The sequence below is a fragment of the Bidens hawaiensis genome, unplaced genomic scaffold (assembly GCF_021521415.1).
Source record: "Bidens hawaiensis isolate Kalapana, Puna unplaced genomic scaffold, B.hawaiensis_p1.1 tig00035977_1, whole genome shotgun sequence".
Classification (NCBI taxonomy): domain Eukaryota; kingdom Viridiplantae; phylum Streptophyta; class Magnoliopsida; order Asterales; family Asteraceae; genus Bidens; species Bidens hawaiensis.
The window spans coordinates 81,727-142,609 of NW_027496276.1; the positions used below are offsets into that span (position 1 = coordinate 81,727).

A 60,883-nucleotide genomic window follows, 5' to 3' on the forward strand; every position below is an offset into this window, starting at 1 on the left:
AGCTAATTTTATTATTAGAATTAAAAGTATTATATCAGCTTAGTTTATACCGTATTACCACATCCATAGTTAAAAATAATTTCTTTTTACCAAGTAAAATATGGATAAATTTCTATAAATCATTATAGTTTTGTCACACAACAAGACTTGTTGAATAGTCCTGTAATAACAACCGTCTAGCAAAAAAAAAACGTTCATAAATGTTTATTGATATTTATTAAACGAACAAATTAATGTCAACAAAAGTTTTTCTACATTAATTAATTAACGAACCAACGTAAACAAATGTTAAGTTCATAAACATTTGATTATATACGTTAATGTACATATTTATTCAAATGTACTTATTTTCCTATCTTTTTTTAGAACGAGAACTTGTGATTTTTGATAGCCTACTTATTGCTCTAAAATGCCACATGACAATCAATATTTTTCTCTTTTTCACATGCCGTTACACTAAACCAGTTTTTTTTTTATTTCAATCATCATCGAATTCTAATTTATGTAATGAACAAATCAAGATTTATAGTACTCGTATGTTCAAAGTAATTAATGATATGAATTTATAGTTACATTTAATTAAAGATTTGAACTTTCTTGCATATGTATAAATATTTTTCATTGTCATTATTCTTTGGTTTTCAATAATAATATATATGGATTATGTTCGAGTTTAATTTTTTCTTTTTGCAGGTGTAATATTTTATTTGTTTAATATGCAATCTATATTTTTTTAGTGAGTATATACTATGTTGTTGTAGCCCTCTATACTTAAATAATTATTTTTTTCATTTAAAAATATTCGATAAAAATGTTTATATTCTAGAGAACTATATTTGAGTTGTATAGTTTCTTGTTCAATTCGTTTAGTAATATAGATTTAAATGTAATGCAGATATTATATCATTAAAGGTCTAGCAAAAGTTTGGTTTATCAACGAATACGACTTTAATTGTTTGATATTTAAATTTCGATCCGTAAAAACATGAACATGGATGGGGTCACATCCATTGATATATGGTAATTATAATAATGAAGAAAAGAAAACAATAATAATATGTATTCCCAAATTGGTGGGAATTTCTAGTGAAGAATCGGGTGACCCACTATTTTGGTGAGACCTTTACATGTGCTTGGCTGTATAAACAATATGGGTCCATTCAATTAACAATTTATTTTAATTAAATTAATTATTATATTTTAACAATCATTTTTAGATTAGTAAGATTAGGGGAAAAAAGGTCTACTACGTAATTTCAGGGCATAAGTTGATTGTGGCTCAATGGTAGAGCATTCACTTTATAAGTGAGAGGTAGGGGGATCAAACCTCACTACCACCAACTTATATGGGAGATATGAGGGATGACCCTGGTTTGCCAGGGTTCGAGTCCTGATCTCACCCTGTTTTACCGGCTCCTCGCTGTCGTGCCGTTTGGCGGGCGTGGGGGTCGGGTTTTATCCGGTGAATCCCTCAACAGGTGGACTGCTAGGGGCTCCGTCCGTCCGGACTAGTGGCCTGCTCGGGCTACCTTTAGCCAATGGGGGCCGCGTACAGAGTACCCGACGTTACTTAGTTGGCCGTTAAAAAAAACGTAATTAGACAAGTCAGCTATTGTTTGAATTGCATATTTTATGATACACAATAGCATTAAAATATGAAAAAGATAAAATATAGAATAAATTCAAATACTAATAGAAAATAGAGTTGTCTTTGTTAGATATCACTTTTGACAATCTCTTATATTGAGCATCCCTTCTTCCATTTGCTCAAGTCTTCTTCTTGCCCACCTCCCATCTCTCTCTCCTCACTCTATCTCCTTCTCTCTATATGTTTGTGCGCGTGTGTGACGGTAGCTGAAGGAGGCATCCAAAGGGATCGCATTGATCCTAAATCTCATATACGTTGTATACATGTGTGTGTGCATAGAGTTGGGATCATGCTATCCTTTTGGATACCTTCTTCAGTTGCTTCTAACTTGATAAAATTAGAACGATATGAGCCAAGAAAAACTAAAGATAGGAGAGGCCTTTGATGTTTGATTTTCAATTGTCGTCGGGGAATTGAATCACTTGATAAGAAATTTCCGTACAATTTGAAAAGGGATATATAAAACGCATATGTGGGAATTTCTCCAAGTGCAAGTAAGTATAAATTCACAAACTCGATAGTTTTAGTCTTGCTTTTACCTCCTTGATTAGCCTCTAATGTTTTCTAGTCTATAAACTATAGACAAACTTTTGTAATCTTAGGCTTTTTGTGTGATTGTTTCTAAACTTTTGATGAGGTTCAAGAATTTCAAGTACATGCATCTTTTATATCAAATTTAACATCTAATGCAGTTATTTGTAGCTTGAACATATATATCTTGAATGCTAATTAATACATAACATAGTTTTTTTTTTTGAATGGCAATATAATTCATAGTTCTTAGATGATGCAATATTTTGTCAAATATAAATTATTTAAGAAAATCCAATTTATTTACAAAAATATAAAGTATTTAATAAAATATGAACTATTTATCACATATAAATTATTTAAGAAAGTATAAACTTAGCTAATTAATGTTTTAATTTAAGATACCTTAGAACCAAAACTAAATTGCTCTAAAAATACCTAGGCATAGCTTGAAATCGATGAATGAAAACTAAATCCATAATCGAAAACAGCAGAGCGGTGCTGTAGTCTTCAATTTACTGAGAGATGGTACAATCGAACACCATAGATAGTGGTGGTGAGCAACAATCGATTGATTTTGCTAGTGGGAGATCAGAGAGTGAAACATAAGGTGAGTTGATCAAGTAGGGAAGAAGAAGCAATGACATAGCTTTCTGACAGTAACACGTGTTCTGTAAATTATTTTTATAATATAATATATTGTAACTTATAGTTTTGGAATTCGGATACGTGTAGCAAAATGACTGGTTGATTTCATGAACATTCTTTAATGTGAGATAACCGCAAGTTACCTATTAATATATGTATGATATGACTCATGAATGTTGTATTAGTTTTATTTTCTAATCATAAAAAAAAAATAAAGAGTAGAACAAGCTTGAAAGTAAGAAAATCACAAATTTGTAATGATTTATAAATTTGATGATTGTACATAGTCAATAAAAATAAGAATGATTAGATGTTATTAAAACACTATAGTTTAAATAGCAAACCAACTATAGATGTCAGATAGTGGGTGAGCATGATGGTTGTCGTTTTTACTATAAGAAGAATGAATTTGCTTGCTTATATGAATGGACATTTCCATGTGATTGAGGCCTATGAGAAGTCTATGAAGGACAATACGTAGATACCGCCATAATCATTTGCGTTGTGTGGTTATAATATGAGTCTGAAAAGTCAGCCTTCTTAAATATGACAAAACATATATCGTCTTATTACAAGTAGTTTAGTTTTTTTTTCCTTTTTTTTTGTTTATAAATTACACTTGCCTATATATGCCCTTTAGATTATATGATTTATGTGAAGTGTGCAGTTTTAATAGGTAGAGTGTATTTTATAAAGAAAGATCTTTAATTAAGTTCAAAAATAGCCAAACATCCATAAGAGGGTAGCATATGGGACACACACAAATGGGCAGTGGAGGGAGGCCCTATAGGAAAGGGAGTCCAAACCCACATGGGTTTGTGGTACTTTATTTGGAATCCAAGGGAGTGTTATGTGCTAATTTTGGGAGCTCATTTTGAGTGTCCTGAAAACAAAGGGAATCATGCACATGTGTAGTGAGGCCTTGATAGGGAAAAAAGAACTGTTGAATCAACTTGTATAATGACTAATTTAAGATAAAAGGACGAAGTCATAGTATGGTACAAAGGGTTAATTTTTTTATATATTTTATTTTTATTGAGGATTAATACCAAACATTTTATAACTTTGAAGTTATACAAAAGTTATGTTATTTCTGTAATTGCAATTTACAATTATTTGGTCATTATAGATTATAAATATATTTTTATTGCTTTTGAAACTTCATTTTTTGACCTTCATCTTGTTATATCGATTGAGTCGCGATACTATGTCCAATTATAGCTTATAGGTGTTTGGAAAGTAAATATGAGTCAAGCTAATACCAACTTAGGCTCAAGGCAATAATAACACGACCTAGTAGTTAATTGGCTCGAGTACACACGTTCAGTCTAAAGTGGAAGATAGCATTAACAAATATTTTAATCACAAATAAGAAGTGTTAAAGAAATTAACAATGTTAAGTGATGTTTTTATGGAAAAATGAATTATAAAATAATTGAGAATCACGAAAATATTTGAACATTTTTGTACTTGATATCTTATTTTTAGTTGTCTAATTAGTTCATGTTATCCTGTCTCGTTACCTTTTACATACATTATAGTCAAATTATATATCCTTATTCAACATGTATATAGGTTAGGACTTAAGAGTACTTAATTACATATAAATATATAATACATACAAATAAATTTGTATGTGCATGATATATATATATATATATATTCATCTATTTCAAAGACAAATCATATATTCATTATAGTTTACAAACCGAGCTACATCTGGATAATGAGTAAGCGGGCAACAAGCTGCTCCACTATATTCATTAATTTGCACGCTTAATCGAGAAAGCATGTATATATACATACTGTTCTTCACTTATTCATTTATAAACAAAAACGAACTATACAAGCACATATATGTACTATATTTGTGAAAAATAAAATAATTCTTCCAATAAAGGAATGCATTTTTTCTTTATGATATTCGTTTTGTCACATGAACTCGACCTTCAACTCTAGGCACATGGCTACAGCTTCCCACCTTTAGAAATACCTTATCTTCTTATATCGAATGAACATGGTGCGAATTATAAACACATTTAAACTCGTAGTTTTTATTCAGTTGTGTGCAATTCATTTATAGAAGAATTTAATCTGTTTGTTTATGCGAATTATATTCATCATTTGGTGTTATCGACTAGGTCTAGCAGTGAACGACATGAAGAGAGAATATAAAACAAAGAGCTCTAGCTCTATGGTGTTACTAGAATTGATGTTACTTTACATCTTTCCTGGTTTATGGGATAAAGTATTACGCGGGTATATGATGTTTATCAAATAGTTTATAGTACTTTAACGAGGAATTCAAATCGAAATATTTCGCTAACCAGATTACCCGATTAATGATAAATTGTTTAAGTTGACTACCAAATTATTGAGGTTTATTGGTAAAAAATATATGTACATATATCTAGTAGAATATTCCAAGGTGATCATGTCTATTATATTCTCAAGGTTGCACTAGCTATCAGTTATACCATGTTACACATTACACAATATTAATTTATTACCAACAATCTGTCGGTAAAGTCTAAGTAGAAAATTTTATTCCATAACACAACTTTTCAAGAAATATTTACGTAAAGCATTTCATGCGTGTGTGTGTATTCAAACGAATCTTGCAAACCAAAATGAAATTCTTTTCTGTAATGGTAATTTTTTTCTGGTTTACATAGTGCATATATTTTTAGTGGAAGAATGTATGAAAAAAGTTGTTAGAATGTGTTATGGAACAACATGTTGATCTGTAAATGCAATATTAGTATACTAGTTTGAGGCCCGTGTATTACACGAGTAGTTCTTGAAAATACATTATTTAACAAATAATCAGTATACAAGAAATAATAAACCCGTTTAACATTATTAATACAGTCGTTGTACAATAGTTTTTTAAAACAGTTTTAAAGTAAAAGATAATTATAAATATCAATTGTTTGAAAAAAAAAAATAGGAAGTAAATATTAAATTAACAAATTTTGAGTCATAAATTTTAAAAATGATAAGTATTATTTTTGTATTATAAATTTGTTAAAAAGAGTGATGTTTAATGTAGAAGTGACAAATTGCAAAACTTGTAACATTTTATTAGAGAGTATAGATATAGATTAATGAAATAGTGATTTTTGGATGTCTATAATGACATTTGTCACTATAGTAAAATGATATCAATGGTGTAATTCCAAACATGTCACTAGAGACGATTTTCATGAAAAAAAAACCTGTAAGTTTTCATGTTATGTTCGGAAAATACATTAAATAGTTGGTTAAAAGAAATTTTAATTGTTAGTTCATTTAATTAAAAGTTGCTGTGACTTTTCACCAAATCTTACAACTAAGCTCTATTTTCTCATTAGTTTCTATTGAAGTTTTACATGCATATATAAATTGCATTATAGATTGTTTAAACCTATATAAATGCATGCAGGTTCCAAATTACGATCTCTTACATGAAAGTGGAAATAAAAAAGTCACCAATGCAATACACAAGTAACACAACACATATTTAAAAGAGTTTCAGCTTGAGTATACTACTTCAAGATAGGTAGCTTTTGAAACCTTCTCGGGTGAAAACGATCACATGTACTTGCCAACCTGTGAACTAAATGTTTAGGAACATGCATTTCGTCTTTCGTGTATTAATATGACAATACTTTACTCCGATCTTTGTTTCAAGACCTTATTGTTTTCATTGAAGTCTTTAAAAATCTTTATTTTTCGAGTGCTCGATCTCCTAGAATTCAGTATCGAAAACTCTCTTACATATAGTAATAGTAATTGAAAACAAAGAGTTGTTCAAATCTTTTAGCTATAGGAATACGTAGGAGGATATAATCCCCATTGTGTTTAAACTGTGAGTTGTAATTACATATTTACATGACTTAAATGACTTGGTCTCCCCTTATTGATATGATTATTGTAATGGCTCCAATTTAGATCATTTCCCTAATTCCCTTTGGTTCAAGATAAACTCTCAAGTTGTGTGTTAACAAAAATGTAAATGTGTGTTGATGTATTGATGATTGTGATTAGGGTTTACACAAGATAACATGGTTATACACTCAACCATGTATAGATAATACTACCTCTAATTAACAGAATTACATTGTGTATACTCGTCCTCATCTCTCAAATTTAAAGAAAATACAAAATTTGTTCTTTTACTCCACATCACCATATCTCATCGCCAAAATATGATGAAAAACTATAGTAATTCCCTATTTTTAGAGACTCATCGGGTATCTATATATATGGGGGGAATAAGAGCATTCGATCACATCTACTCCACTATCTCTAAGGTTAAGTTAATTTTCCTGCAAAGTCTTCTAAATCTAACACAATGGATCGCAAAATATAACCCAATGACGAACACAATATAATATAATGTTGAGTAATATAACACAATGCTGAAGAAAAAAGACACAATGAGAAAATTAACAAAAAAAACACAATGATTTGAACAAAAATTCTAAAGTCTACAAGCTAGAAATTGAAAAGCGAAAACATAAAATCTAATATTGTAGAGTTCGACGAGATGATTCCAATACCACGAGTTTGAATTCAATCAGAGCCCATTTGATACCTTTCCCTGACAGAGAGGCAACGAGTTTTGAGCTAACATGGCGGGGAGACAACGAGTGTTGAGGTAACATGGTGGTGAGACGACGAGTTTTGAGCTAATATGACGGGGAGGCGACGAGTTAAGAAACATGTCGTCTCGAACTCCTAACATAAAGGCGAAGACGTGCTAGTAAAGAGATATAGATGGAATTTGAATTTGATGGAGATATATTTAGAACTATCTCTCAAAAAACAAAAAAAAAGGACATTTTAAAATTTTTTCCTAATTTTAAGCAACTATGCCTTTTTGTTAAACTGATAGGACTTAACTCATTCCTCTTTAGTAAATCATATATTCTCTCTCTAGACAAACCTTTTGTAATTTAAAAACGTGGTAGCATGATTTGACAATTGACATTATGTAATCGCTAAAAAGAAACCATTTAAAGGTTAATTGTCTATCACAAGGTATACATACATATTGGTTACACATGTTTTGGCAATTTAAAATATTTTTCTAAAAATGTGGTTAAACTCATAATATTCTTCTCAAATGCGCTAAACTCATATCTATCATGTCACACATGGTACCTTTAATGATTTTTTGATATTATTTCCCATAATTACCGTACTGTCACATCCTAAAATGTGAATCCTTAAGTTTTGAAATAAACATATTTATCACATTCATCTCTCTCAAGCTCATTTTCTCACATCACGTGACATCTCAAAATCCACATATTACTTGGCTTGCAACATATTACATTCTTAATATTGTAAATTGTAAAAGTTAACAAACTAAATAACAAAATAAATGAATTTTACTCTTTGGGAATGAAAACTAGGGTGAAAGTGGATGAGCTCGATACCGAAACTGAAAGTCGCTAAATATGTGTACACGTACCTAAAATTCTCGGCACGGTACCGTAATAAAGACAAAAGATTGATAAAATACCGGTACTGTACCAATCCAAAACCTCATAAAGTTGGGTTATAGGGCTGTTAACAAACCTTGCGGTTCTTGGATCGATTAATAAAAACTCGAATAATACTAGCTAAAAAAAGTGTTTTGAAACGTCACGTGTCGAACTGTCTGATTTTTGTCGAGCTTGGCTAGGGTCATGGCTTGATCTTAGGTTCGTTTAACTTCACACTCGAGCTTAAGCCTAGTTGAGCTGCCTTGTCTAATTTTGAGCTTGAACCCATCTTAACTCGACTCATAAACAACCCTAGTTGAATAATCTATTTAGTATCGGTACCCGGTACCATTTGTGTATCTCTAGAGTCTAGACGAAAGATTACAATATAGTCTTCTTAGGGGGTGTTTGGGATTCCTTATTTTCATCAACTTATAACTTATAAACTTTTTGAAAAGTTAATAAGGTGTATAAGGTGTTTGGCAAACCATAAGTACTTATGGATTTTAACTTAATGAGAAGGCAAAATAAAGGGGTTTTGAAAAGTTAGAAATTTGTAACTTATTAACTTAATGGGTTTGATTTACCTATTACACCCTTCCAACCTTCAAAACCTATTACACTTTTTTTTAAAAAAGAGTGTCCTTATTAGTCATTTTGATTTTCCCCAACTGAAGAGGTTGGTCCCAGCAGAGACCAGTTGGTCCCGCAAGACTCACCTGGAACAGGGACGTCTGCGCAAAGGCCATCTGCTCCCGCAGGACCCACCATGCTCATAGGATCTTACGCGCAGTACACAAGCTGAACACGCAGGGAAAGCCTCCCAATGGTGAAGTACCCCGCCTGTTCCCGCAGTTGCGGATACAAGCCATCAGGGAAGGCTACCCGCAGACAGCAGGGCTACACGCACAAGACACTAGCTACTTCAGTAGTCACATGAAGGAATGAGCAAGGCGGGAACAATCCCGCCTAAATGAGCCAGTCTGATTCTGAAAGATCTTTTGTACCATACCTTGATAGGACAGACGATCTGACCAGAACAGCCCATGAGCCAATCACAGGGTGACAGCTCATCGACAACAGGGCGAGGAGGAGCACCCTCTAGTACTGTTTGTCACTATTAGCCGCTGCCTACTCACCAACCCTTACTGAGGAGCATGCGTGGCCTACAGTTGGTGGAATAGTGTTACTGTTGGCCATAACCTATTCACCAACCAGCATGGCCTGCGTACAATCCACAGTAGGTGGGACGTGCATAATCTACAGTTGGTGGAATAGTGCAGCCGACTTTGTTACTGTTGGCCGTAACCTACCCACCAACCAGTATGGCCTGTGCATAGTCCACTGTTGGTTGAACAGGAATACTATTCAGCCGGCTGTACCTTCTTGGAAACCTACCTTCGGCTATAAATACTCCAATATCTTGGAATGGTAAGATCATCTGCTATCCAGTTATCTAGCAATCTCTTAATATACACTTATATTCAGAGCAACCTAGTCTGATTCTCACGCCGGAGGGTGGTCACAAGGAGGAACTCCCCCCTTCTCAGTGACGAGCTTACGGTGTTTGTTTTGCAGGTCTCCTGAAGAACAGCCTTCTCAGCTAGACCTCATCCGTGGGAAACATTACTTAACCCCCAGATTATCTATAATCTGTACCAGATTATCTATAATCTGTACCGGGTCACTTAGTGTTTCTTCATTGGCGCCATCCGTGTATAAAAGCTAGAACTACTTTAGTTTTTTCACAATTTCTGAAGAAATGGTTAACGTTACTCCGGTTCAAAGGCCAGTAACCGACCAAGAAACCCCGGTAACAACCCCAGCAACTGGGGGGAACACCGGCGGTTATACAATCCTTACGAACACTACCCCGACTACCCAAGCCGGGGCAAGTGGAGTAAATATTCCATTGGGGTTCTCCGATACCCAACTGGAAAAACGAACGAAGGTTCCTCGCCAAACACTAGATCAAGTGAAGGCGTGGGCCGAAGCGCGGCAAAGAGAATTCCAAGCCGAATTGGACGAACGCTTGCGTTCAGTTCAACAGGCTGACGAATTCGCCAGTACTCGCCAACACCTCAATATGAGCAGTGACTGCGAGTACTCAGACGAGGAGTTGGAATCCGACACCGACGCGAACCCTCGCCATAAGGCGAAAGGGAAGCGTAAGGAAACGGACGTCCAACCAAAAAGGAATTTTGGGGAAGCCTTTAAACCAATCGTGGAAAGAAACCCGCGTGACTTTTCCAAAACCTTTAGACCAACTGCTACAAATGCAGGGAAGTCAAAGTTCGCAAGGGACATTGCGGAAGCAATCGCCCCGAGAAGTGCCAAACAAATGTCCAACATTGGCACTTACGATGGTCTATCCGACCCAGACGACCATTTGAACAGGTTCATTGCGGGGGCTACCGTCAGCAACTGGACGGAACCCACGTGGTGCTACATGTTCCAGATGACTCTGGTCGGAGCGGCCAGGGCATGGTTCGATCGTTTACCGATCCACCACATATATGACTGGGCGGACTTTCAGAACAAGTTCAGCCAGCATTTCAGCCAACAGAGGAAGTACACTGAAGAGCAGTGGACGATCCTTAACTGCGTGAGAGAGGAGGATGAATCTCTACTAGACTTCATCACTCGCTTCAACTCCAAAAAGCTTAGTCTCGGCAACATAAGTGAAGATCTGGTTCGCGCCGCCTTCATCCAAGGCGCCGAATACCCAGAACTTATCCGCACATTGACGGGTAAGGATGGCATGCCATCAACTTGGGATGCCATCATGACGGCGGCAAAGCGCTTTGCCGAGACGGAAAAGCAACTGGGAAGAGATCTTCCCCAGAGTACACACCTCTACACGCAGAGGACCAGAGAGAACAATGTCCGGATCGCCCGGCAGAACAAAAAGAGGAGGCTAGGTATTTGGCAGTCAAGGGTAAACTTTGACACCTCATCCAGCTCTCGCCCTCTTGTTGGCGGAAGGGACAACACACACCCTTCAAACCGAAAACACCGGTGGACGCCACTCACGAAGAGCGTCACGGAGATATTTGCCACGGAAAAATTGCCATGGCCTAAAGCCCCAATGATCCGGCAGAAACCTAATGCGGATCAAAGCAAATCCTATGATTTCCACGGGACAAAGGGTCATGGTACTGAAGAGTGCACATCCTTGAAGGATATTATTGAGACATTTGTCAAGGACGGAAGGCTTGCACATCTTGTGGCATCGATCAGGAAGGGAGGAAGGAATGACAACCGGTACAGAGGTAACGGACGAAAGCCCGTCGATATCAGCATCAACATGGTTCATGGCAAGGTCAGAGGAAGAAAAAGACGGGTGGCAGAACCATGCGCGTGGAAAGAAGCTGAGGTGCGCTTCCCGCGAGTGCCAGGAGGCCCCAGCAAAGAAGGCCCCATCGTCATCAGAAGCCAGCTGGGGCATGTGACATCTGACCCGATCCGACCCGACCCAGGTACCCGTTTCTCTGACCCGATCTCTTTCTTTTATGATTTAATATTTATTTATACTTATATTTTATTTTTAATAATAATATATATTTCCTTCCCGCCTCTTTCTCTCTCTTTCTTTCCGCCGTCCCCTCCCTCTTCTCTCTTTCCGCCTTCTTTTCCCTCTTGTCGCCGTCCCGCCCTTACGCCTTGTTTCCCTCTAACTCTTTGCTTGTCCTTTGGTTCTTCCCGCCTAAGGATGTCTGCAGCTCCACGCGCCAGACTCCTTACATGGAAGCCTGCGTGAAGACATCTTGTTCCTGCGATGCGTGAAGAGAACTCTTCTCGCAGCGCGCTAAGAATGCATGTTCTTCCCGCAATGCGCTAAGAATGTATGTTCTTCCCGCAATGCGCTTAGAATTCTAGTTCTTCACGCAGCACGCTAAGGATTTGTGATTCTTCCCGCAGTGCGCTAAGGATTGTTGTGCCAGCCTTCGCGCTCGCGCACTCAGCCTTCCCGCGCTTTACCCTTGTATCTTCTGTTTATTCTAGCCGTTTGCTTTTGTAAATGTCTTTTCTTCTGAGCTGTTGACCTAACCTATCTAATGTCTGAATAGTTACTTTCGGCGCAGCATGCGTACCAACCCCATTGGTTGGTAGAAAAAGTGACTGACATAATCTTTTGAGATCTGCTTTTGCCATGCTTGACCAGTAACTTTATCTGTCCTCTCCCATGCCTTTTTCTGAATCCTGTCAGCCTTTTTCTCTTTTTCCCTGCTACCATATCTTTTGATATCTTTACTTTTCAGAACTTTTTACTGTTGATATCTTTTCTTTTACTTTTGGAGATCTTTTCTAGGGTTTGTGTCCCCTAGGGTTTGCCTATATATAGTACTATTTTCTTAACACTTCACACACTACACTTATTCTCTTCCTCCCTTTTTGCTCTCTGCCGTTGTTCTTCAGTCGCCTCCCTCCTCTCTTGCCTCCGTTTTCTCCTCTCCTCTGCCCTGTTTTCCGGTAATATATTATATATAATAACTTATTAATTATGCTAACTTATAATCAAGACTTAAAACAAATCATTAAAACAATAATCTTATTTATAGGTTAACTTGTGCTTGTTTAAAGTTGGTTCTTGCTTTATCTATCATCGCATCTTTATCAAGTGAGTAATCTCGTACCTAATCCCTTTTTGCTTTTAATGTTTTGGGATGTTCATGTGTTCATACAAACTTAGAGTCTTAAACTTGTTTATGAGCTTTAGTCGCGCAGTATCCCATGTGTTGAGGACGTTTACTTGGCTGTTTATTTGTATGTGTGTATCATTAACCGCTTTGTTCGGCCTATTCCGCAGTTTTCATGGATCCATTAGATGAACACGGGAGACCTATCGTTTACGGTTTTCTTTGTTTACACTTGCACAGATGTTTTCTCGTTTTTGTGCTCAATTGGGAGCACGGATTGAACTATGAGCTATGATCTATTTAGGCTTGATCACAATCTGATTGCACCCTTGTTAAACACCAGACATACACATGTTGCGCGCAGATTTATTGCTATCTATGTATTGTATTAAACTTGATTTCTCACCAACACGCAAGTGTTTGACGTTTATTTTAACACATGTTCAGGTTTGCAGTAGCTGTTTTGGAGCTTGTGGACACATAGGAAGTTTTCTTTATTTTGGACCTAGATTAAAATGTATCAAGACAAGTTATTGCTGTTCGAATATTATGATTTATGATGATTTATGTTCTCTTGTTTACCCTGCGCGTGCGCGAATGAATGTATTTATTAAATATTGACACCCAATAGTGTCACGAGTAATGAAACAATATGTGGCGCCCCGATGTATAATCCGCCTTTGGTCGGGGTGTTACAGATTGGTATCAGAGCTCGTTGACTTTAGGATAGGTGGTTAGACGTAACGGCCTAGAATACCTTAGAGTCCCTTCTCGCGCATGAGAGAAATCTCATGTTTGCGCGCTTATTGTTAATTACTCGTTATTTATGAGTATGCTCGCGCTTGCGCAGTATATGATTTTATGTTTTATTTCGCGATATTTCGATTTTTGTTGAATTTCGATTTTTATTGATTTTTCTTACATATTCGGTTGTTGGGTTTGAAAATCCGAAAAGTCATGGTGATACATGAATAGTTGATTTTCAATTTCCATTTACGATTATGTTCTGAGGTTGGAGGCTTGAAAAGTCATGGTGATGCATGAATTGTCAACCTCCAATACTCATTTTCTTGTGTATTTTATATTGAAGATTGAAAAGTCATGGTGATACATGAATCGTCAATCTCCAATACTCGTTTGCTCGTATATTTTAAATTGGGAATTCGGAAAGTCATGGTGATACATGAATTGTCGATTCTTGATTCGAATTTGTTACCTTTATTAAGTCTGCATTTAGGGTCATTTAATCTACTTTAACTTTTGATAGTATCTAACTCTGCGAAACCAAGCTTTATAAAGTTATACTTTGCGATAAAACCAAGATATTAACTAAAATTAAAACTTTTATAGAATGCCTCCGCTATCTCGCCGATTTCAGAGAAGAGAAGCCTCGCGCATGCGTAGACAGCAACGTTCCCAGGAAATGGCCGCCGTGATAGCCCAAGCCTTGAGCCAAAACAATACCTCCAGTTACAACATTAAGTCCTTTAACGCGGGTAACCCTCCAAAGTTCACAGGTCTTGAAGGAGCCACCGTGATGCTCCAGTGGCTTGAGAAAATCGAAAACACTTTCCTCCACACCCAATGCCCCTTTGACAGACGAACCCTATATGCTTCCAGTGTCCTGGAATCCAGAGCGCTTACATGGTGGAATGGAGTAGCTCATGCGCGTGGCGCAGAGGCTGCTTCTAGCATGACATGGGAGGAATTCAAGGAAATTCTTACGCGAGAATTCTGCCCTCCCAACGAAGTTAAGCGCCTGGAGGAGGAATTTTGGAATCTTAAGCAGTACAGCGGTGAAGCGCGCGAGTACGCGACGCGCTTCCATGAACTAAGTTTGCTTGTCCCTCACCTTGTTACCCCTTCCCGCCGAGCCATAGAGAAATTCCTTGGGGGTCTCCCCATGGAAATTCAAGATTCTGTATGGGCCAGAAACCCAGTTACCCTCTCTGACGCCATTGAGTTGGCCGCTGTGCTCAGCGACAACCATGTCAGAGCAGGAACCCTGTTCCTGCGGGGAACTGAGAAGACCAAACTCACCAAGACTGCCCCTGAACCAACAGAAACCAAACCTGAACCCTCAAACCGTAACAACCTCAAGCGCAGGCGCAAGGCCTATGCGCTTACCAACCCGCCCATTGTCCAGCAACCCGCATACCAACCTCCAGTTTACACGCCTAACCCTCTGTCAGCCTACCCAACTCCCCCTGTAGTTCACAACTATGCCCTAACCAATCCAGCACTCCCTGCCCTGCCACCTAAGAAACCTTACACAGGAAATCAACCCTTTTGCCCAACCTGTAGACTTCACCACCCAACCCAAACCCCGTGTCGTCAATGTAACCGATGTGGCCGCGTTGGTCACTCTGCTGAGTTCTGTAAAATCCTTCCCGCCAATCCAATTGCGCCAACACCACCAGTTTACCCGCAGAACCCACAACCAACATACCAAAACCCACGACCCAGGTCGTGCTATAACTGCGGTGATCCCAGTCATTTCCGGAACGCGTGCCCGAGACTACAAGTTCAGATTACGCAAGCGAATCCGGTGAACCAGATTTCGAACCAAGTGACACGCGGACGAGCTTTTAACATAACCGCGCACCAAGCGCAAGCGAATAATGACGTAGTTAATGGTACATTTTTGCTTAACGGATTTTATGCTTCTGTACCTTTTGATACTGGCGCCGATCGAAGTTTTATTTCTCGCGCCTTCGAACAGAAGCTTGCGCGACCGCGCGATAACTTAAAAGAAGATTTTTCAGTTGAATTGGCTAATGGTGAAACTGTTTTAATAAACTCAGTGATTAAAGATTGTACGCTTAACCTTAACGAAAACGATTTTCTGATCGACCTCATCCCCATGCCTCTTGGAAGCTTTGATGTTATCATTGGTATGGACTGGCTCTCGAAGAATCGCGCCGAAGTTATTTGCGCCAAGAAATTTATTCGCATACCTCGAGAAAATGGTGATCTTCATATTTACGGCGAGAAACCCTCCCGCGGTCTTAAACTTATGTCTTGCGCCGAAGCCCGAGGACTCATGCGGAAGAAGTGTATTGCATTTTTAGCACATGTGGTTAAACCTGCTGAAGAGAAGAAGCTTCGCGATATCCCTGTTGTGCGTGATTTCCCTGAAGTTTTTCCTGATGATCTTCCTGGTATCCCTCCCGCTCGTGAAGTCGAGTTCCGTATTGATCTTGTCCCTGGTGCTTCCCCCGTAGCTAAATCTCCTTACCGTCTTGCACCCGCTGAGATGCAAGAATTGGCCAGCCAACTTCAAGAGTTGACTGCTAAAGGATTCATTCGCCCTAGCTCTTCGCCCTGGGGTGCTCCGGTGTTGTTCGTTAAAAAGAAAGATGGATCGTTTCGCATGTGTATTGATTACCGCGAGTTGAACAAACTCACCATTAAAAACCGGTACCCCTTACCGCGTATTGACGACCTCTTTGATCAACTCCAAGGTGCCTCTTGTTTCTCGAAGATTGATCTCCGCTCTGGTTATCACCAGTTGCGCATCCGCGATGAAGATGTCCCGAAGACTGCTTTTCGAACTCGTTATGGCCATTTTGAATTCTTGGTCATGTCCTTCGGTTTAACCAATGCACCCGCCGTTTTCATGGATCTAATGAATCGGGTGTGTAGGCCTTTCTTGGATAAATTCGTGATCGTGTTTATCGATGATGTTCTGGTGTATTCTAAGACCAAGGCCGAGCACGAGCAACATCTTCGGTTGGTGTTGCAAAAGCTTAGAGCTGAGCAACTCTATGCTAAGCTTTCCAAGTGTGAATTCTGGTCTGATGAAGTACAGTTTCTTGGTCACGTTGTAAACAAGATGGGTATTCATGTCGACCCATCCAAGATTGAAGCAATCAAGAACTGGATTACGCCATCCTCTCCTTCCGAGATCCGTTCCTTTCTGGGCTTAGCTGGTTATTACCGGCGCTTCATTTCGAACTTCTCAAAGATCGCTTTGCCTTTAACAGCTCTAACGCACAAAGGTAAACCATATATTTGGGGCTCGAAGCAAGAAGAAGCCTTTCTAACGCTCAAGCGTTTGTTGTGTGAAGCTCCTGTTCTTGCGCTACCTGAGGGTAATGATGATTTTGTCGTGTACTGCGATGCCTCCAACCAAGGTCTCGGTTGTGTTCTTATGCAACGAGGCAAGGTTATCGCTTACGCATCAAGGCAACTTAAGGTTCACGAAAAGAATTATACTACTCACGATCTCGAGCTTGGTGCAGTTGTTTTTGCCTTGAAGATCTGGAGACACTACCTTTATGGTACTAAGTGTATCCTCTACACTGACCATAAAAGCCTTCAGCATATCTTTGATCAAAAGGAACTTAACATGAGGCAACGCCGATGGAACGAACTCATCAGCGATTACGATTGTGAGATCCGGTATCATCCTGGTAAGGCTAATGTGGTAGCCGATGCGCTCAGCCGAAAACCCTGCCAGCTTAACTGTATCTTGCCGCGCACCCAGCTTCACTTCGCGCCGATTCAAAACAACCTTGAATCGCGTATTCGTGACGCGCAGCGCGCATCCATCAGTAATGGTAACCTTCGCGCCGAGTTAGCGTGTGGCGCGGAAACGCATTTTGTGCCCAATCTGAGTGGAATTCTCTGTTATCTCAATCGCATCTGGATTCCCTTTGATGAGAATCTTCGCGCTGATATCCTGAGTGAAGCGCACAAATCTCGGTATTCTATTCATCCTGGCGCTGATAAGATGTACAAGGATTTGCGCATAACTTATTGGTGGCCCGGTATGAAAAAGGATATTGCTGTGTTCGTAGCTAAATGCCTGACTTGTTCTAAAGTAAAAGCTGAACACCAACGCCCATCTGGTTTGCTCGAACAACCAGAAATTCCTACGTGGAAATGGGAATGCGTAGCGATGGACTTTATTACCAAGTTACCTTTGACAGCAAGCAAACATGATAGCATTTGGGTAATAGTGGATCGATTGACTAAGTCTGCTCACTTTCTGCCCATTCGTGAAAACTACCGTGTTGAGCAACTCGCGCAGCTTTATGTCAAGGAAATTGTCTGCCGCCATGGTACTCCTTTGAGCATCATATCCGATCGCGATGGCCGTTTTATATCTCGCTTTTGGAAATCTCTCCAATTTGCGCTAGGAACTCGCTTGGACATGAGTACGGCATATCATCCTCAGACTGACGGTCAGTCTGAGCGAACTATTCAAACTCTTGAGGATATGCTCCGATCTTGTGTTCTTGATTTTGGAGGTAATTGGGATTCGCACCTGCCTTTGATCGAGTTCTCTTATAATAACAGCTATCATTCCAGTATTGGTATGGCGCCATTTGAAGCACTTTACGGTCGTAAGTGCCGCTCCCCGATTTGTTGGAGCGAAGTGGGTGAAACTCAAATCACAGGACCCGAACTTGTTCAAGAGACAACCGATAAAATCGCCAAGATCCGTGATCATCTGCTGACTGCCAGGAGCCGACAGAAGAGTTACGCAGATCGTAGGCGAAAGCCTCTCGAATTTCAAGTTGGTGATCTTGTTCTCCTCAAAGTGTCGCCTTGGAAAGGTGTTGTCCGCTTTGGGAAGAAAGGTAAGCTTGCTCCTCGTTATGTTGGTCCATTCAAGATTCTCGCGCGTGTGGGAAAAGTTGCCTACAGACTTGACCTGCCGCCCGCGCTCAGTAATGTGCATCCAACGTTCCATGTATCCAATCTCAAGAAGTGTTTAGCTGACGAGAACCTTCACATTCCACTTGATGAAGTTCAAATTGATGAATCTATGCATTTCGTTGAGAAGCCTGTTGAGATTATGGATCGCGAGGTTAAGCAAACCAAGCGCAGTCGTATCCCTATCGTGAAAGTTCGCTGGGAGTCCAAGCGCGGAGCCGAGTTTACATGGGAAAGGGAAGATCAAATGAAGATCAAGTACCCGCACCTGTTCTCTGCGCAACCTACTTCGAGATAAATTTCGGGACGAAATTTCTTAAAGTAGGGGAGACTGTGACATCTGACCCGATCCGACCCGACCCAGGTACCCGTTTCTCTGACCCGATCTCTTTCTTTTATGATTTAATATTTATTTATACTTATATTTTATTTTTAATAATAATATATATTTCCTTCCCGCCTCTTTCTCTCTCTTTCTTTCCGCCGTCCCCTCCCTCTTCCTTCTCTCTTTCCGCCTTCTTTTCCCTCTTGTCGCCGTCCCGCCCTTACGCCTTGTTTCCCTCTAACTCTTTGCTTGTCCTTTGGTTCTTCCCGCCTAAGGATGTCTGCAGCTCCACGCGCCAGACTCCTTACATGGAAGCCTGCGTGAAGACATCTTGTTCCTGCGATGCGTGAAGAGAACTCTTCTCGCAGCGCGCTAAGAATGCATGTTCTTCCCGCAATGCGCTAAGAATGTATGTTCTTCCCGCAATGCGCTTAGAATTCTAGTTCTTCACGCAGCACGCTAAGGATTTGTGATTCTTCCCGCAGTGCGCTAAGGATTGTTGTGCCAGCCTTCGCGCTCGCGCACTCAGCCTTCCCGCGCTTTACCCTTGTATCTTCTGTTTATTCTAGCCGTTTGCTTTTGTAAATGTCTTTTCTTCTGAGCTGTTGACCTAACCTATCTAATGTCTGAATAGTTACTTTCGGCGCAGCATGCGTACCAACCCCATTGGTTGGTAGAAAAAGTGACTGACATAATCTTTTGAGATCTGCTTTTGCCATGCTTGACCAGTAACTTTATCTGTCCTCTCCCATGCCTTTTTCTGAATCCTGTCAGCCTTTTTCTCTTTTTCCCTGCTACCATATCTTTTGATATCTTTACTTTTCAGAACTTTTTACTGTTGATATCTTTTCTTTTACTTTTGGAGATCTTTTCTAGGGTTTGTGTCCCCTAGGGTTTGCCTATATATAGTACTATTTTCTTAACACTTCACACACTACACTTATTCTCTTCCTCCCTTTTTGCTCTCTGCCGTTGTTCTTCAGTCGCCTCCCTCCTCTCTTGCCTCCGTTTTCTCCTCTCCTCTGCCCTGTTTTCCGGTAATATATTATATATAATAACTTATTAATTATGCTAACTTATAATCAAGACTTAAAACAAATCATTAAAACAATAATCTTATTTATAGGTTAACTTGTGCTTGTTTAAAGTTGGTTCTTGCTTTATCTATCATCGCATCTTTATCAAGTGAGTAATCTCGTACCTAATCCCTTTTTGCTTTTAATGTTTTGGGATGTTCATGTGTTCATACAAACTTAGAGTCTTAAACTTGTTTATGAGCTTTAGTCGCGCAGTATCCCATGTGTTGAGGACGTTTACTTGGCTGTTTATTTGTATGTGTGTATCATTAACCGCTTTGTTCGGCCTATTCCGCAGTTTTCATGGATCCATTAGATGAACACGGGAGACCTATCGTTTACGGTTTTCTTTGTTTACACTTGCACAGATGTTTTCTCGTTTTTGTGCTTAATTGGGAGCACGGATTGAACTATGAGCTATGATCTATTTAGGCTTGATCACAATCTGATTGCACCCTTGTTAAACACCAGACATACACATGTTGCGCGCAGATTTATTGCTATCTATGTATTGTATTAAACTTGATTTCTCACCAACACGCAAGTGTTTGACGTTTATTTTAACACATGTTCAGGTTTGCAGTAGCTGTTTTGGAGCTTGTGGACACATAGGAAGTTTTCTTTATTTTGGACCTAGATTAAAATGTATCAAGACAAGTTATTGCTGTTCGAATATTATGATTTATGATGATTTATGTTCTCTTGTTTACCCTGCGCGTGCGCGAATGAATGTATTTATTAAATATTGACACCCAATAGTGTCACGAGTAATGAAACAATATGTGGCGCCCCGATGTATAATCCGCCTTTGGTCGGGGTGTTACAGGGCACTACATCACTTCACGCACTCTTGCTGACAACGGCGCTTCGTCGACAGTGATGTACAGACAGTTCTTTGATAAGCTGGATGATGAAGACAAAGAACGCTTGGAAACGGTCTACGCTTCAATGGAAGGGTTTGACGGAAGTACAGAAACACCCCTGGGTATCCTATCTTTCCCCGTTACTCTTACTGATGGGAATCATTCACGCACTGAAGACGTGGATTTTGTCGTAATGAAAAAGCCACATCATACGTACGACATCCTATTCGGAAGAGACGGGATGGCAAGATTCAACGCCGTGGTATCTTCAGTCCACGGCATGATGGGATGGCCAACAGCTGAGGGTGTAGCAATGATCTCTGGCATTCCCCAGGTATGCATTGCATCTGTTTCATCTAAACCCAAACCGAAAAAGGCTAAACCAACCATCACTGAACCAGAAAAATGGGCCTTCAATGGCAAATACCCCGACCAGGCCGTTACCATTGGACCAACAATCGTTGATCCCACCCGCACCTTACTCAAACGCTTACTGCAGAAAAACGCTGACATCTTTGCGTGGGCACCAGCTGACATGACTGGTGTACCCCGAAGTAAGGCGGAGCATAAGCTCAAATGCGATCCGGCTGTTACGCCAATCGTACAAAAGCGCAGAGTAATGGGGCCTGAACAAACTAACGCGTGTAGAACCCAAGTCAAGGAACTCCTTGACGCAGGCATCGTACGCGTTAGTAGATATCAAACATGGGTTGCAAATCCCGTAATGGTACCGAAGAATGACAAACAATGGCGCATGTGCATAGATTTCAAAGATTTGAACAAAGCATGCCCCAAAGATTGTTATCCGTTACCAGAAATTGATCTCAAAGTGGATTCGTTGGCACCATTCCGCCTTAAATGCTTCTTGGATGCGTATAAGGGGTACCACCAAATCCACATGGCCATTGATGACCAGGACAAAACCGCATTTCGGACGCCCGATGGTACATTTTGTTATAAAATGATGCCATTCGGACTTAAGAATGCAGGGTCCACGTACCAACGACTAATGGACAAAGAGTTTCATTCCCAAATCGGGAGAAACTTGGAAGTCTATATGGATGATTTGGTCATCAAAAGCCTCGAGCCTGAGGCAATGTTGAAAGACATTGAAGAAACTTTCAACACGCTCCGAAAGATAAACATGAAGCTCAACCCGAGCAAGTGTTCATTTGGGATGGAAGAAGGGAAGTTCTTGGGAGTCATTGTTACTAAAGATGGCTTTAGAGCGAACCCTGAAAAGGTCGAAGCCATTGTTAAAATGGAATCACCCACCACCATCAAACAGGCTCAGACACTGAATGGACGACTAGTCGCACTTAATCGCTTCTTGGCAAACCATGCAGATAAGTCGTTTCCTTTCGTGTCAACATTGAGAAACTGCTTGAAGAAAACGCACTTCCGCTGGACACCAGAAGCGGAAGCAGCTTTTCAGGAGATTCGGTCACGCCTGATCGAACTCCCAACACTTACAGCACCACAAGCGGGAGAGGAGTTAATCCTATACCTTTCCGCAACAGATAGAGCAACCGGGGCAGTCCTGCTAGTAGAACGAAAGGGCATCCAGATGCCAATCTATTATGTTAGCCGTGTACTAACAGACGTAGAAACCCGGTACTCTACCCTCGAAAAATTAGTCTTAGCACTTATACATGCTTCACGCAGGTTAAGACGATATTTCCAGGGCCACCCAATCACCATTCTCACCAACTTCAAACTCTCAAACGTTCTAGGCAAACCCGAATTATCGGGACGTCTAGCCAAATGGGCAATTGAATTGGGAGAATATGCAATTAAGTACAAGCCAAGACCAGCCATAAAAGGCCAGGTCCTGGCCGATTTTATTGCAGAAGTCCCCGCTTCGCGGGAGAAAGAGTGCCAGGAGGAGGCTCAACCCTCCCCAGCACAGGACGTCAATGATGTCTGGCGACTCTATACTGATGGAGCAGCCAGTAACGAGGGTTCAGGCGCAGGGTTAAAATTAACCAACCCAGCGGGCCAAGAATATACTTACGCTATTCGGCTGGACTTTCCAAGTACGAATAACGAAGCCGAATATGAAGCATTCTTGGCCGGTTTGAGAATTGCGCGTAAGATGGGAGTGAAAAACTTGGAAGCCCATGTGGATTCCATGCTGGTGGCCAACCAAATAAATGGAACATACACGGCTGTGAACGACACCATGGCCCTGTACCTCGCCCAGGCAAAAACCCTTATGCGTGATTTTAGTGATTGTAAAGTCATACATGTCAAGCGCAGCGAAAACAAATCAGCGGATGCGTTAAGCAAGCTTGCATCACTAGCCTTCACCCACCTGGGAAAGGACATCCGCATTGAACTCCTCGAAGCGCCATCAGTCCCGCACAAGGAAATTTGTGTCATCCAAACCAGTACAGAAACGTGGATGACACCAATAATAAATTACCTTGCAGCAGGAATACTACCAGAGTCAAAAACACAGGCAAGAAAACTACGCTGTAAAGCACTGAATTATCAACTCGTCAATAACATCCTTTACAGACGTAACTTTCTTGGCCCACTCTTGAGATGCGTGGACAACCAAGATGCCAACTACCTCCTAAGGGAAGTACACGAAGGCATCTGTGGGGTACACGCAGGTCCCCGCGCTGTTGTAGCCAAGCTAAACAACGCGGGATACTTTTGGCCAGGGATGCATACAGATGCACTGGCATACATCAAAAAATGCAGATCTTGCCAGCTTTACGCACCTAACACGCATCGCCCAAAAAACGAACTGGTTCCAGTCACTTCTTCGTGGCCATTTCAGAAGTGGGCCATCGATGTGACAGGCCCATTTCCTACAGCAGCAGGAAATGTTCAGTTCCTAGTGGTAGCCATCGACTACTTCACCAAGTGGATAGAAGCAAAACCTTTAGCCCAAACAACCGCAAAGCATATCAAAAAATTTATTTGGGAATTTATAATTTGTCGTTTTGGACTTCCACAGAATTTGGTGAGCGATAACGGCACCAACTTTGCTGACAAAAAGCTGCAACAGTGGCTAAAAGAACTTCAAATCACCCACACCTTTACCTCAGTGGCACACCCGCAAGGAAATGGTGAGGTGGAAAGAGCAAATAAAAGCATCGTCGAAGGCATAAAGAAAAGACTCTTGAAACACAGATCCGGCTGGGTGGACGAGCTTCCGCACGTCCTTTGGGCAAACAGAACGTTGAAGAAGGCCAGTACGGGAGAAACCCCGTTCAGCCTCACTTATGGCACTGAAGCCATGGTCCCGGTCGAAATTGGTCTACCCTCACCAAGGGTCTTGAGTCAGCCAAAAGACAATGATGCGGAAAGACGGTTGGATCTAATGCTAACCGAGGAACGCAGAGACTTAGCCGCAGTGCGTGAAGAGAACTACAAACGACAAATGCAAAAGTACTACAACACGCGGGTAAAACTCTGCAACTTCAAGGAAGGAGACTACATACTGCGTAACAACGAGGCTTCGAACCAAGAACGCCCAGGAAAGTTGGCCCCGATCTGGGAAGGGCCATACGTTATCAAACAGGTTCTGGGAAAGGGCGCATACCGGCTCGAAAGGCTCGATGGCACTCCCATCCCAAGAACATGGAATGGAGCTCAATTACGCAAATGTTATATGTAGATCAATTCCAAAACTTGTAAAGAAAAGGCCAAGAGCCACTTCTAATGGAAATGATTCTCCTTTCATAATGTGTTTACCTTTATCCTTATGAACTCCCCACTGGTGCCGGTATTTACCGCATAAATGAGGAGAAGTAAGTCATTGCGTGTGGAAGGCGGCAAAACCCGCATAAACACAACGTTAAAAATAAGGGAAACCTACACGCAGGTATGATGTAAGTAAAGTTTAGCCATCTTTGTAAGTGCAAGTGACGGTCTTATCCGCACAATCACAAATAAGGAAGCAAAACTTCAAACTATCATCTACCACGTTCAAAGGTTATCCTAAAAAAAAAAAAAAAAAAAAAAAAAAAGTACTTAGAAATAAGGATAAGGAAAACCTACACGCAGGTCAGGTATGGGTAAAGTTTAGCCATCCTACCAAGTGCAAGTGACGGTTCAACCCGCACAATCACGAAAGAGGAAGCAAAACTTTAACCCACTATCAACCACGTTCAAAGGTTAACTTATCCTAAATACTTAGAAATTTCGAGGAAAAATGAGGAAAACCTACACGAAGGTCAGATGACGGTTAAAATTTAGCCATCCTACCAAGTGCAAGTGACGGTTTACCCGCACAATCACGAAGGAGGAAGCAAAACTTTAACCCATCATCAACCACGTCCAACAGGTTAACTTATTCTAAGAAACTTGGAAAATTGCTAACTTAAACTAAGTCATGAGCTTATAAAGCAAGGAATCCAAAGAAGGAAATAACAATCTTATCCGCAAAAAGATTTATATTCCAATGATATATTACAAAAATGGCCGGGTTACTACCCGCCTGAAAGAATAAATCTATACAAGTCTCTTAGCAATGGAAAGGGATCTTCAGGATCAAGCTTCAGGGCCGCTTCCACTTGGACCCGCTCCGTCAGAAGAACGGGGTGGTTCGAGGAACGCTTTAAGGACAGCTAACCCATCATCAGCAGCAGCTACTTCGTCCACCTTTTCCACCACTGGATGCGGGAAGGCGGCGTATTGGTTCAATGCTTGGTCATAAATGGCTTCGGTATCCACATTGAACAAAGGGAAGTTGGAAGGCGGGACGCCTTTCTCAACAAACCCTAGACCAAGCAGGAAGCCGGCCTTTTCCCCATCCTCATGAGAAGCGTTGAGGGCTGCGGTCATAGCATCATCGTAAGAGGTCTCTGAAAAGACCCGACGCACAACCTACAAAGAAAAAATACAAGTATTAAAACCTTTTCTTACAAAAGAAAAGCGAGAAGATAAAGCTAAACATACCTGAGGCAACGCTTCTCGAAGAAGCCATTGGAGGGCAGCTTGAGCTTCGTTATGGGCGCGTTCGGCTTCGCTCTTGTTAAGGTTGGCAAGTAAAACTTCCTTTGCGGCAGCCTCTTCGACGCCCTTAAGCTTCCGCTCGGTGTGGTCAAGCACCCCTCTTTGGTCCAAGATTTCCTGGAGTTTCTTGGCATCTTCCATTGCCAAGGCATCATGAGCGCGTTGGAGAGCCTCTAATTTGGCCTTGAGCTCCTCATTCTCCACACGCAAAGGCTCAGCAATGGCTTCAGCCTTGGCAGCCCTCTCGGTTGCGTTTCGCGCAGTCTCCCTGGCCAGCCGAAGCTGTTCATTCACAGCTTGGGCAGCCTTGGAGCGGGCCTCGAGTCGCGCCTGAACTTCAACCTCGAGGGCCTTGAAAGCCTTCTCCTTGTCGGCGGCAGCTGCCGCCAGCTGTTGGTTCTCCTCCCGGAGAGCACGCGCCTCAGATACGTCCTTGGCGCGAGCTGCTTTCAACTTGTCGTTTTCACGACAAAGCAGCTCGACGCGCGGCTGCATCCGGGCTTGGAGAACCCGAAGCTCATTGGTTAGCCTACCCTCCTGGTAGCTAGCCATGGCTTCCCCCAACGCACCATGAGGAGCAGCGTGGCGAGCCCAGTCCACGCACTCCACAGGGGTACGAAGGGTTGTTCCTCGGCGTATGTTCCATCGCGGAACATACACTTCATTGGAATCCGACACTGCAAAAGAAACAAAGGCAGTAAGGAAAAGATGATAAAAAACATAAGGGAAAAAGAAAGGAACCCTACGCACCTGTAGGGTCAATGACAGGCCGATAGCCGCCAAACCCATCACCTGAACCTAAAGGAAATCCATCCAACAGGTCAGGCAGACGGGAAGGGGGCAAAGATCGGCGGGAAGCCCTGCGCGTACCTGATGGTCCGGCCGTAGGTGCCGGTGGCGCGGGCATGGTGGCAGCCGCCGTGGTCACCGTTGTGGTCGCCGCCGCGGTCGCCGCCTCCTCAGCAGCAGCAGTAACCGCCGGCTCCGTGAAGGATGCTGTAAAAATCGCACTCACGGTCGGCGGTGACGTCATCTCGACCGGAACAGTTGGCTCAAAGGAACGAGCAACTGGACCAGCGGATGCAGGCGCAGGCGCCTGGGTCGACGCCTCAGGAAGGCTGACCGAGCCTACCGTCATTGGCGGGGAGGTACTCCCCTGCGCTTCACCCCGGAATGCGTCAACATCCACGCCTGCACAAAGAAGAAAGTGAGAAATTTAAGAAGTAATAAATCTGCAAAGACATTATGATTGTACTTACGGGTTCTCTTGACCCTGAACGTACGGACGGGCGGGGAGGAACCCGATGGAGCCGGCCTCTTGGTACCGGTCACCGTCGTCTTCGTTGGTTCCCCGGAGGTAACGGTCGTAGCCTCCGGAACAGTGGTCTTCTCACAACCGGGCTTCCCCGCCACCTCTTCACTATCTGACTCCGAGTCAGATAGAACCACTGGACCAGCCGTGGAGGCCTTCTCCTTCCCTTTCCCGCCGGCAGCAGCTTTCTTCTTCCGCACCAATGGAGGAGCATCTGAGGATTCCTCAGAAGAAGACAGGTCAAGAATTCCAACAGCGGGTACAGCGTTAAGGGGTTGAGGAAAGAATATCGCCTTACCTGGCCGCCGGTGGCTCAGGATCTCGTGGCCCAGCGGATAGACCTCCACAAACCGATCCGCTGTTTGCTCCAGGATGGGCAACTCGCCCTCGTCCAAAGCACGAGTACCCATCCGCGCGGGACCGTCGGCTTCCCGCGGAAACAGAAGCGACTCCAAATCATTTCCCTCTGAAAGAAAAGAAACAGTTAGAAGACAAACTTGTATCAAAAAAGAAAAACAAGGCATACCATAGGGAATAGAGTTCAAACCGTATTCGAGGAGGATGGGAACCAGAGATGCATCTTTCCACACCCGGCTCATCCCTAACATGACCATCCCGGACTCCGCAAACCGGTAAACCGGAGATTGGATCCGGGATATCTTCGAAAACCATTCCGCCTCCTGGTAGTTGGGGGCGTGAAGGCTCGGTATCGCTTGGCCATTTTTAAACTTCATGGCAAGGGGGATGGCGCGGGCAGAAATGTAGAAGAATTCCTGCTTCCACGCGCGAAGACTGCGCTCGGTGTCGCAAATCTTCAGACCCTTAATACGGGTCGTCAGGGTGTACCACCCTTGGATGCACCTCCAAGTATAGAAGGTCATCAGGCGGTCCACATGGGGCTCGATGCCCAAAATCCGGCACACCCACTCAAAATGGCGAGTCTTGGCGATCGCCATGGGGTGCAGCTCGGTCAAATGGACACCGTGCCTCTCAAGGACACGATAAACAAATTTTGTCAATGGGAATCTAAGATTCCCATAGACAAAAAATGCAGCATAAACCCCGATCTTGCCACTGGGGGCATCGTACACGGTCTGGTGGGATTCAGGAAACTCAGGCTCGAGATGATCGAGCATGAACTTCCTGACAACATACCGGTACTGATCGCCGGGCAGAGCACACTGGCACTCACCAGCAGTACCCCTGTCGTCAGCTATAGCTTCAGCATCACGAGAGGACATTTTTGCAGAAAGAAGAGTGATTTCGGGAAAATGCTTGCCTGAAAAAGGGGAGTATTTGCCGGAAATCACTAAGAAGAAGAAGAGTGAAAAGTGTGAATTGCAAATAACCCTCTCCCCCTTTATATAGTAATCGCAATTAATGCGGTGAATTTAATGCGGAGGAGAGAGAAATCAAAGGTGCAATGAAACTATGACACGTGGCAAAAGCAAAGCTGGCAACAGCTGTTGATAGGACGTGTGCCAGTAATTTCGCGGCCACGCGCCCGAAAAATCATGCCCACGCGCCTGAAAAAGCGACTGGAATGACCATGTTCTGTCACGTCACCATAACTTCCTGCACGACCTGACACAGTCAGAAGAAACCGTCACACGACGTTTCAGATGTTTGGACTGTTCTTATCCTCACCAACCTTTCGAATTTCAAAATTCAAAATTCAAAAAGATTCAAAGGTAAGCGGGAAAATACCCCTTACCTTGGCAACCAAGTAACCATAAGACGGATGCGGGTACAGTGTTAAGGCAAAACCTTCCACATACCTAGCACCCGCAGGGAATTGAAGCCAAGAATACCCCGGCAACAAAGTAACTATAAGACGGGTGCGGATACAGTGTTAAGGCAGAACCCTTCACGTACCTAGCACCCGCAGGGAATTGACGCCAGGAGTACCTTGAAAGTAAAGTAACCGTAAGACGAGCGCGGGTAGAGTGTTAAGGCAAAACCCTTCACATACCTAGCGCCCGGCAGGGAATTGAAACCAGGAAGGATCTTCTGGGCAATGCTTGTGGAAACGGAAATAACATCCCCGCATAGCGGGAACGTCGAGAAATACATTGTTTGAGGCTCCAGGATGGAATTGGTGGTTTAAACATAATTGATCACTATGTTCAAAACCACTAAAACCTCAAGGAGAATCCACACAAGTGAGACTCAACGCTCCTGACTTGCGAGAAGGTTACATACCTACCCGCATCATACCCAAATATCAAGCAAAAAAATCGGGAATTTTTGCAAGTGACATTAGGAAACCCGCGGGAAGAATCCCCACGGAGAACCTTAAAACTAGAAACCCTTTTCAAAACCCCTTGCTTAAAGTCCAAAAGTTCACCTCACTTTATTAAACATTCAGGAGAAGAACATTGGACTGGGGGGACTTGAAGAGGTAGGTCCCAGCAGAGACCAGTTGGTCCCGCAAGACTCACCTGGAACAGGGACGTCTGCGCAAAGGCCATCTGCTCCCGCAGGACCCACCATGCTCATAGGATCTTACGCGCAGTACACAAGCTGAACACGCAGGGAAAGCCTCCCAATGGTGAAGTACCCCGCCTGTTCCCGCAGTTGCGGATACAAGCCATCAGGGAAGGCTACCCGCAGACAGCAGGGCTACAAGCACAAGACACTAGCTACTTCAGTAGTCACATGAAGGAATGAGCAAGGCGGGAACAATCCCGCCTAAATGAGCCAGTCTGATTCTGAAAGATCTTTTGTACCATACCTTGATAGGACAGACGATATGACCAGAACAGCCCATGAGCCAATCACAGGGTGACAGCTCATCGACAACAGGGCGAGGAGGAGCACCCTCTAGTACTGTTTGTCACTATTAGCCGCTGCCTACTCACCAACCCTTACTGAGGAGCATGCGTGGCCTACAGTTGGTGGAATAGTGTTACTGTTGGCCATAACCTATTCACCAACCAGCATGGCCTGCGTACAATCCACAGTAGGTGGGACGTGCATAATCTACAGTTGGTGGAATAGTGCAGCCGACTTTGTTACTGTTGGCCGTAACCTACCCACCAACCAGTATGGCCTGTGCATAGTCCACTGTTGGTTGAACAAGAATACTATTCAGCCGGCTGTACCTTCTTGGAAACCTACCTTCGGCTATAAATACTCCAATATCTTGGAATGGTAAGATCATCTGCTATCCAGTTATCTAGCAATCTCTTAATATACACTTATATTCAGAGCAACCTAGTCTGATTCTCACGCCGGAGGGTGGTCACAAGGAGGAACTCCCCCCTTCTCAGTGACGAGCTTACGGTGTTTGTTTTGCAGGTCTCCTGAAGAACAGCCTTCTCAGCTAGACCTCATCCGTGGGAAACATTACTTAACCCCCAGATTATCTATAATCTGTACCAGATTATCTATAATCTGTACCGGGTCACTTAGTGTTTCTTCACCAACACATAAGCTAATCCAAACATGTTTTTAAAAACTACTTTTAAAAAAATCATAAGTTAATAAGGTCTTTTAACAAAAAGTCATTTTTTCATTTAAATAAGCAATCCAAATACACCCTTATTATTCCCATTTGAGACTCACAAATTTCTCAAAAATCAAAATCACCATTGTTGTGATGATGGCTTGGTTTCCACTCTCACTCCTCATACTACTCATCCTATCTCTATCAACACCATCCACGTCATCAACCTCATTCCAATTCCCAGCCGGATATTCACTCTCCGGCGACGCTCATTTATCCGGCGACAAAGATTCCGATACCGTTCAACTCACCCGCCCAAACCCATCAAGCTCCGGCATCATATTCCACACCACACCGTTCAAACTCACCCCAACGACGTCGTTTTCCACCAACTTCACGTTCAAGATCGGCAATCGTCTCTCACTGGTAATAATCCCATCTGGGTTTGCTTCCAAATTAGCTAAAAACGTATCTTTTGAACAATTGGATGAAACCCAGTTCGTTAATGTCGAGTTTGGTTCCAATTTATGCACAATTTCGTCTTCTAGGGTTAGCAATGTTTCGATTATGACTCATGAGTTGAAAACTGGAGTGAAATTAACGGCGTGGGTCGATTACATTGCGATTTTGAAGCGGGTAGATGTTAGGGTAACTGAGTTTGGTCACCCAAAGCCGGTCGAGCCGTTGGTTTCGTATCGGGTAGATTTGGGGGAAATGTTGAAAGGTGAAGAGGTTTTGTTGGGTTTGGTGTCTGATAATGAAGAGCGTGAAGAGATTGCGTCGGTGTATTCGTGGAGCTTCGGAATTAAGGAGATTCCGAAATGGATGCATTCGATGCCTGCAGTTATTCCGAAGGAGCATTCGAAGGTGGAAGGTAACGAAGGTTTAAAGAATGATTCAGAGAGTGAAGGTTGTGCTGATTTGGGATTTATATTGACTATTGGTTGTGGAGCATTTGCGGGTTGGATTGTGTCGCATGTGTGGTCGTATTTTGTTGATAGGCGGAAGGTGCAAGGTGAAGGTGAAGGTTATGTGTGTCCTTTTGGTTTCAGATATGTGAAGATTGGTGCGGTCAAAGCGAATGATTTGGAAACTGGTATGAAGTAGTGAGATCGTTTGGTACTTTGGTAAGTTAGCGTGTCTAGATATGTAATCGTGAACGTTTTATTTGGCGTTTTTGTATTGACGTGGTTTGTGTTGGTGGTTTGTTTATCTGGAAATCAATAGACATGTTTCTTGATGTTTTGAACTTGTAGGTAGTGGATCAGTATTCAGTAAGGTTGCTATTATAGACATCACCCTCACTTGTTATACATGTCGAGTAAGGTTACCATTGTCAGTTGTCACAACAGTCAGTTTTGGTAAAATTATACGAACTGTATAACTCTTGCAAACTACCTTAAACGATTCGTATAACAACTTGTATAAACCTTTTTAATTTGTATACGGGCTTGTATAACATTACCTATGTATCATATGGGCCGTATGCCGCATATTATGATATGTGGAAAATGTTAAATGGTCTGTCTAATATGTCATCAGTGTATGGATAGTTTGTTTGACCCATCGGTATTCTTGTAAGGTTCTTATGATGTCTAATTGTCTGTATTTTGATTTCCATCATATTTGATTATAATGGCAAGGGTAGCTGTTAAAGAACCACTTGGTTTGCTTTTTGTTATGAAGAACTACTGTTGCTACCATGGTTACTGCCCCTTCGTGCTTCTGATAGAGTAACCTTGTTAATCGTTTGAGGTTTAGCATACTATAATCTTGCATAATTTGAGTTTGTTTCCTAACACTATATATTTTTTGTATTCTAGATGCAAAAGATGTGTTTGAAATAGTTTTTAAAACATGATTAACAAAGATGATGAAACATCTGGTTAAACCAAGTCTAGATGGCATGGTGTCACTAACCTCATGTAGAAGTAGATGTGCACACATAAACCGGTTAACCGGTTTCTAACCGATTTTGTAACCGGTTAGTAACCGGTCCAACCCTAACCGGTTACTAACCGATCCAAACCTGTAACATCCCGAAAATTCCAGGATAATACTTAATATATATTATTTGTGTCGGGTGAACTAAATGAGTTAGCGGAGCGGTAATAATAATATAATAATAATGATAAAGGGGTAACGGGCTTGGTTTAATGAAAGCAAAGATGGACCAAAAAGGAAAGATGTGCCTTAGGTCCATGGGCTTAAGGGAGTATAAATACCCCTTAAACCCTAATCCTTTTCCATTTTCCATCCATCTTATTTATTTCATTCTCTACACTCAAACACACATACTTCTTACACCCTATGCGGCCGCGAGCTAAGGAGCAATCCGAGACCAAACCGAGCCTATAACTTGATAGATCTTGAGCGTGCAAGCAAGATACAGGATTGTAGTTCATCACCAAGCTAACCGTAACCTTAAAAACACGTAAAGGTATGACCGTTATCTTTAAAGTTTATGTTTTTATAAACGGTTAGTCTTGAAACTTAAAGATAAAGTAAATCGGATCTAAACGAAATATAAAGTAGCAAACTTGACGTTGGAAACGAACTTAACGAATGGCTATGTACGACGAATTGTATTGAAAGTTTTTAAGCGTAAAGGTCCAAGCTTTATGGTTTATACGGGTTAAAAATGAACGAAAACGGGTAGGAAACGTTAGTGGGTGATATCGAACCTTAACAAGAGTATTAAAATCACAAGATGCTTGTTAAGGTTGATAAAAATCAACCCGTCACAGCTACTGGATAACTTCGCTATGGAAGTTCGCGTTGTTACAAGTTCGCTTGTGGACAAGTTCGCTTGTGGACAAGTTCGCTTGTAGACAAGTTCGCCCGTGCATAAGTTCGCCTGATCCTAAGCCGCTAATGTTAAGTTCGCTACTGATAAGTTCGCCAGAATCCAAGTTCGCTGAATGTTAAGTTCGCTGAACTTAGTTAAGTTCGCCTAACATGTATGTTCGCTTACGTTTAAGGTAACGGATCAGATAGCGAATCAGACTTAATACGCTATGAAGAATGAGTTATCGAATTAGAAAATAAATTAAAATCCTAATGGAAAATGATAGTGATCAATATGCATAATTGTTATACAGTTAGCTGTGCACAGCCAAAGAAAGGAGTAACCATTAACGGAAGAAGTAGCCGAGTTCAGGTGAGTTTCTAGCCCCATTTCCTTGTTATGTTTTCGGGGCTGTGTGCATACTCGATGTGAAGTGTGAATACACTTACCTTAAATGGTAAGTGTATGCTATAGATGTTATACGAGGTAGCTATTTTATAATGCTTGTCGGTACGTGAACGATCTTCTGATATTGCACGTATCGCCAAGGATGGTAAATTCCAAGTGGTTGTTAGTGTGTATGAATGCTATGATGTGACTTGCTTATTACGTAAATAATGAACTGATATGAAGTGTGATATAGGCAGGTAGAGGTAGAGTGTGTTAGAAGTGGCAAGAGTCTAGTAAGGGTGTTAGTGGCATAACGTGAGTGCGTGATAGGGAAAGCCTATACGTGCCTTCGTTATTAAGTGGCATAACGTGAGTGCGTGATAGGGAAAGCCTATACGTGCCCCTGTTATTAAGTTGCATAACGTGAACACGTGAGAGGACAAGCCTCTATGTGTTTCCGTAAACAAGTGGCTAAGTGGTTAGGGGCAGTTAAGTGGTTAAGTGGTAAGGTGGACAGGTTAGACAGTGGATTATGTGTCTTCGGATACATACATATTGTTTGAAGTGGTTGTATGGTAAGTTGCTTGATTAATTAGAACTCACTCAGCGTAGCTGACTTTTAGTATGCACGCAGGTGAGCGAACTAAAGAGCTGGCATGAGGATGGCACATGACATGGATTGAACGGCTGGCATCTGAAGATGGAAGAAAAGATGTGTTAAATATATGTTATGGTTTTAAAGAAAAGATTAAATGTTTGTAATAATCGGTTAAAGTTTTATATTCCGCGAAAGTTTTAATTAACTCTGATTTTTAGAACTGTGTTTATGAGTAAATCCGACGCTAAAGTAGGGCTACCGGGAACGGGGCCTTACAAAACCGCCAGTTAGTAACCGGTTTATATATTTGGTTTCAAAACCGGTTAACCGATTTTTTTTAATTATTATTTTATAAAAAACCGGTTATAAACCGGTTAACCGGTCCGGCCTAACCGGTCAAAACCGCTTCCCCAACCGGTCAAAAACCGGTTACTAACCTAACCGAAAAACCGGTATAACCGGTTAATGCCCGCAAAAAAAAAAGGTTAGCAAAAAAACCGGTTATAGGTTAACCGGTTAACCGATTTGTGCACCTCTATGTAGAAGTATAGATAGGGGTGTGCATGGGTCGGTTTGGGGCGGTTTTATACCAAACCCATAACCATAACTAATATGTCGGTCAATAGATAATCATAACCATAACTGATCCGTTATGGCGGTTTCGGTTAAACGGTTTTGAAGGTTATAGCGAGTCGGTTATGGGTCGGTTAACCATGACCAAACCAATGTATAATTGAGCCTAAAACTTTGATACTAGAAAAAATAAAAATGACATGACATAGTTCAACAAATTTAATAATTCTTAATATCTCTACTATATATAATGAGTGAAAGATGGACAAATTAAGACGCTTGCTTTTAAGTAAAATACAAAATTTAGTACATAACTTACAACTCAACAAAGCATATTGAAAATGACAATATAGTCTTTTAAAGAATAAATCACGTGCAATTTCAAATCATTAAAAATAGTTACAATTTTGATCATGTAACTTTAATCAACTTTTGTAAATTTAAACACTAATTACAACTATGACCCTTAATCTTTTATCTATATACTCTTTTAATTTTCACTTTTAACCCAACTTCACCCACGGAATTTAAACGGTCATAACTTTTTTATACGTTAATATTTTTTATAAAGCATTGCACCATAAAAACGAGAATTTTATTATCTTTAATTTGATTATCATATTGTTATAGTTTTTTTTCAGTTAAAAACAACATTTTACGTATGGGTGTTTGCGGTATGGTTTTGATGGTTTTTAAATTAATCTGTGATCCAAACTGTAAGTAACCTTTTTGTCGTCGAAAACTGAAACCACCCCGTTGAAACTTGAAATTGGTTGGCTAAAAGTTAAAGAAAAAAAATCAATCGTGAAATTAAACCAATGATCGGTTTGAACGCTTTCAAACCGAATGAACACATATAAACTTGTAATGAGATTACCAAAGTCTGGATTTTCCGCTGCATCGCGCGGGCGCCCGTCTAGTTAATAATATATATCCAAACAAACAATTAATGGTTTAACTCTTTAGTAAAATTAAATCATATAGTATAAAAATGAGAGCGTTATTAGTTATTACCTTCTTTAATTTTCAACAAATTATCAATGGTGTGTCTAGTCATACTCCATAAAGTTGAGAATCTTGTAAATGGGGTGGTTCGGTTTTGGCGGGTTTGAAATTATCTTTAACCATAGCCAACCCGTATTTGGCGGTTTTTAAAAATTCATTAAACCGACCTGCTGGTTATGTCGGTTATCGGTTAAAATCGGTTCGGTTATGTCGGTTATGGTTCGGTTAATGATTATGACGGTTAATTTGCACACCCCTAAGAATAGATATGATTACATTCATAATAAAAGACTGATCATTTGTTTATTTGAAATAACTTAAAGCAAACTTATTAACAAAAAGGTTGTGATACTCTAAACTTTATTCTAAATGAGTTCACACGACTTTTGTTGTGTAACATATATTTTAGTTGTTCCACGATACCACAAGAACATGTATAGAAGGTTGATAGTATGTGCCAGGTATCAATCCCACCAATACCTAAATATCTTCAAGTAATGAGAGCTTTTTTTGTGGCCTAATTTGGTGGCTGAAAAGTAAGTTATCCAACATTGATCCTCACATCAAAGAAAATGAAACTAGGGTTCAAATGATTTATTATGATTTAGAAAATTTCCATAAAAATATCCACCAAGTCAAACAGATATCAGGTGGTGTATCAACTATCTTATCACACACATTATACAAATACTTGATCTTTTTAATGTGCACATAACTATTCAAAGGAGGTTATTAGGATGACTATGTTAAGTTGTTAACCCCATGCATTTTTAATAAAGAGATCCGGTTATGTATGTAATAGAATTAGTGTGTATACTGATATGTACATATCATATTCATTCTAATGGATCGGTGTTTTAAATGTTTAGATCAAACATACTAAAGCTGCAATTCAATCCTTGAAGCTGCCAACTTCTTGATCACAATACAATACCCGCTAACAAATGCAGTACCTTTTCAATACAGACATTTAATCCAATATTTAATACATGTTAAAGAAGCTAAATGCATACACTTCAACATTAAACTACTACATAACATAAGTTTTCCTTTCGCCAACAGCAACCCTGTTCTTCCAAAAACTTCTTGACCTGATAAGCAACACAGACATTATTCATGAATAAAAATAGACTTACTTTGAGCTTGCATTGGTTAATAAGATTTTTTGACTTACATTGAGTAATCAATCATCCAGAAACCAGCTTTACAACAATGCTGAGAGAGTTGAAAATAATCAATAGAACTCTCAAATACTGAGTTGCATAAATCAGACCGATAATCTGTCCCTTGATGGAGTTTCTCTTCACCCCTGAGTATTCTTGGAAGCTCCATCCTCTAGGTGCAAGAAAACGATCTTCATTCAATATTGCAAATGCATTTGCAATAAGCAGACACCCCTCCAGAAGTGTCCAAAGACCCATATTCTGTATTATGCATTAGTCAACTTAACATTTAAAAAAAAACATTCTTATAAAACTAAAAGTTTTCAGTTGTACTATTAGATCTTATAAAACTAGAGGCTTTAATCTTTACTAACTATGTACAGATTCAGCATCGTTACAAACTTACAATTAACAGACACTTCAAATAATGACATAAACTATACGATCTATTTTCAACTATTTTACTACATTTCTGTCTCAAGAGCCAAATATACTCAGCTAATCATCATCAAACAGACTAATGATAAATTTTAGAGGCTACATAATTGAAAAAAGCTCCAAAGGCATCCTGTGATTAGGTATGCAATGATACTTCTAAGGCAAAAAATGTCAATAAGATTGCTGCCACTGGCCATCAACAAATACTAAGTCTTTTATTATAATTATTATCTGTCTCTTCACTCAAATGGCAAAACAGTCTGAACTGTGCTGCCAATCACCGTTAAAAAAATCAGTCCGATTAATCGCTAGCGAGTTCTGAAACACTGCTGCCAATATTTTAGCAGAAGATTCAGATCATACTCCATTCAACCGGATTATGTAATTAGTATCAGAAACTAAGATCCAGATAATACCTACAGAACTGTTGAACTACATACACAATGAACGATTATTAGAGGTGGCAAATGGGTTGGGTTGGGTTGGGTCAAACGAGTCATGGGTTGAAATGAGTCATGGGTCAAAACGAGTATGAGTCAAAACGAGTCAATTAAAAAAAGGGTTGTTTTGGTTTGGGTCAAAATAGGTTATGGTCAAACCGGGTTTTGAGTTTTTTTTTTTTGTGAACGAGAATAACGGCGGAAACATTTTAGTTTTTTTAGATTTTTCGTTTTTTACTTATATTTTAAGTTATGATTTTTTAATTATTTTTTATGAATTTTTTTGAAGGGTTTTCTATTAAGATCAAAAACCCTCAAAAAAATATTCAAAAATAATAATAAAAAAATTATAACTCAAAATATAAATCATAAACAAAAAAAGTAAAAGCACTAAAATGTTCATACGTTGTCCTCGTTCCATAAAAAAAAAACATCCATCTAGAATCGAACCGAAATTGAAAGAATCGACGAAAATGAAACAAAGAAACAAAAAGCCAAAACCAGACCGCATCAATCGAAATCGAAAAAATCAATCAAAACGAAACTAAAAGAATTCAAACCGAACAAAAACAAAACTGAAAAAACGAACAAAAACGAGTCCGGAATCGACCAGAAAGAAACCAAAACCCAACACGTCACGGGTGAAAACTCGTGTTGACTTGAAACCTGAACCGAACTCGTTCCGATCTGAAACCCGTTTCGTGCCGAAACCTGTACGAAAACCCGTTCCGATCCGAAACCTGTCACATTTCTTTAGGACACTAACCCACATCGACCCATTTCTTTGAACTTGTCGACCCATTTTGACTCGAAAATAAAAGGATGGAATTTCAAATGACTTATTTTGACCCATTTATTTAAAACCTTTTACCCAAACAAACTCATTTAACTTTTAAAACAACTCAAATTGACTCATTTGAAAGGAGTTGGGTCAAGATTGCCACCCCTAACGATTATATACATATAGCAGATGGTTTCATGTAAACTAATCGCATCACTAACATTAAAGAAAGTTAATTGACTAGAACGACTGCTTCCGTAATTTCATGATTTATGTGACAATCATATTCAATCCGTTTAAACCCTAAATTGATCTATTAGACTTCTTCTAAATGCGATTCACGTGCCCTAATGGGAAGAAGGATATTCGTCGACGAAAACAACAACTAACCTCGTATAAAGAATCGAAAGATCAGCAGCAGACTCGAATCACCGGAGATCGACTTGATGTGTTTGTTTAAAAAGATACGAATCGTCAAAATTATTACGCCGGAGGGCTAGGCCTTATTTATTTATTTATAAGAATGATCACAAATTAGTCCTCTATGTTTTAATTTTCAGCAGTTTGTATCGCATATATATATATATTTTTCAGATTATATACTTATACACTGGGCCAAACCTTAAAGATGTTATCGGTATCGGGCTTGAAGATTAGTATACTAAGTCTAAGTTAGGCATGTTATCATTATGTAATCTTGCTAGTTAAATAACCGTTCACGTGGAATCAAATTTGAATTTGGTTGTTCGTTTTATGTCTAGTCTAAACCAAAGTTAAATAATGATTTTTGAATCAAGTTACAAAGGATTCACAATGCAGTATTTAGCGGTGTACAAACAAGCAGTTTCTGAACTTTAGAGGTGCAAAAAAAAACGGATTTTAAACCAAACCACCAAAGCATAAACCCAAACTGCTTTTGAAACCGGTTTGGAACTGATAAAAACCGTACTCAGCAAGGTTTTGACTTTTTGTTGATGATTGGGTCAAGTAGTCATGAAAAATCCATCTTAAAAGGCCAACCCAAGCCCAAACATTGAATCCAAAATAATAATCCACACCTATAAACTCACACACACAATTTAGGATTCTAGGGTTTCTTTTCTTCTTCATCAGCGCCGGCAGTCAGGTAAAGTTAAGCAAAGAAAGCAAAATGGTGAAAGGTCGTCAAGGAGAACGCGTCAGGTATAATCCAAACCCTAAATCACATAACATCTGTTTTTCACTCACGTTTTACATCTCAATTACAGACTGTACACCAGAGGAACCATCCTGGGGTACAAGAGATCGAAGTCAAACCAGTATCCAAACACATCGTTGGTTCAGATCGAAGGAGTGAACACCAAGGAAGAGGTGGCATGGTACCAAGGCAAACGCATGGCGTACGTCTACAAGGCCAAAGTGAAGAAGGACGGGTCTCATTACCGGTGCATTTGGGGGAAAGTGACAAGGCCGCATGGTAACACTGGTATTGTCAGGGCTAAGTTCAAGTCCAATCTTCCACCTAAATCCATGGTATATTATTTTATTATATGTTATATTCAACTCACAAGTTTATGTATCTTAGCAGTTTTTTGTTGTGTGACTGATTGTTGTTTTTCAGGGGTCTAGGGTTAGAGTCTTCATGTACCCAAGCAACATTTAAGGTATCATCTTTATTATTAAATCTGTTTATTTAATTCTGTTTTTGCTGCCTTTGTTTTTATGTGTTTGAAATGATATTATCTGCTTTTTTACAAATGCAGACTTGATATTATTATTTCTAGTTGTCCCAATTGTAGTTGATAGTTGTTTTGATTTAAACATATAAATGCTCAATTTTTTATTTGAAAATGTTGATTAAGCATTGTTTTCGAATATTTATAGGCTTATAATTAGCCCTACAAGAAGCCATTTTGATTTAGGAGTATATTAATATGCAGGGTGTGTCTGGATTGAAATATTTGTATGCATGCTGAGTTTCATTCTGTTTTTGGAACATGGTTTGTAGTTTTGAAGATGTTTAGATCAATTTTCGTTGGTTAACTTAGGATTTTGTTGAACTTTTATCGATGGTCACACTTACGTAAATGCAGTCAAAGTATCTTTGTTTTGAGTCGGACATGATTTTATTTACGTTATCTTATATTTTTTAGTGTCATTATGAATAGTTGTTAGGCCATGTGTAGTGGGGCTACAATTTGGGCGATTTTGGGCGCGAAGAGGCGCGAACACTGCCCCCTGGGCGATTTTTAGGCGAAAATGGGTGGGGGCGAGGTCTTCTCCTCGCCTGGAAGAAGGGGCGAAATGTGTGGTGGTGGGGCCGGCATGTATGGATGTGTGTTATATACATATATATATATATATATATATTATATATTACTATTATATTACAAGTTGTAGCCCCTACACCATTACACCCCAAAAACAAATTCTTACCCCTTGCTGACTGGGCGCCACACGGCGCAGTTCGCCCCCAATTGTAGCCCCTCCACTACGCATAGCCTTAGTAGCTGAGGAATTAGTTGAAGATTGTTGTTTTGTTATTATAATGTTCATTCGTTTTTTTGCTGACTGTTTAAAACCTTGCATACGTGCAGTTTTATTGGAGAAGACCAAGGAGATTGTTGCTGTTGGTAATTTATCTGTTCTTGTAGTAGTTGTGTTGACCATTTGTTATGGAACATTTTTGTTTTTTACATTGAATATTAATGGATCTTTGTGTTTTCCTGTACCTTTTCCGAAAGAATGCAAGCTCACCTTCTTTATTGTTTGTTCTAGTTTCATTTTAATGTCATGCATTTTACTACATGACACAAATATTATCCTTTAAAAGACAAAACCCATGGTTGAGCTGTATTCAGTTTAGATCAAGTAGCCTGAATACCTAATGATGAGCTGAATTGAAATTGTTTTGCTTAAGCGTATTCTTTTGTAGGGCTGGCATATCGTGTATGCCCGTACACAGTAAGACACGAACACAAAATGTGTATACCTGTACATGACACGAAAACTTATTGTGTACATGTATTCTAAACACGAACACAAACCTGTTACTACCTGTATACACGATAAAACACGATAAGAGATGTTTAGAAACACATATTTGACAACCGGTTCAGTGAAACAAAAGCCTGGGAGGGAATGTTCGTGAGTGGTGAGTGATGAAGACTGGAAAACATAGAGTGAGAATGTTATTTTACTTGTTTAGACACGAAAATTAACAGGTAATTTCATGTCTACCTGTTTAGTACACGAAACCTGTTAAGGTCTTACATGTTACCTGTTACAGTCATGTAGGTATGTGTCGTGTATTCGTGTCTTGTGTATAAGTTGTCAGCCCTATTCTTTTGTTACTCGCTCTTAAATTTGCAGTTGAATTTGGGTTCGGGGTATGTAAGAATCAAACTTTGAAACATTTTAGCCTAAATTGGTCATAGTCGGTCGGTTTTGGCAACTTGAAAGAACCGAGGACGACCCACCTTATTTCTGTCTGTTTTGGCTTTAGTTTCAATCCAACATATCCCTATGTCCAAGTGTATTCGGATGACGTCCATGGCTTCGGGCACCATCATGCCAACACCCACTCCTCTGTCGCCTCTATCGTCCAGGTGCTGAGTCGGGCTTAGCCTAACGCAACCAATGATGAAATACAAATAATCGTATTCTAACAACATAAATTTAAAGAAGTTTATATAATTACAATCAATCTTTTACAATTTTTATAAAACTACCACAAAACAAAACAAACTTAATTACCTTTTTCTTATTCACATCAACAAAATGATCTTCAATCACCCACAAAACACGACCCACCACTCTCTACATCTCTCTCCTGAATCCCACAATCTCATTTTCACAATTCTCATATCACCTTCTCTCTCTCTTCTCCAATGTCCTCTCACAACCTTCATATCCTTAACAAATTTCATCATCATGTCAGCCATCAAAACCCCTTCATCCAGCAAACTATTCACATTGAGCCTCGTATCCGCATGGTACTCATCCAACATTGGCGTCTTATTGCTCAACAAATACTTGTTAACCAATTACGGATTCAAGTACCCGATTTTCCTCACAATGTGTCACATGTCATCGTGCGCTCTGCTCAGCTACATTGCCATTGCATGGATGAAGATGGTGCCTGTGCAAACCATTCGTTCACGTGTTCAGTTGGTTAAGATTTCGGCTTTGAGATTGATCTTTTGTGCGTCGGTTGTTAGTGGCAATGTGTCTCTTAGGTATTTGCCTGTGTCGTTTAATCAAGCGGTTGGGGCTACAACGCCGTTTTTTACTGCGGTTTTTGCGTATATGATGACTTTGAAAATGGAGAGTTGGCTTACTTATGTTACCCTTGTTCCGGTTGTTACCGGTGTTGTTATTGCCAGTGGGGTATGCTTCTTATTCTGTTATTTTCAGTTATGTTATTTTGTTGCATATTGCTGCCCATTTATGTAGGGTAGTAGCGTTGCGTTCTTTACACGAACCTAACATGAAATTTACGGGTATGGGTTTGGTATAAATGGGTTAGCGTGTTGACATGTTTAACCCATATATTTATTTTTTATTTTTGAAATTGTGTTTTATACTTTTATATAATAACTTAAAAACTATTTGGTTATTTTGTTATACCAAAATCTAGAAGTTAAAACACAAAATTCTCAAGAAATATAAAAGCATGCATTATGTAAATTCAGAGTATTAAAGTACAAATATGCAAAAAAGATTTAGTTTCGGGTTAAACGAGCCGTGCTCATGTCAACTGCAAAGGCATGCATTGTGTTTGGGTTCATGTGTTTTATGCCGTTCATTTAGTTAATTTTAAGTATTTATGCTAAAATTCAAAACTTGGATGAAAATTTGATATAATATCTAATTGAAATAAAACTGTGCCATATCCATTTGTCTTCTTGGTTGTATAATTATAAATTTAAAGTATTAATATGCGAAAAAAGGTTAAAACGGTCATATTCGTGTCAACCTGCAAACGTTTGGGTTCGTATGTCTAACACGATTTTCTGGTTGTGTTGGGTTTGACCCGCCAACCCTTGAACACGGCCCGTTTATCACCCCCTACTTTTATACTCTCTAAAGAATCCTGCAAAAATCCCATAAATCTTATGAATTCTGTTTGGTTTCATACAAAGGTGGTTTTGATAACTCCTTTATGAATTCTGTTTGGTTTCAGGTTTTAGTTTCGGTTCATTTTCGATTTTTTTTGTTTCGCTTCAGTTAATGTTTTCAGTTTTTTATATCTATTTTTTTGGTTTTCGGTACGATATTTTTCGTTGGTTTTGTTTTAGTTCTTTAGATTTGTTTCAGTTCTGTTTTAGTTCGGTTTTAGTTATTTGTTTTTTGTTCAGTTTTTTGTTTTATTTCGGTTTCAGTTTATTTAAGTTTTTTTATTTTTGTTTTCTTCATTTTCGATACGGTTTCGGTTCGTATTTTAAGCCACCAATAACTACAGGACCCATTAGCCAAATCTGACATGATCAGCAACAAATTTAACCCACAATAACTACAGGACCCATTAGCCAAATCTATGCTTAGCTGCGGATATTGTTGCTCATCCGTTTAAGGGAATAAATGAAAAAATAAATCATGCTTATAATTCTGAGCATAGTTTGTTTCAAGCTCGGCTCATTATTAATTTTTGAAGCCTGAGCCATTTAGGCTTATGAGCCAGCTAGTGCTCGAGAAGTCAAAATGCGGCCCGAGCTCGTTTATTAAACAAGCTTACTCTTAGGCTCGAGGTCATTTAATCCTGAAAAAAACAAAATTGATCTACTTTAAAATTGAAAACGTATTGTGTTCAACATCAACCATTAATGTGTACCTGTGAATTGTATCGAGATATCGATTTTATATGGATCCTCCCTACATGATGCATAATGATTAGAAACTAAGTATGTTCATATGTATGTATGTATGTATGTGTAAAGCAATAAAAAGAAAGATAACTCACAAGTCAAAGTTTTGGTTTATTGTACAAAAAGATATATTCAACGATGCACCAACACCGCTCATGTAGCATCTCTTTTCTGAAACTAATATGGCAGGTAACTGGTACATCGTGGAAGCCAATTATCAATACTTGAATATGTTTCAACTTTCAAACACTTCAATAGGGTAACAACAACTTGCACGCTGCTGCTGCTGCTGCTGCTGCTGCTTCCTTGAATATCAGTCAAATGCCCAAATTGACCTGGAATTTCAAACTGCAAGCAACTTTCAATTTCAAATTTCAAAAAAGAAATCCTAATTGCAGTCAACCACATATGACCGTGTAATCGACAATTTTTAACACATATAAAAAGCCTGGGAGCTAACAATTAATAGCAAAACAAAAACCCTCAGATTTAGTCAAGAAGCTGGTCAGCTGCCGAATAGCTTCTGTTTGAAACGCCTATTTCCTCTTGTCCCCGTGTTACAAATTCCGTATTTGCGGAAGCATCGTTAAATTCACCAAAGCCACCAAAGCTTCACGGCATAAAAACCCTAAAAAACATACCCGAGGTGGATATGTGATGTTGAAAAAGGTGAATGAAGCCAGACAATTGAACTCAGACCTGTTACAGCCCATGAAATTTCAACAACTTAAACCTAACATTAATGAATTAAACATCCAAGATCAATGAGAATATTCAAAATCAGTGGCTAAAACGCCACATAACTGCATACTGGTGATTGATATCTTCGATCCGTCCCTTGGCAGTTTCAATCGGTCCCTTTAAACTTAGATTACCCATTTTCAAATCATGGGTATAGATCAGTCCCAGTCGATTAGCATCATTATCCAATGCAAATAATCAAGAAACATACCTCTTGAAGTCTTGATTCGAACCCGAGGCTGACGGTTCTTCACCTTTTTTCTCGAATCTAAGCAAACCGAGTGCAATACAGGTAGCAGATAATCAATTGCTACTCCCGTCCATCGATTTCAAGTTTAACCAATCATGGTTTGAGCCTTGGATGTGATTTAGGGTTTGAAGTGTTCCACTCCTCTCTTCATACTTCTATGCGTAATCTTGTTTGTTTCTATCTTGTTTGTATGCATCTGACAGCTAGTGCGTGTTTTTAGGTTTTGAAACTCAAATTTTGAATCTGGCCGCCCATAATCCATCTTACACTTTCGGATGCTAAAAACACTTAGAACCTATGCTTTAATTGACTGTACCTCTTAATTTTAAGAGTTTTTAGTGAAATTACTCTTTTACCCATCCTATATGTATTTTAATATAGTGTATATATATATATATATTCAAAAACTCACTTTTGTTTTGCATTTTTTTCCAACATTATTCATAATATTTTGAAAACTGATTATTAAAATTATATTTTTATTTAACTAACCAAACCGATTAAAGAAAAGGGTTTATATTATTATATTATGGTTTTTGTTATTTTTATTGTTATTTTATAGCTATACGTTTTTTTTATGGTTTTCTTCAAGCTATTTTCATATATTAAGGGGCCTAGAAATTTTTGGATAATGTCTGTGTTGCTTATCAGGTCAAGAAGTTTTTGGAAGAACAGGGTTGCTGTTGGCGAAAGGAAAACTTATGTTATGTAGTAGTTTAATGTTGAAGTGTATGCATTTAGCTTCTTTAACATGTATTAAATATTGGATTAAATGTCTGTATTGAAAAGGTACTGCATTTGTTAGCGGGTATTGTATTGTGATCAAGAAGTTGGCAGCTTCAAGGATTGAATTGCAGCTTTAGTATGTTTGATCTAAACATTTAAAACACCGATCCATTAGAATGAATATGATATGTACATATCAGTATACACACTAATTCTATTACATACATAACCGGATCTCTTTATTAAAAATGCATGGGGTTAACAACTTAACATAGTCATCCTAATAACCTCCTTTGAATAGTTATGTGCACATTAAAAAGATCAAGTATTTGTATAATGTGTGTGATAAGATAGTTGATACACCACCTGATATCTGTTTGAGTTGGTGGATATTTTTATGGAAATTTTCTAAATCATAATAAATCATTTGAACCCTAGTTTCATTTTCTTTGATGTGAGGATCAATGTTGGATAACTTACTTTTCAGCCACCAAATTAGGCCACAAAAAAAGCTCTCATTACTTGAAGATATTTAGGTATTGGTGGGATTGATACCTGGCACATACTATCAACCTTCTATACTTATGTAAGCTAATTGATGAACTTACTCACTTATAAAATTAGAAAATTGTAACCATTTTGCAAATTTCATACCCCCTTGGCAGGTTGTCTGGTGCACTTCTAGAAATATATAAATCAATAATTAATAATATTTGTTCAGATGAAGTTATGAGTATCTTGCATTGTTTTTATTTGAATTCGAATATATTTTTTTTCTTTTTACTATAAAAGTATGTCTAATTAATATATATATTTATGTATGAGATGTAATGAAATATGAAATTAGATGTTACAGTAGTGATAGAGCTGATGATGTTTGTGAATAATTAGTTGTTGATATTCATGATTAACCAATAATAATAATTGAATTACTTAATTATTTTATTATTATTATTTTTGTTATTTGTAAAATTTTTAGCTTACAACTAGTGCAAACAGACAAATTTATCCATATACCCTGGTGTTAGTTATTCAGAATGAAATTGTTTGACTTCAAATTTTTTTGTGGATTTGACTGCATATTTGACTAATGGGTCAAAACTGTAGTTTAATGGTCAAAAAAGAAGCTTTGATTGTTAAAAGTCAAACGGATCTGATAAATAAATCTTTAAATCATTTGAACTTTAGGTTTAACTAATCTAAATTTTTTCTCAGGCTTACACGGATGCTGATATTGATGGAATTCGTGAAGAATGATCGACTTTTGTGGCATCCTTTATTTACCAGTGAATGTTCGTATCGATGTTAATTAAATGTTAAACTTTGAAATATTGTGAAGAATGGTCGACTTTTGAATGTTTGTTAGTATGTTGAATATTATATGAAATGGATTATTTTGCTATATATGAATTTTAGTTTTATTATGAGACGTTAATTGCCATTATTTAATGTTGAAATTATAAATCTGTCAAAAACATTCTATTTTATAATACTTGAAACCATGACCCGCAAACGTGTGTCGAACACAAAGATGTCAATAATGTTTGTCATAAATGCATGACACACAAATTTTCATCATTGTTTCTTTATGACATGGCCTTCCTTGACACGAGATATCGTGTCATTTACCCCTTTAATGACGCGCATAGCGCGTAATTAAAGGATTATTTTCTAGTTGTAGGGGTATGGTACTAAAACCCGGTTCTACGACCCTAAATCTATTATGTTTGGCTTATTTTATTACATGGACTAATACAATGTTATTGGGCTGAGGGGGTTTTGTGGAGGTAACCCTAACTGGACTAGGCCCATTAGGGTATCATGATGGTGGCCATGAGGCTCTCTATATATGGAGGTCTCCACCTCCTTGTTAGAGGGTCATGCTCAATAAGAGCCACCACCACTTTTTGTGTCTGTGAACAAGAAATCCTCAGGATATCTTAGCAGTCGCCTCCACACCCCCGAAACCATTGCAGGTTTCAACATTGCAGGTCACCGGCGCTGCCGCAGAAGAAGAAGATCAAGACGTGGTTCATTCATCTCGAAAATCCGTGGAAACATCGTCATGGATCAGGTTAGATTCATTTCGTGTTTAGACATTGGCGCCATCCGTGGTTCGTTCAGCTCGTAAGTCGCCCCGCGCGCCAGCTTAATTATTATTACAGCTCATAAGTCGCCATGCGCGCAGGCTTCATTGTTATTATAGCTCGTAAGTCGCCTCTCGCGCCAGCTTCATTATTATTACAGCTCATAAGTCGCCATGCGCGCAGGCTTCACTGTTATTATAGCTCGTAAGTCGCTTCTCGCGCCAGCTTCATTATTATCTCAGCTCGTAAGTCGCCCCGCGCGCCAGCTTAATTATTATTACAGCTCATAAGTCGCCATGCGCGCAGGCTTCATTGTTATTATAGCTCGTAAGTCGCCTCTCGCGCCAGCTTCATTATTATTACAGCTCATAAGTCGCCATGCGCGCAGGCTTCATTGTTATTATAGCTCGTAAGTCGCCTCTCGCGCCAGCTTCATTATTATTGCAGCTCATAAGTCGCCATGCGCGCAGGCTTCATTGTTATTATAGCTCGTAAGTCTCCTCTCGCGCCAGCTTCATTATTATTACAGCTCATAAGTCGCCACGCGCGCAGGCTTCATTGTTATTATAGCTCGTAAGTCGCCTCTCGCGCCAGCTTCATTATTATTACAGCTCATAAGTCGCCATGCGCGCAGGCTTCATTATTATTATAGCTCGTAAGTCGCCTCTCGCGCCAGCTTCATTATTATAGCTCGTAAGTCGCCTCTCGCGCCAGCTTCATTATTATTACAGCTCATAAGTCGCCATGCGCGCAGGCTTCATTATTATTATAGCTCGTAAGTCGCCTCTCGCGCCAGCTTCATTATTATAGCTCGTAAGTCGCCTCACGCGCAAGCTTCGTTATTATTACAGCTCATAAGACGCCTCGCGCGCAAGCTGTTATTATTACAGCTCGTAAGTCGCCTCACGCGCAAGCTTCATTATTATTATAGCTCGTAAGTCGCCTCGCGCGCAGGCTTTTATTACAACATGTCACCATCATGAAGAAAACCTCTCAAAACTCAAAAGACAATAAAGACAAGGCCAAAGAAAAGGGAAAAAACCGCCTCACACCTTATAAAGTCCAGCGCTCCACCTAGACGCTTGCGCGCCCAGGAGCAACGCTAGACTTGGGGGGCTTGTAGGGGTATGGTACTAAAACCCGGTTCTACGACCCTAAATCTATTATGTTTGGCTTATTTTATTACATGGACTAATACAATGTTATTGGGCTGGGGGGGTTTTGTGGAGGTAACCCTAACTGGGCTAGGCCCATTAGGGTATCATGATGGTGGCCATGAGGCTCTCTATATAAGGAGGTCTCCACCTCCTTGTTAGAGGGTCATGCTCAATAAGAGCCACCACCACTTTTTGTGTCTGTGAACAAGAAATCCTCAGGATATCTTAGCAGTCGCCTCCACACCCCCGAAACCATTGCAGGTTTCAACATTGCAGGTCACCGGCGCTGCCGCAGAAGAAGAAGATCAAGACGTGGTTCGTTCATCTCGAAAATCCGTGGAAACATCGTCATGGATCAGGTTAGATTCATTTCGTGTTTCGACACTAGTAGTGGAAGTAATGAAATTTGTAGTTGCTCATTGCAGTATATTTAATATACAATTGAGGAAACTAGTAAAAGAATCAGGTTTTCATGGTCATATTACATTAATTTCCCAATATATGAAAAATTATCTCAGACATTTCATCAAACAACACAGAGTTGAAATTACAAATTAGAACCTTATTCTGTTAATATAGGAACACTGGTGATATTAGGCTGCATGCTTCCTCATTTCGGAGTTTTTTCGAAACCGGATTGTATAAGCAAATATTCACACCTAAATTGGCCCATTAATTTGAATTTAGCTTCCTGTATCAGGTCTTTAATCATATTAGGTTCATTTTTTTTCAAAACATTCTTAACCACATTCTTGCATTCCAATCTGAAGCGTACGTTTTCTCATATTCTGTCAACAATCGATTTTCCGCCACCATTAACTGAGTTTAAATTAAGCTTCCAGTAATGCTTTTCCATTTCTTTCTTTTCTCTCCTCAATTTACTTTTGTCTTCAACTGCTTGACTAACTAGGCTAACCATTGGTCACCTACACATAATGATTCAAACTGAATCTTGGAAATCACCTTTACTTGTTTTTAGTTTAAAGTTTTGATTTTTGTAACTTTAGTCTTTATCTACATTCACTTTCAACCTGTATTTTTTTTATTGTTGGAATTTTGCTTTTAATTTAACGGAAGAATTCGTGTAATCCAAAAACACATTTCAAATCAAAACAAAACTCCAAAATCATAAATATAAATTATATCCTAGTCAAAACAATACAAGAGTTCAATATATGCAATAAGTAAGGAAAACACAGTTTTCAATTCATGCATGTTTCCAGTTATAAATACTTGCACAATGCCCACCTTCTAAGTTTGCCAAAATGCACAACCGCAATTACATATATCCAATCCTTGATGTGACTCAACGAAAAGAAAAAGAAATATCTGCAACGATGGTTTAAAACTAAAGCACCACAAATTCCCAAAAATCCAACACCCATACCTGTGTAATAAGATTTCCAAAAGTCGTCTTCATCTTCTTGATCAATATCTTTCTTTTCAACAACAGGTGAAACCCTACAACTTGGTGTAAGCGGAGGTCCACAAAGCAGAGGATTACCACTGTAGGAGGTATAATTGAAGCGTTGAAGTTGAGACCCAACCGGTATTTCTCCTGACAGATTATTATTTGAGAGGTCAAGATAGCTTAGAAAATTCAATTGTGACAAACTCCACGGAATACGTCCTGAAAAATTATTACTAGACAAGTCAAGAGATTCAAGAGAATTCAGTCGCCCCATATCTTGTGGGACTTCCCCATTTAGTTTGTTGACAGAAAGATTTAATGAAACCAATTCAAAAAGACTAGTGATTTCGTTTGGTAGTGTTCCAGACAAGTTGTTTCTTGAAAGATCTATACTCTTGAGTAGATGCAGGACACTTCTTCCAAATGAACGTTTTGTTCCTTTCCATGTAACCCATGCATTGTCTAAAAATTGCGCCTCTTCATTAGGAAGTGTACACGAGATTCCAATAACCGTTGTGCATGGAGCTGATATAGTTGATACATAAGTATGGCTAGTGATCATATAATCTCCAATACTTCTTCTAGCCATTGCTGTAAAGTTATCAAAGCACCTAGGAACACCGCCTGACAATCCATTATTAGACAGATCAAGGACATGAAGATTACGCAACCAGCATAACCGAGAAGGTAACGTCCCATTGAATCTATTGGATCCTAAAACAAGAACATATAACTCTGAAAGTTCTTCCCCTATCCATTCTGGTATAACACCGGATAACTTATTTTCCCCAAGATCTACAAACCTTAGTCTTGTGCAGTTTTTCAAGGTCATTGACACTTCACCCACAAATGCATTTCTTCGCAAATACAATGCCTCCAGGTTGGACAAGATTCCCAACGAAGAAGGAATTTCCCCGGACAGATTGTTATTTGAAAAACTTAGAACGACTAGCTTTTCTCGGAATTTCATCCAACAATCAGGTAGGCGCCCTGAAAATTTGTTGTTGGAGAGGTCAATAAAAGTTAAACCCGTATCAAAGTTACACAAGAATATAAGTGTTCCTGAGAACCTATTTCCCGAGAGATTTAATGCAGCCAGTTTAGAAGGCAATATCGGTACCCTTCCTTCGAAATGGTTGTTACTCAAATCTATTCCAGGAGAGCCATCAAATAACACCTCCGTGTTGGGAAGCATACCTTTCATTTGATTTGAAGAGAGGTTCAGAAACTTCAATTGACTTGGTAGGTCCCAAAACCAATCGGGGACGCTATCTGATATTCCGGCATTCGAAATATCAATATATTGGAAATTCTCTTGAGTTTTAATCCACGACGGGAATCCAGGTCCCAACTTGCAAGATTGCAATTTTATTGTTGATAATTGAAAAGGGATTCTCCCATGTAAGCTTAAAGCTAAAGAATTGAAAGACAAGTCCAAATAATCTAGTTTGGTGAGATTGAGAAAATGATCATCCGAGATAACACCTTCAAGGGAGTTGTATGAAAAATCAAGAAGTGAAAGCTTTGAGACCAGGCCCAAACTGTTTGGCACATTACCGGAAAACTGATTACTAGACAAGTCTAAATGTGAGAGGGAAGGATGCCCTTTAAAGTCAGGAATTCTTCCATTCAAAGAATTATGACTAGCATCAAGTTTTTCCAGATTTGAAAATTGACCGATACTATCAGGCATTGACCCATTAAGGAGGTTTCGTGACAAATATAGGTAAACTAAAGATGAAAAATTCCCTAAATGTTTTGGAATGACACCTCCTAATTGATTTTGTGATAAATCCAGATAAGCTAAGGATGAACAGTTGCCGAAGGATTTTGGGATGACACCTCCTAATTGATTTTGTGAGAGGTCTAAGTCGGTAAGAGAAGTGAAATCTCCAAAGGAAAAGGGAATAGACCCCGTCAAAGAATTACCGCTAAGATCAAGTTCATGCAAGTTGGAGAGATTGCCAAGTTGATGAGGAATAGGTCCACTCAGATTAGCACTAGAAATATACAATCTTTGTAAATTGGACAAGGAACCCAAAAAGGAGGGTAAAGGACTGGATTGAAAATCATTGTAACCCAGATAAAGATGTTGTAGCTGAGTTAACACTTGCAATGAGGGACTAATATTACCTGAACCTATCGAAGAAAGAAAAAGGCTGATTACATGACCAGTGTGGTCGTCACAAGTGACCAACCACCATTTGCAACAATCCGTTTTTTCTCCTTCGCTCCCCCAACCGTCTAGATTTCCAAACTCGTCTGTTAGGTTGGCTTTAACATCAAGTAGAGCTTGCCTCTCCACCTCAATGCAGGAGCTCACACCACCACTCATGAATAATAATATGCATAGCAGCAAAGACACAAGAATAGACATTGCTGATCATATAGTGTGTGTTTATTAAATGGGAATCTGAGGATATATCTGTCGGAGAATTATTAATAACTATTTATAGAAGAAAGTGGAAGAAAAAAACATTCTTCTATTGCAAAGTGGAATTCACTACCAGAACGTAACAGGAAGTTGCTGGTAAAAAAATAATAATATTGCTTTTCAGACTAATTCTTTTTTCGGTACTTCAGTGGTCATTTCCGTGTCAATCCGATGGCATAACGAACTATAATTGATACCTATCAAATTCGTGTTGTGAACGTCACCGTAAATCGGCCGCGGGTGTGTTACCTCGTTATGTATTAAGATTGTAGAAAAGTGTGTCAGTTTTATTAATAATAATTAACAAAAGATAGATAATTATACTTTCATTATTTGTGCGAAATATACTAATATAATACCGTATACAAAAACTAAACGAATACAAAGATAAATTGATTCAAACCAAGTTTTGCAAAGAACTTCAGCCGTGCTGTGCCTTCTTGTAATGTTGCTATAAACACGAGCAAATTAGACATTGACGTGTGTGGATGAGGATTCATGTTTAACTCGGGTCATTTAATACAATTTAGAGTCTCCCCTAAAAGGGCTCGTCTGTATCCCAAGGTACAACAACCAAAACAGATATATGGTCTTATTTGTTTGTGTAAAAAGAAAAGTAAGTAAATCAATTTTAGCGTGGGAATCGTATGAAGCAAAGAAAGGAAAAAGCCAAAGGCACTAGCATTTTGATAAGTTTAATGTTTTTTTTATACATATAGCACACACATTTATTTAATTATATGTAAATAGTATTTATTTATATGTAAATGTAAGAAGTACAAAACTTTAAAGTATAAAGTATTTCATGAAAAAAAAAACGCATTAAAGGATTTCGCTTTGTTCATTTTGTTCTAGTATAATAAAATAATTTAGTGTCTTGAAATAATAATCTTAATTAGCCCCATATGCATAAAACAGTTGCCGACACTTTTGCCTTTCTATCATAATTTTTTATCTCAAGACCAAAACTTCCTAGTCTGGTGCCACAAAAAGCTAGTCTCAGATGAAAAAATTTTCCACACGCTACTTTTACATAAAATATTTGAAACCCACAACCAGAAAGAGAATATATGATATATTAACAAAGTATGTGATATGATACCAAAAACACGTTACTTTTGCATAAAATATTTAGACAAGTAGAATCCCACAACCAAGACGAGGAGATTCTGGAAGAACACGGTACGCAGTTGGAAATAAGATATAAATCAATATCTTTATACTAGATTTCATCATTAAATCAACAACCATTTACAACCATAGCTTGGTTCTAGTAACAAATGTGTATTGTATTCAACCAAAAGGTTGTGAGTTCTAGTATCACTTGAGACATCGAGTATAATAGGAGTAAAAAAATATCAGTATTTAAAACAAACAACAATAAAAGCGTACAAATAACATAAATGTAACAACTATAGCTAAACATAAAATTAACCTACTAACTGATCTGACCAAGTTTTGTGTTTGACATCATCTCTTAAGCTAAACAATCACAGCAACATAAGACTTCAAATGAAGTGTAACAAATCAAATAAAAGATAAATAATTTGATCAGAGGAACAAAATTTTTAACAAGTGTACGTATTGGTTGGTATGGGTTGGTTTTTGGTCTTAACTAACCAAGACCGAAATTTTTGGTTATAGGATTTTGTAAACAGTTTGGTTTTGGTATATTTAACCAGTTTGCCATTTGTTCTGTCCGGTTAACTATCTACTGGGACAACTTTTTTGGGTTTCGGCCTAATCGGGTTTGTTCACATATGAAGAAGTAAAACGAGCTGGTGTAAAAGAAACTTGGACGATTACACACCAATGAATTTGATAATCGCTTCAACTTGATGATGTTTGAGTTAAAACTTTAATCCCAATCGCTTCAACTTATTAAAGTTTGATCTCGATGATTTCTAAAACAAGTCACTCTTTTTAAACCCATTATTTATTTTGGGTAGGATATGTTTTGATCGACATTAATCTACTGTTGAAAAAGATTATCTTAACCTTGAATACAACACGGAATGCATAATGTACAACCATATGATTGATATTAGATTTTGAGAAAAAAACTGAGTTTTGATTGTATGTCTATTTTCATATTGGCTTCAGTTTAGGTGTCATTTTGGGATGTTGTAAATGAGCCGCTAAGTCGAGTCCAAGCTCGACTAGGCTTGATGTCTTCTTGTTTTAAATTACGTGAGCTCGAGCTCGGCTTGAGTCTTTCACAAGCTCAAGCTCGACGCTTTTTTGTTAATTAATTTAAACATTTTAAGAAAAACTTTAAACGAGCTTAAGCAAGTTTATAACTTGTTTCAGTTAAGTAAGAGTTTAACAGTTCGGTTCAGTGCTATTTTAATCTTGGAACCAGTCGTAACCTTATTTTCTTTTTAATTTATCGAATATGAGTATGTATATATTAATTTATGAAAAAGTTTTATTATTTTTACTTTCGTAAATGGTTCAAACCGTCAAAACCGAAGTGTTTTGGCCCCTCCAACCAACCCAAATACATATTAGTAAAATTATAGAAATTAATAATTTAAAAATTAAAACATTACACATTTTTGTCATTCTACACAATTATTATATTAAAATCAATTATTTTAAAATTAGAAAGAAACATAATGTACAAGTCAGTATAATCTATCTATATACAAATACTAGTTTTTAGCTCCAGTTATGAGGTTTTTTTACATTTGTTGTTGTTAATATTGTAAATATATATTTATTTGCATTTAAATATAATTTATGATAAGGAAGTTTATAATATACTTGGATCTACTTTGATCCATTTATGTTTGGTTATGTTCGTTTATGTTCATTTTTGGATGAAACATTGAATAAATAATCTACTTAATGTTTTATATTTGTTCGTTTGTGTTCATTTAAGTATGCTTATTCATATCCGTTTATGTTTGTTTGTGTTCTTTTACGTTTGTTTAGTAATGTTCATTTATGTTCATGAGCGATTCATTTAAATGAACAAGCATTTAACCCAAGTTTGTATTAGAGATGCTTCTATAAATCATACATGCTTTTGTAAATTTAAGTGTAACATCCCGAAATTTCAAGATAATATTAATTATATTACTTAATAATATAGGGAAAGTTTACTCGGGTTATCAGGAAATAAATAATAGAATATGAGTTGGTATGGGTCGGGTTAGTGTTGGGTAATGGATGTGGGTTGTGGACTTGGGTTATTTGAGATGGGTTAAATGAGAATGGGATTTAAGGGATATAAATATCCCCTAAACCCAAAATATCTTCATTCTCACCTTACACCCTAAAACTCCTAACACACACATACACACACATTCTAACCGATCAAGATTCGGAGCCGAGACCCGAGATTTTGTTGATAGATCTGAGTTGGTAAGGTAAGAACAATCCAACAAAGCTAATATTACTGTAAATGGTTAGGATTGGATGGGTTAACCGGACCCGAAACCCAAACTGCCCAAATCGGACCCCTAAAACGTCGATTTTAGGCCGATTTGATGGTTGGGATTTGAAGGCGCCGATCATACGATTCCGTGGGTACCAAAATCGAGTTATTTGGCTAAGAAACGAAGGAGTTATGGGCAAACAGATCTGCAGCGCGATAACTTCGCCTGCAAGATTAAGTTCGCCTGATGAACTTCGCCTTCAAGCGTAACTTCGCCTTCAAGCGTAACTTCGCCTAAGGATAACTTCGCCTGGAGCCAAGTTCGCCTAAGGTTTAACTTCGCCTGAAGCCAAGTTCGCCTAAGGTTTAACTTCGCCTGAAGCCAAGTTCGCCTAAGGTTTAACTTCGCCTGAAGCAAGTTCGCCTAAGGTTTAACTTCGCCTGAAGCCAAGTTCGCCTAAGGTTTAACTTCGCCTGAAGCCAAGTTCGCCTAAGGTTTAACTTCGCCTGAAGCCAAGTTCGCCTAAGGTTTAACTTCGCCTGAAGTGAAGTTCGTTTAGAAAATAAATTAAAAGCGATAAGTAAAAGTAAGCTAATACTAGGCCACCAGATTAGATCAGGCGAGTATTGATACGTGTAACTTGTACAGTCAGCCGAGCTCAGTTTAAGAAGGGATTTACAGCTATCAGAAGATAGAAGCAGAGTTCAGGTGAGTTTCTAGCCCCATTCCTTGTTATGTTTTCGGGGCTGTGTGCATACTCGATGTGTTGTTAATACATTTATCCTAAGTGATAAGTGTATGTCATATGTGATATGTGTGATAGATATGAATGATTGTTTGTCGGTACGCGAACGATCTTCGGATATTGCGCGTACTGTCAGGTTAAAAATAAAGGTACGAATATTATATATCGAAGATGTATGAATATTTCAAATGAATACTTGTCGGGGCGTGAACGATCTTCGGATATTGCACGTAACGACAAGGGGTATGGTTGTTAAATGAATGAGGTAAAGAATGCCTAGAGTGTTCTTATGTTATAATGTAAGTATGTGTCTATAGGTACACGAATGGCATGTGAGTTCTACGTTCGACATAGTAAGTTAGGATGGCAAATCCCTCTGGCTTCTGTCGGACATAGACTCGGCTGGTGATGGCGTAGTTAAGGACTGCGAGCCTTATACGTGAAGTAGATGATATATGTAAACGTAGATAAGGACTGCGAATCTTATACGTAATATAGATAGGCGTCAGCATAGGAAAGGACTGTGAACCTTATACGTGCTGTATTTGTAGCATAGGGGAGGACTGCGAACCTCGTACGTGCTATGAATTAGGTTGCAGCATAGGAAAGGACTGTGAACCTTATACGTGCTGTATTTGTAGCATAGGGGAGGACTGCGAACCTCGTACGTGCTATGAATTAGGTTGCAACATAGGGAAGGACTGCGAACCTTGTACGTGTTGTGGATGTATGTCAGCATAGGAAAGGGCTGTGAACCTTATACGTGCTGGTTTTGTAGCATAGGGGAGGGCTGCGAACCTCGTACGTGCTATGAGTTAGGTTGCAACATAGGGAAGGACTGCGAACCTTGTACGTGTTGTGGATGTATTATGGTATAGGAAAGGACTGCGAACCTTGTACGTACCATAAATGGTGAACATAGGTAAGGACTGCGAACCTTGTACGTGTTCACGACCTTGAGTACAGGTATAGACGGTGAACTATGAACGTACTCTCGGTAAACTGAGGATAGTGATTGTAGATATGTATGTATGTATGGTAGCAAGTATGTATGTAGAACAGAAGGGTAACTAGTGAAGTATGGATATGTATCTACGGATATGTATGTATGTGTATGTATTGTATGGCGTTCGATTAACTAGAACTCACTCAGCGTAGCTGACTTTTAGTATGCACGCGGGTGAGCTGATTATAGAGTTAGCATGAGGATGACACACGGCATGGATTGAACGGCTGGCATCTGAAGAAAGAAGTAAAAATGTTTTGAATATAGAGTTTTGTGTTATGGTATCAAAGAAAAGATTTAATGTTTTGTAACAAATGATTGATGTTTTATATTCCGCGAAAAGTTTTAATAAACTCTGATTTGAAGGACTGTGTTTATGAGTAAATCCGACACGAAAGTAGGGCCACCGGGTTCGGGGCCTTACATTAAGATAGCATAATATGTTAGTAATCTGTCACCAATAAAACCGTTTTAGGCATGGAATCAAGTTTGGTGTGGTGGTGGTATGAGTGATGAAGATTAAACGGACTGGCCCTGATATGGTTTCATAAATAAAAGAGGAGGTAAGGGGCGACCGGATCTGAACGGGTGGTCGATTAACCAGTGTTCATTTGTTGATTCAGGAGAAATCCAACAAAGAAGGAGCATTTGATGTAAACGATGATGGTGGTTGATGAATTAGAGGGGAGGTTGATTATGGTAGGTGGTAATCGGAAGTTAACCGGTGATGGATAAGATAAACCACCGATGAATAGTATGTAGATGAGAGAATTGAATTAAGGTTTGATAATGAAAGAGTTTCACAAATAAATGAGATGTTATAAAGTGTTTAAGGGCTATTCAGGTTTGGTGAGACTCATGAATTGCGAAAATTATTGTTTGAAGATAAAAAAAATTCACAAATAAATGACATGTTATAACCCATTTTAAAGGCTATCCAGATTTGGTGAACCGAGCGAGGCTTTGCTCGTTCTTGGTTTGTTTTCAAACCAGACAGAGTGGATCGGCTCATTTTCCGAGCAATTTCCGAATGAGCGGCGTACGAACGGCGAGCGGCGAGCAGTTTAGACAGCCCTAGGTGAAATCCATCTAATCAAGACCGGCCCTTGAGTAGGCCAAATTGGGCGGTCGACCGAGGCACGTAATATTTGGGGGTCAAAGTTATATATATTATTTTTTTTTTATATATAATAGGTATGGATCTTGATCATCTCAAATATTGGGTCCAAATTCTTTTTATCTTCATTTAAGCTATTTGGCCCGAGCTAAATTCAAAAACTAAAAAAAAAAAATTACGTTAATCAACGTATAAAAAATTAGCTTATATATTTTGTTTCTCGTCAGGGCCTACAAACCTTTTTATTTTGACTTAACCGAGGTATTTAAATTCTTGAAAATAGCCCTGCCCCTAATAAATGAGGGATCCAAGGGGATCTAGGCGGGGTCAGGGTCGAGTTTGAAAATGGCAATTGTTGCTTCACTAAAATTCATTAGGAATTGATGTTTCCGGAATGTCATAAGTGAAACTCGGTGTCAAAGTTATGCCGATTATAAATGCAATTTAAATTTCAAAATGAAAGTTGTCGTCCTGTCGAACGCAGTTTGTAGCCCAATACGCAAATATGATTTTTCTTGATCATTACTCTCGTTCCTTTTGTTTCTAGTACTTAACACATCAAGCTTACACATAGCACAGCCTGCGAGGAAAATAAAGCAAATTATTGGTTGCCTTCACATCATTTGACTTTTGGAAATAAACATAATGCAAGTCTTGTTAGGCAATTAAATGAACTAGTGGACGAGTTAGGTTTCTTTACGTTTTCATATGAATTAACGAGTAACTTAGACAATCACCTAACCTTCTTAAATACATTTGGCTAATTAGTCAAAGCCAAGTCGTTTTCTAATAATCAATCTAAGACCATGTGTAGTAGTGGTAAAGCCACACTTAGTGACGCATCACATATCCTGGATCAAGTAAAGACTCTGGGTTTCGACAAGCTACCGCCGCATCCATTTCATTAGGAATTGATGATCTTTTAACAATACCTTCTAAAAGATGGCTTCCTTCCTTTTGCCGTATTTCGCTCAAAGAGTTGAAGATGCGACAGGTGATGTACATCATAAAAGGGCTTTAAGCGGAAAATTGTGTAGTGGTATAAAGTCTCATAATCATTACACAAATATTACTTTAATTATTTTTTTGTCTAATTTTTTAAAAATAAATAATATAAATGTGAAGGAAAAACCATGATTGGGTAAGCTCTCCCCTCACCCGGCGCCTTCACCAAAACACCCAAAGCCCAAAAAGCCGTCATAGC

General features: G+C 39.2%; 4 protein-coding genes across 4 annotated transcripts; 2 read left to right on the forward strand and 2 right to left on the reverse strand.

Moving 5' to 3' along the window:
• The first annotated feature begins 30,756 nt into the window (after nucleotides 1–30,756).
• Nucleotides 30,757–31,707, forward strand: LOC143588086 (putative L-type lectin-domain containing receptor kinase S.7). Its single transcript, XM_077069193.1, has one exon. It carries the CDS (start codon nucleotides 30,757–30,759, stop codon nucleotides 31,705–31,707), a length of 951 nt encoding a protein of 316 aa, XP_076925308.1.
• A 5,291-nt stretch (nucleotides 31,708–36,998) lies between these two features.
• Nucleotides 36,999–39,252, reverse strand: LOC143588078 (uncharacterized). Its single transcript, XM_077069189.1, has 3 exons — nucleotides 39,167–39,252; nucleotides 37,129–37,378; nucleotides 36,999–37,045 (listed from the first exon to the last, which is right to left on the reverse strand). Exon 2 carries the CDS (start codon nucleotides 37,373–37,375, stop codon nucleotides 37,142–37,144), a length of 234 nt encoding a protein of 77 aa, XP_076925304.1. The 5' UTR covers nucleotides 37,376–37,378; nucleotides 39,167–39,252; the 3' UTR covers nucleotides 36,999–37,045; nucleotides 37,129–37,141.
• A 625-nt stretch (nucleotides 39,253–39,877) lies between these two features.
• On the forward strand, nucleotides 39,878–41,523 carry LOC143588079 (large ribosomal subunit protein eL33w-like). The gene is made up of 4 exons (XM_077069190.1): nucleotides 39,878–39,958; nucleotides 40,024–40,288; nucleotides 40,377–40,419; nucleotides 41,353–41,523. Exons 1-3 carry the CDS (start codon nucleotides 39,927–39,929, stop codon nucleotides 40,416–40,418), a joined length of 339 nt encoding a protein of 112 aa, XP_076925305.1. The 5' UTR covers nucleotides 39,878–39,926; the 3' UTR covers nucleotide 40,419; nucleotides 41,353–41,523.
• Nucleotides 41,524–50,806: 9,283 nt separating this feature from the next.
• Nucleotides 50,807–53,541, reverse strand: LOC143588087 (receptor-like protein EIX2). The gene is made up of 2 exons (XM_077069194.1): nucleotides 52,810–53,541; nucleotides 50,807–52,743 (listed from the first exon to the last, which is right to left on the reverse strand). Exons 1-2 carry the CDS (start codon nucleotides 53,369–53,371, stop codon nucleotides 50,807–50,809), a joined length of 2,499 nt encoding a protein of 832 aa, XP_076925309.1. The 5' UTR covers nucleotides 53,372–53,541.
• Nucleotides 53,542–60,883: the final 7,342 nt, after the last annotated feature.

Excerpts from the sequence above, each read along its gene's own strand:
- LOC143588079 (XM_077069190.1), top strand. The coding sequence starts at position 39,927 with ATGGTGAAAGGTCGTCAAGGAGAACGCGTCAG. Across the intron at positions 39,959-40,023 it reads CGTCAAGGAGAACGCGTCAG|ACTGTACACCAGAGGAACCA; the intron begins GTATAATCCAAA and ends TCTCAATTACAG. Across the intron at positions 40,289-40,376 it reads ATCTTCCACCTAAATCCATG|GGGTCTAGGGTTAGAGTCTT; the intron begins GTATATTATTTT and ends GTTGTTTTTCAG.
- LOC143588087 (XM_077069194.1), bottom strand. The coding sequence starts at position 53,371 with ATGTCTATTCTTGTGTCTTTGCTGCTATGCATATTATTATTCATGAGT. Across the intron at positions 52,744-52,809 it reads CCCAAAATCCTTCGGCAACT|GGAATTTTTCATCTTTAGTT; the intron begins GTTCATCCTTAG and ends CAAAACATTTAG.
- LOC143588078 (XM_077069189.1), bottom strand. The coding sequence starts at position 37,375 with ATGGGTCTTTGGACACTTCTGGAGGGGTGTCTGCTTATTGCAAATGCA.
- LOC143588086 (XM_077069193.1), top strand. The coding sequence starts at position 30,757 with ATGGCTTGGTTTCCACTCTCACTCCTCATACTACTCATCCTATCTCTA.